The sequence below is a fragment of the Thamnophis sirtalis genome, unplaced genomic scaffold (assembly GCF_051295495.1).
Source record: "Thamnophis sirtalis isolate CommonGarterSnake01/CBP01778 unplaced genomic scaffold, rThaSir2_p1.2 scaffold_7, whole genome shotgun sequence".
Classification (NCBI taxonomy): Eukaryota; Metazoa; Chordata; class Lepidosauria; order Squamata; family Natricidae; genus Thamnophis; species Thamnophis sirtalis.
In genome coordinates this window covers 64515882-64567161 of record NW_028261387.1, presented here as the reverse complement: position 1 = coordinate 64567161, position 51280 = coordinate 64515882, and the positions used below count along the sequence as shown (strand labels likewise).

Genomic DNA, 51280 nt, shown 5'->3' with positions numbered 1-51280 from the left:
TATTTATTTCTGGCTTTTCAGTGTAGTCAATTCCAAAGAGTTGGGTTGGAGGTTTTGGCTCAGGGTGTATTATTGGCCTTTTGGTTCCTTACAGGGAAACCCGAGTGCCCGTGTTCCTCTTCCACAACTACTGCTGTAGATTTTCTTTGTGTATGATGAGAAACTACAGTAGCCTTGGATTAAATATAAATTGTGTTGAGGAGCAATAGGTGGCAAATCACATTTAAATGTGGCTGTTTAAAAAAGGGAAATTGCTGAAGGAGTGGAACTGTTTTGTGGCAAAAAGGCGACTCCCCTAGCCAGCAAATGTTTCTGGACATTTAATTATTTCACACAAATTAATGTTCATGCTGCCCAGATTAATACTGACTTACTAACACAACATAAATGTATTAAATGGAATAAAGAATTCTATTTTAAAACATGTCTCGAGAAATATCATTCAAAGAATTGCAGTTTGAGCTTGTTGTTAAAAGGTAGATCAATCAGGAATTTATAGCAGCAGGTCGCCAAGACTGTTAAATGTTCCTCATGTTAGGCTGTGATAGCCAAATTCTGAAAGTCTGGTTACACCAGAGATTTTTTTTAATGCAAGTCATAAAATGCTTTATTTTAGAAATACTTATTCCTTAAATAATAATGTTAATCTCGAAAGATGCTGCCAGACTCTTTCCGCATTTGAGGTTTGGCCATAAATAAGATATAAGACAAAGTTCCATTTTTTAAAAAAAAGCCTCATAGGAAGACATTCTACAGTTGAATATTCTCAAAAGAAGTTACACACTTTCCATCATGAGAACTAGACTTTATTTATTCACTACGTATACAGAAATGACTGTTGCAGCCATTATACAGACATATTCATCGATGAGATGTTATACTGGAGTTTCTTATTCTTCGTGCTGTTAACAATAATTAAAAAATAAAGTTACACTCCTGTTTGATTGCTACAGATAACTTCCCGGAGCCCCCTCTCCCTCTTTCATGAAAAATGATTTCAATTGTTTTGTGGCTTGGATCTTCCACATCAGAATACAATGATGTTTATCACTATTGTATTCTGATTACACATTACATTGTTGAAAGCTCAAACTCAGCCTGTGATACATGGCTTTCATGCTTCAAGATTTTTGTCTGACTAAGCAAGCAAAAACAGAGAACACATTCATCTTTCTCATGCCCTGTGTCCCAGCCATCCTTCCTGCTATCTATTCCCTGATTTATACATTGGTTACGGCTGAATAGCGTTTAGTGAAGCCAATGAAATCACATCACATGAAGAGCTAATGTGTGTTCCCCAACAGTTTATCCATTAAGGAATGAGACTGATGGGGAGATAATTATCATGCTTTACCTCAGGCAACATTTTTCTCACCTTCAGAGGAACTTCCCTAGTGCGAGAACGCAGCTTGTTCACTTGCGTCTCTGCAATATCTGCTCGTTCCTCAGCGTCATCAAGCTCATGTTGCACTTTGCGGTATTTGACCAGGTTGGAGTTGGCTTGTTGCTCCTATAAATAGAAGATGGAATTTGATGTAGTGGAACCAGGTATTGGAAAAATTCTTGGCTGCACTAAATGACTGAGGAATTATGGCAAACAATGTTCTAGGCATACAAAAGGTTTGGCACATTTTCGATAGTAGTAGGAACACTAATGCCTCTTTAATCCAGAAAGATAAGGTGTAGAGCCAAGGGAGATGGTTTTCCTAAGTACTTTGGAGGAGTCTGAATTTCTAAAGTGTCATTTTAGAATTGTATTTTTAAATTAGATTTCTGCACAGTAATACAGACAAATAGATGATTAAGGGTTTTTACAGAGCCAAAGGAAACTAATTGACTAGGACTAGCATTTTGTTGCCTTTTAAATTGCTGGAATCCCTACTTACTGCCTCCTCAAACTGACGCTTGTAGCTCTTGACTTTGCTCTGCAACTTGTCAATCAGTTCCTGCATTCGTGCCAGGTTCTTCCGGTCTTCTTCAGTCTGAAATGTAATAATCAGATATCTGGTTCACCCCATATATGTTACCATATGACTATAAAAGTGTAATCTTTCTGATAAAACTTGATATAGTGGACCTTGGTTTAGTGGATTTCCAAAATAATGAGCTTTTTTTTCATTTTAACTCCATCCCCTCTCATCCATCAAATTGAAGTTTTGTTTTATTGCAAGTGATGCCATTTTACATGAGCTATGTAATTACACAAGTAAATTGATTCAAAGGATGTACATTTGGGTTTAACATAACAAATTTAACAGATAGTTGGATTTAATAGACATACCTTCCCTCTAATTGGGTAGCTAAACTGAGATTCTACTCATATTCCATAGAAGAAATTTCTGAAGCACTCTTTCACTTGCTGGAAATATGTCCTCCCCCTTCCTGATTTATCTATAGATACGTAGGTGCCCATTTATGACCCAGATTGTTGGAGGCAATATGCTGACTCTGTAAACTGCTTAGAGAGGGCTGTAAAGCACTGTGAAGCAGTATATAAGTCTAAGTGCTATTGCTATTTTGAGCAAAGTATTCAATTTTGGTTCCTATTACTGAGCTTTCCTTTAATTGATAGAAATATACCAGAGAAGATGACATGGGAAAAATATAGTTTGATTTGGAAACAGAATAAGATAATTTTGTGAAAGATCTCTAGCCTAAGTCTTGGTTTTTTGTACTATTTACTCAAACCTAGATGTTTTGGTCAATAGCTTTAAAGGAGAATTGATCTTGTTAGCTGTGCAAACCAATTGATAATCATGTAGCCAAAGTGATCAGTTTTGTCTGTGAAATAAAATTACAAATCCAAATTAGACTGAGGACAATACTTCATTCCAAATGAAACAATCTTGGAGTTTGCTATCTCCTGAAGGACTTTGAATTATGCTAAAATGATGGGATATCTGCAGGCAAAAGGAGAAGTTTCATTTTTGTATAATGCTCCCCCTATGTTTTTTGTTGATTTCACCCTATGTGTTAATGAAAATGGATCTGAGGATTCGATGTGAAGATGATGAAATTTGTACCTGATAAGTCAATTCTTTGACTCTTCGCTCATACTTGCGAATGCCCTTCTGAGACTCTGCATTCTTCTTCTGTTCTATATCCAACTCACCTTCTAGTTCTCGTACCTGAATAAGATCAAACAGTAGAGTTAAGTTCTTCCTTGGCTCAAAAAACAAAGAATTATATTGTTTGTCATGCTTCACAAAGCATTGGATATGTACATAGGATATTAATGGACTACAACATGACGAAGGATTATTGCCTCTACAGCAGAGGTTTGTGAGTATGATTTTATTTAACTTTAAATGATTTCAGACTTCACTGAATCCAAACTTTTAATAACCCATCATGTCTAGTTTTATTGGGAACATTGGCCACATAATCCACAAGAAATTAGGTTCTTGCCAGAAAAAGTAGGTGTCCTTTGAAATACTAACCCTGGCTTCCAGTTTCTGAATCTGCTTCTTGCCCCCTTTAAGGGCAATCTGCTCAGCTTCATCCAGCCTCATTTGTAGATCTTTGATGGTCTGTTCCATATTTTTTTTCATCCGTTCCAGATGGGCACTTGTATCTTGCTCTTTCTTCAGTTCCTCTGCCATCATGGCTGCCTGATAGTGACAACAGCCAAAACATTCATGTAGCATTAAAACTAGCTACTGTGACTGATTATGAAAATTACAGCTAACTGATCTGGAGGGCGCTAGTTTGAGATAAGCTGGCTTACAAGTTCAGTAATATCTGATCCTGCTGCCAGATATTAGATATTGCCAAACGTTGAGTTCCCCATCAATGAAAGTTGCTAGATGCTACCAGTGGTGGGTTGACAATTTTTTTACCATCGGTTCGGGCGCACCCCCATGCGTGCCCTCATGTGTGCTCACTCATGTGTGATGCTCCTGCACATGCGCAGAAGCATCCGGACAGGTGGACAGAGCCTCCCACCGCTGCTACTACCGTTTCACCCGATCCAGGCCGAACTGGGAGCAATCCACCTCTGGATGCTACTCAAATACCCATTTTCATTGTGTATTTGCTATTAAGCTCCATAGAAAAGAATTCTGGGAAAAACTGGGAAAGGAAACTGCCACATCAGTAGAGGCCTATATGAAAAATCAGTGTAGCCCTCACAATAGTCCCACCCCTGCTCTTTTAGGCCCCTTACATCAGTGATGGCTTTTTTAGCCTTCTCTTCAGCATTTCGACATTCTTGCACTGCGTCTTCCACTTCAGTGCTCAGCTGTGAAATGTCTGTCTCCATCTTCTTCTTCTGATTAATCAGGCTTGTGTTCTGGTTGGGAAGAAAAGAGTTAACCATGAAAATGCTCCCACTTTTGCTTCCCATCTGGAACTGATTCCAATAGTGATTATCTCTGCTTGAAATGACTACTCTCCCGCTCACCTGGGTGTGTAATAGATTGACTCTTTCTGTTGCCTCTATAAGCTCCTGTTCAGCCAATTTCCTTCCACGTTCTGCCTGTTCCAAGGATGCCCGCAGCTCTTCCACTTCAGCCAGCAATAGGTTGTTACGCCTCTCCAAAGCACCTGCCTGCTCCTTCAGATCATCGTTATAGCGTAGAGTGTCATCCAGTTCAATCTGCAAATCCTGGGGATCGTATCGAGGGAAGTCAGTTTTAACACAAGAAAAAATAAACGTTGTTTTGCAAAACTCAATGAACCACTAAAAATGTCAAACAATGATTCCCAATAGTGAACATCAAGTAAGAGGGTGAGCTACCTGCAGCTTTTGGGCCACATTAAGATTTCCAGCCACCAGAGTGTCCCAAAATCACACTACCTTGTTACATACTGACAGCCAGTATGGTAGGTTCCAACAAGGTCCTCCAATCTGGCGGGAAAACACTTAAAGCTGATTGGCCAAGCCATTTGACAGCTCCCTATAAAAGGGCTAGCTGTCAAATGGAGCAGTGCTGGATTGTACATAATTCTAATAAAGAGCTGTTGTTTTGCCAGTAAGCCTGAGTCTCATCCATTCACCCGATTCAACATACCTCATGACAAAACTCCTGACTTTCTATTACATTTAGCTTCTTGGGACTGAAATAACATTCTTAACAGTGCATTAAGTTCCTAGCTAATAAATCCAGTCTGAGGGGAGAAACCAATTCCTCATGGGGGGGGGGATGCTAACAGTTTTAGTTCTATCCCACAGTGGCTATGACTGCACAGTGCTTTGCATTCTCTGTAGCCCTTGAAGACAGAAAAATAATAGCACATGTTACTTCCCAATAAAACTGCCACCCTTTAATATAAGGTGATAATCACTGAGAAGATTGGAAAAGGGAGCCCCAGCTGGCTGATAGACTACATTTACTTGAGAAATGATTCAGACAGACCTTCAGTTGGGATTGGAGCTGCCGCACCAGTTTCTGAGACTCAGCAGCCTGACGATTGGCATGACTCAACTGGATCTCCATCTCATTGAGATCTCCCTCCATTTTCTTTCGCAGCCTGACAGCCTCATTTCTGGCTTTGGCTTCAGCATCCAATGAAGCCTGCATAGAATCCATGGTTCTCTGATGATTACGTCTGGAAGAAAAAAGAAAAGGGTTTTAGTATGAGGCACTTAATTTGTTAGCCTGAGTGGTACGGTGACGTAGAGTGGAGCTCTCGCCTCACAATCTGGAGGCTGTAAGTTCGATCCTAGGTAGAGGCAGATATTTCTCTCTCTGGGCACAATGAGAATGTACCTGCGGAACAAAACTCCGCACTGGCAATAGGAAGGGCATATGGCCAGTAAACACTCAGCTCCGTTCAGTTGTCTAAACTTCACCCCGCAAGGGATTATGGGGTCATTAAAAGAAGGATGATGACTTAATTCATTAGCCCAGTAACACTGAACCATCAATACAGCCTTGCTTTTTCAACAGTGCCTCTGAGAGTAGATTTCCTCATTTGTCATGAAAATCTTACAAGATAATATCACTACAATTCATCCTATAAAGTATATAACAGAATCTCCAATGTGTCATATTTCTACCTTAAATTTTCAAACTCTTCATCTTTCTCTGCCAGTTTCCTATCAACATCAGCTTTGATCTGGGACAACTCCAACTGGATGCGCAGGGTCTTGCTCTCCTCATGTTCCAGGGCTCCCTTAAGTCACAGAAATATAAATAGCGATAAATCTCAACAGAAGTTCACTTCCCTTCAATGTACTATATTCTGATTGTGGATTGCTATCAACATTTCTGATCACTGTCTTCCTTTTTAATTTTTTCCTATTTTTTTAAGAGATTGGTTTTCATAATTACATCTATTGACAAAGCCATGGTTGTGATTGATGAAAATTAAATTAAAATTAAAGTCCAAACAACTGGACACCATATTACTTGTCTGTAGATTAGACAAACATCTTTATAATATCTATTCATTCTCAGGCATTAGGAGATCTTTGTGGAAAATCTAGAAATACATTTTTCTGAGCTCTAGATGCCATGTCAGACCCAGATAATGGCCTGCTCCTACTGTAGTTTTATTTATTGGGCTTTAAATACTGGATCAAAGACACATGGAGAAAGTAGCAAAAGGCAACAGCCCAATTGGGACGAACAGGAAGAGGGTTTGTTACAGGTCCTGTTGGATAATTGCTCTACTTAAACCATAATCTTTTTTTAATCATGATTTGCTGAACAAACTGGTTTATGTAAAAGAAAGCGACTTATTCTTCATTATATTTATACCAAGCCAATATACCCTCACAGTTCCGCCAATTCCTATTTCATTTTTACCTCATGTTACCCTATTCCCTTCACACCCAATTCTTTGCCGCCTCCATTGTATTTGGGAAGTGATTTGGATACTACTCATATTGCTTGGTATACAGGTCACATTTAAATATTTATTGACTATGGCACAACAAGATGGTTCACATACTGTGTTAAATCATAAACCATTGTTTACAGATCACTGTTGTGAATGCACTCAATATGTTGAATCCAAACCAAGTAAAGCATAATACCTGCTGATATGTCAAGTTTAAATAATAGCAAGGCTTACCGCGATCATTCAAGAGCTTACCTCAGCTTCCTCTAAGGCTGCTTGGATGTCATTCTTTTCAGTCTCCAAGCCTTTCTTCAGCTTCTCAAGTTCATGGATGGTTTTTCCACTCATGCTAATTTGATCAGTTAGGTCCATTATCTCCTCTGAAGAGACCAAGACAAATAGTATACACTTATTTGTAGTCTGGAAACTTGGGTAACCTCCACCTATTGTTTCCATTCTCTATTGTATTCAAAATCATATTTAATTTCTAGCCTATAAGGTTAAACTTGGTTATGCCATCAGAACAATTTCATGTCATTAGGGGTAATAGAAGGTTTTGATCACATTATGCTCCATTCATTGGTTTATAGAATGATACCCTTTATTCCTACCTGCATTTATATATTTTGTATTAATAGAATCACTTAAACAATCACCAGACTAATCTATCTGTTTTTTCTTTCCTTAATAGTTATTAATGTCTAGGAAAAAGCAGTCAAAACTCACATCAAAGAAGGGAAATAAGAGTAAAATACTTATTATAGCTGAATGTAAGATTTTCATGCACACACAACTTGCTCCAAGGAGCACAAAGCATTTCTCCTTTTATTTAAAGTCCTATGAATTATACCCATCTAGAGATGGCAACTCTTCCAAGGGGACATAGTTATCTGGGAACAGAACATCAATCTAACATTATCCAACGTGTTATGGAGCTACAATATTGATATCAGACTTACAAAAATTTAAAAATACTGGCCCATCAATTTTCTACTCATTTTTTGATTAACTGGTTGGGATAAATAGATTATTGATCTATTTATTTATCTATTTAATGGACAACCCACCTGTAACCTCTCCCAATCCCATCTTTGCAGCGTTCCCCTTGAAATAATACCACAGATATATGGTTACAAACTTTCGAAGGACGTTTTTCCACTATTTTTCAGAAAATAAATCAGCCCCAAAATCACCTCAAAAAAACATCTTTGTTTGAAACTTTTCTCTTCCTTCTTTTATAGAAGCCAATTCATACAGTCAAGTAATAAACAACCTAGAATTGAATGTATAACTGAGCCATGCTGAATTAGGTATGGATAAACATACTGGCTTATATTACAAATAAATATATTTTAGAAAGCTGGTTTATTTCTTCTACTGTTTCTATCTTCTTGTTCTATATTTCTGCTTCTGCCTTCAGGATAATTTTTTAAAAAGTTATACTGTGCCATTTAGAAGTGATACAGCCTTGTCGATACCTTGCAGATTCTTGTTCTCACGCTTGAGAGTCTCTAGATTCTCCAGGGACTCTTCATAGGCATTCTTGAGCTTGAAGAGTTCTGTGCTCAGGCTACGGGACTCTTTCTGAGAAGACTCCAGCTCTGCTTGCGTTTCCTCATATTTCTGTTTCCACTCAGCAATTATCCTGTCAAAACCACGTTGTTTCTTGTCCAAAGCAGCAGCAGCTGAGTTAGCTCTCTCCAGGTCAATGGACAGATCCTCTATTTCAGTCTGAAGACGATGCTTGGTTTTCTCCAGAGAGGAACATTTGGCATGGGCTGCTTCCACAGCCTCCTCTGCCTCTTGTAGACGGGTGGCCAGCTTCTTCCTGAAATTTGCCAATCATGCTGATTAGATAGGGAAGTTATTGGAGCACACACTGGAGACCATACTTCAGAAACCCTACTACTGGCGGCTCCCCAAGGGAGGGCCTTCTCTGTAGCTGCACCAGCCTTGTGGAACGAGCTACCCGCAGAGATCTGGACCCTTACCACTCTCCCGGCCTTCCGTAAAGCAACCAAGACCTGGCTGTTCCAGCAGGCCTGGGGCTGTTGATTAATATCCAGCCCCACTTGATTGAATGGATGATATATGAATTTTAATAATTGTATTCTTAAAATTTTATATGTTTTTATTTTTGTTGTGAGCCGCCCAGAGTCCCAAGGGAGTGGGCGGCATGCAAATCTTATTAAAGTTAAAGTTAAAGTTACTTCCATCGCATGGTGTCCTTCAACAAGTCCTAATATGGACTTTCCCCCTGCTTTAATTGCAAAAATGTTAATAGGCATTGCTGTGATACCAAAGTGCTTCCCTGTATCATAGATTCTCAGAATATACTTAGTGTGAATGACTATTACAGGAACTCACTTGGCTTCCTCTAATTCCTCTGTTCTCTGGATGGCATCTGTTTCATATTTGGTCCTCCACTGGGCCACTTCAGCATTGGCCTTGGACAAAGAGCGCTGGAGCTCCCCTTTGGCTTCCACCTCCTCTTCATACTGCTCCCGCAGAAGGTCACAGTCATGGCGGGATGCTTGCAAAGCATGAGCCAAAGCATTCTTGGACTGAAAAGTTGAAAATTGTTGGGATTAAAATAAAATCAATTCTTTATCAAGCAGTTAATACTTCCAACTCTCTCCATGTCAAATAAATTGGGATTTGATATGTTCCCATAGATGCATTTTGACAAGCATTGAGGTCTGGCTTGCTGCTGCCTATTTATCAGATGTATATGCTGCCCACTCCCATAATGACTCTATGAAGGTAATTATTTGTTAGGATAGCCATGGTTTATGAGAAAAATATGGACGTGTATAGTACACAGATCTGGTTTCTGCTGAACACAGAAATCAAAGACTAGCTATTCACATATTTGTTTCGCATTTATATAGTCACCCATCTCCCAAAACATGACTTTGGGAAGCATATAATTAAAAAAAACACTATATTTTTTTAACTCTTGGGTTTTTTTTCCTTCCACATTTTCAGATCAATGAAAATTTGGCTATTCTTATCTTGGCTTTGAGATGAGAAGGCATCTACCCAATGTTTATAGAGCCATTTTGTTTCATCAAGAATTGCTGATTCTTGTTTACTCACTAACATCATTTGAATGATATCAGCAAAGGAGAAAAATAAGTGCATATGTGGTAAGCAATCAGAATCTATAGTGCAGAATCTATGCAAACAATTAAATGACAAGGCAAGATTGCAAATGTTCCTCAAGTTTTGCAATGTTCAGAAATCCCCACTCTTACATTTCAAAGTAGTGTACAGCTTTAGTAATGGAGTAAAAATATACTATATCTTGACAAAAACCCTTCATTTTGTTGCTTAATTCATATACTCTGAGATTTGGCCTGGTTTTTAACAACATCAGTCTGAATCCAGTAAAATCAGCTGCTCATAACCACAGATCTAATCTCTATATGTTTAAATAATCACCTTGGTCTCTTCTTCTAGCTGCCTTTTGAGTTCCTCAATGGTTTGGGTAAATGATGTTTTGCTCCGACTCAGCTGGTTTATAAAAGATTCTTTCTCTTCGAGGAGCCGACTAAGTTCACCTGATTTTGTAAAATATATATATATACATATCACGGTCAAATTTGTTCATCATAGTACTCATAGTTTTCAATTGCTTTAGTATCAAAACTAGACACAGTAAATTTCAGGATTGGTCCTGAATTCCAATGGATATTCTGTGAGTTCAACAGAAAAATCGAAAACAGTATCTTTTCAAGAAAGTGAAAATAGTTGATAATGAATCAAAGCTGTTCTTATATTGTACATGGTTCTTAGTTACTCTGCCATGTTTGCTGTTATCATCCTGGGCTTTATGAGTATGCTGTCAGATCAGTTAAAAATTCATCTTTTCTTAACTAATGCTTAAGAAATGTTAATGAAACAATTACAGCAATACAATGTGAGCAATGTATATGCCCTCCCAGAAGTTAATGAAATACAGTAGTTCTGATTATTAATCAGGCTGGCCAAGATGGCCGGCAGTTGTATTTTATACAATTTTCTCCCCTAAAAACCTTCATCAGTGAGCCGTTCTATGGCTAAGAAATCACACATTATGCTCAAATCCAATACACAAAGATTTCTCTACAATTTCTGCTAATCACAGATTCAGGAGAAAACAACATTTGTATACCTCTGATAATTTCAAAAGGTAGCATTCCCATGACAGATCACAGTGGTTGAAATTCCCTCTTCTACCCACTTCTGGAATTGCACAAATTCCCTGTTTTGCTTGTCTGTTTTTTGTACCAAATCACATTTCTTCAAAGTTGTGCAGCAGTTTTAGTTCTTCATATGCCATAAGGTATATCAAGTATTAACATCAATAATCAATGCTATATTACTAGATTGATTTAATCTTAGGGAGACCCATTACAGCTGCTATTCAAAAGTAAAAACTGTTTTGATATATTTGACATCTTAGTCTTTTCCCAGGGTCTATAAAGTGTTTCTATAACATACCACTTTCAGTCTGCAGTCTGCCACGCTGGGTGCTCACTTCAGCCAACTGACGCTGGAGTTCATCCACTTTTGATTTGGCTTCACTTAGCTGATCCTCATACGTCCGGCAGAGTTTCTCAGCATTTGCCTGTAACAGGAAGAAAAAATTTGGATACATCCTGGAATTGTCTAAGAATTAAATAATCAAGGAACAGGTCAGGTCTAGATTAAGAATTCTACTCCATGGTTCAACCTTTGGTATGATATTCATATGGTAGGTTTCTTAGCTTCCCAATTGAATACAAAACTGGGATCTATGAGTCATTCTAAGAAGAGTTAGCTACTATTTTTTTCCATCAGTCATTCAGAGTCCTGATCGGTAAAAAAAACTACAGGAATGCAGTGACGCTAAGTCATACCGAAAGTGGGAAAACAGTTATTGAAATATAGTACCTGATTTCTGCATTAGATTCACCTGATCTGTACTTCCAAATTGAGGGAAGACTGTCATATTTTTTATCATATCAATTCTTTATTAGGAAAAATTAAGTTTTGTAATTTCTATAATTAATGTCAATTGATGTTTTTTAAAAAAACAAAAACTGATTTATTTCTAGCTTTGTAACATTTATTCTGTTTTATGTTACCCGTAAGTAAGGTGGGCTAAAATTATGTTGAGCCAAAATCTGTTTTCAGTCTGTACTCTGGGATTATTTAACTATTATGACACTTTTTTTAACCAGGTCTGCTGGGTTGGTGTGTTTTTTTTACAGTCATTGAATCTAGAAACTTGATAAGAGGAGAAGACAAATTTTCTCAATACATTGTCTTTTGCATCAAAGATATGTTTTAAAGTTGCCAAGTTTGAGAAAGACTGGTCTAAACAGAAAAAACAAACTAGCATAGATCAAAGGGTTGACACGAAGCCCAAAATAGCAACTGTGGGAGGAATAAACCCTTCATCATACTGATAGCTCTTATACGAGACATTTACCCCACAATAACTCTCCCCTGCCATCCATTAATACACAAACAATAAGTTTTAATAGAATTCCACATGACTCAACCATTCACCTTGTTCTTTGTGAGGTAGTCAATGTTGGAAGCTAGATCATCCACTTCCATCTTCAATTCGCTCTTCTCCTTTTCTAGCTTTTGCTTGACACGCTGCAAGTTGTCAATCTGCTCCCCCAGTTCAGCCACTGAGTCAGCATGCTTCTTGCGCAGGGTGGCAGCAGTTGACTCATGCTGCAAGGTGGCTTCTTCCAGGTCCCTGCGTAACTTCAAGAACTCTGCTTCACGTTTCTTGTTCAGCTCTATTTGGCAGGCTGTGGCACCACCCGCCTCTTCAAGCCGCTCACTCAGCTCTTCCAGCTCATGAGCTACTTCAGCTCTTTGCTTCTCCACTTTGGCTCTGGCAGCTCGTTCTGCTTCAAGCTCCTCTTCCAGCTCCTCAATTCGAGCCTGTCAGGAGATAACAAATGACAGGAACTACCAGAAAAATCTGTCCTGTTTCTGCCAGTGTTGCTTATACCTTTTCTACTGGGACTTTCACCTACATATGTGTTAAGTGTGGGACGAGTGGTAGATTAATATATACAAGTGTCGGAGCTGTCCGGCAGCTCCCTCTTTAAAGGGAGCTGTCTGACAGCTCAGCCACTGAGATCCCTTGAATGTTCCCATCGGTTGTGAGAACCAATCCCTTTAAACTACAGACTTCCCATCTGACAGGTGGACCAGAGGGAAACCTATCCCCAAGGTTTCCCTCTCTATTACCATATTCAACAATATGATCACTTAACCCTAGATGCCCAGAATATTTAGAGTATACTGCAGCAGGCTACTTAAAAATCCTCGTTAGCTACATGGAATGTTTACCCATTTTGACTTTTGTGATAAATAATATGCTGGAGAAGTGGGAATACTTCAACTTTTCTTTCATTTGCACCATGAAAGGTTGCTGAAGTACTGCACTCTAACCTGCAGTGGTTAGAGTGTAGTACTGCAGGCTACTTCTGCTGACTGCCAGCTGACTGCAATTTGGCGGTTTGAATCTCACCAGGCTCAAGGTTGACTCAGCCTTCCATCCTTCCGAGGTGGGTAAAATGAGGACCGATTGTTGGGGGCAATATGCTGACTTTGTAAACCGCTTAGAGAGGGCTGTAAAGGACTGTAAAGTGGTAGATGTCTAAGTGCTATTGTTATATAGAGTCTGATTACCAACTGCATGTCTCAAATCTAGAGCAAATTTAAATTTTATTTCCCTTCTTCATGACTCCAAATTTAGAAGTTCATCAGTGCTAGTTCCAGGTTGAAAGAGAGTCAGAGAGTTCTTGGTGCTCTCTGAGCTTGTTGTTTTCTTGCAGATGTTTATTACCAAAGTAGGTGAAATCATTAGCTGCACTAGCACCCAGGACTTTTCAGTCACAGTAAGTCTTTCACCGGAAAACGTGGCTTCAGGGTTTTGCAGCTCCTCTTATAATAATTGATCAGATGATTTGTATATAATCAGACAAATGGATTTAACATAAAATCATTAAATAGGGACAGAGGAAGGTTCTCATCATTTATTTCATTTCTCTTTTGTATGGAGTAGGGTTGAGGGATTGTTTCCCCCTTTAGGGCCAACAGCTGATTGAGGAAGATAAACAGTCCTTTCTCATTGTTTTCAGTGTTGAAACATCAGCAAAAGAAAAAAAAACCCTATTTTCAGACTGCTTTTGAGGGACTAGGAATAGAAATGATGGCACTATGGACAAGCCATGAAGTAACCCAACTAAGATGGTCCATCTGCGGCCTCCATTTAAACAAACAAACAAACACACACACACATACCTGGAGTTCTTTAATTTTTTTCTGCAGCTGAATTCCAAGAAGCTGTTCATCTTCAATTCTTGAATTTAACTGGTTCATTTCAAAGTCTTTCCTATGAAAAAAATAAATAAATGTAACGTATGCATCTTATACTCATGATGCTTGATTCTTTAACTAATGTGATGATTTGTGATGTTTGTATTGCTTTATTGCAAACAACAAGCTCAGAAAGCAACAAGGACTCCACAGTTCAACCCTGAACTACATATAGACATAAACAAACAAACAAACAAATAAAGGCAAAATAAGCATGCTAAATAGCTGCACTACAAAACCTTTCATCTTATCTTTTCTCTATTCTTCCAACCTGTCTGAATGAAACTTTTAATGGGAAATGGGAAAATCACTAAAAGCAAGAGAGGCAAGCCTTAATTAACAATAAGCATTTATGTTTCTCTAAAATCAGTAGTGCATAAAATTATCTTTTGGCTATCGCCCCAAATTGAACATTTCTCCTGCAAGCAAACTTTTCAGTGCCTTTTGTTAACAACTAAATTATTACTTATACCAAACTGAACACAGTTCAGTTCTGAACAGAGCCAAGGTGGCGCAGTGGTTAAATGCAGCACTGCAGGCTACTGCTAGATCAGCAGTTCAGCGGTTCAAATCTCACCGGCTCAGGGTTGACTCAGCCTTCCATCCTTCCGAGGTGGGTAAAATGAGGACCCAGATTGTTGGGGGTCCTGCTGACTCTCTGTAAACCGCTTAGAGAGGGCTGAAAGCCCTATGAAGCGGTATATAAGTCTACTGCTATTGCTATTGCTAAATAAACACATTTCCTGAAATATCTAAGGATGGAGATGTATTCCAGTTCCTGCTAATGATCTTTCTACCAAGTAACGATGAAGCAGGCATCTTTGCAGCTGTTTGTTTTCCAAATCATATGAATCGTTATGAACTGCATTTGAACAATGCCTCATATACAAGAGCTATCTTCTCAAGATGGCTTTAGGCAATGCAGTAGAAAAATAATTCTTTCTAGTCTGTTAGAATTGCTTCAGAGTTCTAAGGTGGAATAAGAGTGATTAAAACATTCACATTAGATAGCAGCACTTGATTCATAATATCTTCTGCCATTAGAGTAAAGTAAAGAAAGCATTAAACTAAATGGTAAAGTAAAAATAAAGAGAATATTATGTAAAGAACATTATTTAGAGAGACAGTCTGGTTTAGTGATTAAGGCACCAGGCTAGAAAGCGGGAGGCTGTGAGTTCAAGTCTTGGCTTAGCCATGAAAGCCAGCTGTTGACTTTGGGTCACTCACTTTCAACCCAACCCTCCTCACAGAATTGTTGTGGGAAAAATAGAAAGTGGAAGGTGTGTTGGATACATTTGCCGCTATGGGATACAAATAAATCAATCAAAATAAAACAGATTGCAGAGTACCCATAATGTGATTTGGTTCCCTAAATGTCTATTTACCATTTTGTGAAACATGCTTACTTTTTGAGTTTCTCCTCAAGTTGCTGCTTATCATTCTCCAGATCCATCACAGATTCTTGTGATAGTTTTAAATCGCCTTCTAGCTTGCGCTTTGCTCTTTCCAGGTCCATCCTTATCTTCTTTTCTTGCTCTAAAGCACTCTCCAGCTAGAAAGCACAAAAACCATAAAATAGTAGAAAAAAATGGCACATCATTGAAAAATGGACATAGGTATGAAAAATGCTCCAGGGGTTCCTTAAAAAAAGATATGGAGTTGCATCTAGTTATAATACTACAGATTGTCCACCCATGACATACAACATAATAAGATTAGACATGTGTTCTTCCATTGTGACCACCGTTCATTGTCACGTGTGTACTCACATCATCCACTTGCTGTTCCAGCTTGACTTTAGCCTTGGTTAGAGTATTGACTTTGTCCTCCTCAGCTTGAAGGTCATCCAAAGCTTGTTGGTGGGCCTCCTGTAGTGCCTTTTTCTCCTTGGTTAACTTAGCAATGACCTCATCCAAAGCAGCCATTTCTTCAATGAGGTTTTTCACCTAGGATATGATTGGATAGCTTAGAGGGATATATTCATAACATGGCAGAATGAAAATCTAAACGAAAGTGTAAAGCTAACCATATTAGTTCCAGATTTTGTTCGATGGTGGTTTTTATGAATCAAGAGAGAATGTTTGTAATTATGACTCAACCTTCCCAATAATCTACATCCAAAATGCATTATTTCTGCTATTTGAGATTGAAGAAAACAGAACTTTCTCCTGCTAGTAATATGCTTCAGAATCCTATGAAGAACTAAAATAGTTCTCTTCAGGGATTTACCTGAGCTGTAAATTAATCTCTATAGTTAGATGCAGTAAATAATTTCAACTGCTACGGTTGAGTATACATTTTTATGCAGCATGTGAGCAATCAAGACTGTTTATGCTTTATTGTTATTTTTTCCAGTTTTGCTCACCTTGTTTTCTGTGGCATGCTTCTCCTTCTCCACTTTGGCCAGGGTGATCTCCAGGTCATCAATGTCTTTCTTCAGTTCAGTACACTCATCCTCCAGTTTTCGTTTTTTAGCAGTCAGCTCAGCATTCATTTCCTCTTCATCCTCCAGACGCTCCACCAGTTCTTTGGCTTTGGCTTCTAGCTGAATTTTGGTCTTAATCAAGAGATCACACCTGTCCTCTGCATCAGCCAAATTATCTTGCTCCTGTGAAGAACATCCAAAGCAGCATTTTACCACTCTAATCTCAAAACTGTACATAGGTGTATGAAAATGAATGTTAAAAGCTACGATTATTATAGGTTGTTGTCATTTATGGACATTTAAAAAGTGACTCTCACTTCAATTGAGTGCCTTCATCTTTCCCCTGGAACAAAAATCTGGCCCACACATTTGTAAAAGTTTAATCATAGGTACAGAGTTAGAAATGTTTGTAGCAATAGCAATAGCAATAGCAGTAGACTTATATACCGCTTCATAGGCCTTTCAGGCCTCTCTAAGCGGTTTACAGAGAGTCAGCATATTGCCCCCAACAATCTGGGTCCTCATTTTACCCACCTCGGAAGGATGGAAGGCTGAGTCAACCCTGAGCCGGTGAGATTTGAACCGCTGACCTGCTGATCTAGCAGTAGCCTGCAGTGCTGCATTTAACCACTGCGCCACCTTGGCTCTTGTAGACATATACTCCTAGTTTTACCACTGAATATGAAGTGGTCTTATAGTTTTAGAACAGAGGTGTCAAACTAGTGGCCCATGGGCCGGATGTGTCACATACAGGCTATGCCCACCCCAGATCCATGAAGGGAAAAAACATCACAATACATCATGTCACAGCAATGTGATGCCGTGAGTTTGACACCCATGCTTTAGAACAGTGGTCCCCAACCTTTTTATCACCGCGGACCAGTCAGCCTTTGATAATTTTACCGTGGCCCGCTGAGCGCGCGCAGGGGTGGGGGGGCGTTGTTCGCGACGACACATTGATTGTTTATATATCAGATTGTTTTGATTAAAGGCGCAGGAACACCGGGGAGACGTCTTCTGAGCGAGGCGTTTTCTGTAGAGCCGCAGGGAGACTGGGGAGACGTCTGCAGGGTCGCAGGTACACGTCAGCTTTGGGCCACACGTGCGTACCTGCGCGGGGCTCTCTTCCCTGGAGCCTTTGCGCACGGCCCAGGAGCTTTTGCGCACGGCCCAGGAGCCTTTGTGCTGCAGCGATCATGTCCCCCGGCCGCTGCAGCGATCATGTCCCCCGGCCGCTGCAGCGATCATGGCCCCCCGGCCGCTGCAGCAATCATGGCCCCCCGGCCGCTGCAGCGATCATGGCCCCTGGCCGCTGCGCGGCCCGGTGCCAGGTACTCCACGGCCCGGCACCGGTCCGTGGACCGGGGGTTGGGGACCACTGCTTTAGAACATCTATTAAGTATGTAAAGAAATATCTGTCTGTAAATGTTTACTGTCATATTCGATACGGGCTTTGACACAGAACATGCATTCAATGCCTAAGCGCATTTGGAATGCTTAACTACATAAGTTACTCACTGCTTGAAGTTGTAGAGACAAGTCATTCTTTTCCTGGATTATGCCAACTTGTTTCTCTTCCAGTTCCTTCCGTTTAGCTTCTGACTTCTCCAGAGCTTCCTTCAGTTTCTGCAATTCCTCTTTGAGGACAGCCAGGTCCTTCTCAGTCTGAGCTGACTTGAGGAGAGGCTTGATCTTAAAGAAGAGTTTCATCCAAGACCAGTTTTTCACAGCATTAAAAGCACGGATGTTCCACTGGATGGTGTAGAGTGCCTCTCTGTGAGGAATTAACAAAACATATTGAAAATGGAAAGCTATGGGATCAGAGGAAGTTCATATATGCCTCTGTCTAAACTTATGAAGAAACTGAAGATTCTGAGAGGAAAATAGAGAGAGAAGAAAATTGAAAATACTGTGCTGTAAATTATATGCCAAATTAAAAAAAAAGATCTTTAATGTTACTTCTACTGAAAAGCAAAATATTGTTATTGAAATGTACAGGTACAGTAAAGAGAAAGGTACCTCACTCACAGAGTTGTCTCACTAATCAATAAAATTCATAATATCCCAAAGGATAACATGAAGCAAACATATCTGCAGAGGTAATTTTGTTGTTATACCTTCTGGTGATGATTAACTTGTATTCAATTCGCATGAGGCGCCCACGCATCCTCGCCTGCAGAAGGGTTATAATCTTAGCCAGCCGTTCATCTCGCATCTCTTCCAATAGACCCAGCAAACCAGCTTTGAAAAATACCTGAAAGATTTATTATATACTAAGGATGAAATTGATTTCATGTTTTTGAATAATATATTTCAACAATTCTGAACAATTCTTGTGCTAATTGTTTGCAATTAATTTTGAGTAATTAATGAATCATAGTTAGAAGATATACTAGGCTTAATTCGCCATAAGCTACTTTGAGATTCTAAAATAGTCGTATTCAGAAACAAAATATCTCTAAATTTTATATTATATTTTATTTCTTTATGAAGTGTTTTAATTTATGTTTTACTTATACAGTATATTTTCATTTCAGCTTTCTTCTTTATAGTAGATACTGAATATAAAGTGTATGAAGCTAACACTCAAGAAAGAAAACTGTAGTATATAAAAGGAAGAATATGAATCTTAGTTTAGACATAGATATTGTGTTCATGCTCAGCATTTTTCCATCATAATAAAATCAACTCATTCATTCATAAATGTTACTTGCACAGCAAATACCTTGGTATGTCCAAACTTATATTGGGTGTGGTCAATGTCCAAGGAAAACAGCAGTTTTTCTGTGGCCTTCCTGCTATCTACAAATTTGTCCTCGGGTATTGCAGCTGGGTTCAAGATACGATAACTAGGAGGTAAGATTAACAGTTGAAGGAATCAACATTTAGAATCATGAGTATTTCTTCATGTAAGCTGCTTAGATTCTAAAATGACTTGTAAAGAAAGATCTGGAAAACCATGATTTTATTGGAATGAAGAATTAAATAATATATTAAATCAGGTGTGTGTTTCTGCCGGTTTGCCCCGGTTCTTGGCCCCCGATGTGAGATTGGTCCCAACCCCCCTATCTTTTTGTAAAGGCCTAAAGACGTGGCTCTGCCAGTTGGCTTAGGGCCGAGAGGGAGAACAGCGCAATGGAGGTGGTTGGTTGAGTCATAACAAATCCCACCTCCCCCCAACTCTGTTCCCGCCTTCTCTATGTGTCCTTGATTTTAATGTCTGATTTAAACTTTTTATATTTTAACTGAATATGTAACTGCAAGTCACCCAGAGTTGCCCTACAGTAAGATGAGAAGCCAATACATTTTATAAATAAATAAATAGTAGGATACTTTCCGAAATCCAAGCTTTCTTCCAATGGCTAGATTCCACAACTTTACCACCTACTTAATGTTCCTAGCAGGAGAGAAATGCTAGTATCTTTACAAAGGAAAGAAGATGGGCTGGTTACCGCTGCTTGAAGTCAGCATAGAGGATCCTATTTGGAAACCCTTTCCTACAGATGCGAATGCCTTCAAGGACACCATTACACCGCAGCTGATGCATCACCAGGAAAGGGTCCATGGCTCCTGCACAGGGGGGGGGAAAAAGAGAAGGTATCTTCAGCAATAACAACCTCTTCTCCAAACTAAAAAAGCTTAATCCTGAATAAGGTCATAAAATGGAGGAAAAATACATGAAATACTGTCCAATTAAACAGTCATAGTTACCAAAAACAAGGAAATGGAAGATTTAAAACGTGAGAAAAGAAATTAATATCTTTTCACCCTGACTGAAAGCACAGTTATCTAAATACTGGTGTTTAAAATGGTCAAGATGTCAGCCTCACTCAATATTTTTTTAAAAACTTAATGCCCCTTTTTGTGTTATGTACAACAAAGAAGTCAGTGCTAAAAAAATTACAGTGTCTTATATATGGACCTTTCCCCAGGCATTTCATCACATCTATGCTATGTAATCTTTTTGACATTCTGTACCTGGAGTCTTTGTTTCATTAGGGATAATGCAGCGGACAAAATGGGGCTGGGTAGCACGCAAATTGGTCATCAGTTTGTTCAGGTTTTCCTGTAAGGCAGACATAGAAAGTTAAATAGCTTCATTTGCTCTCATTCCATTTCTAAGTCAAATTTTAATATGTATTACTTCGGCCATGAACCAGCCATATTTTCCTCAATGCAAAGTTGGCCCAATATTATAATCTTCACTGAGCCCTTTCTCTCTGTGTCCTCTGTTAGAAATAAGCCAGGTGTTTGGCCAGGAAAAAAGGACAAAAAAGGTTCTTCCTTCTGGAAATCACATCCAGATAGAATGGCATGTTAATGTTGTTTGTAACCTATACATTGTCTTAGATGCTTCTTCTTCTTCTTCTTCTTCTCCCCCTCTCTCTCTTTCTCTTCCTATTTTTGAAATTTCAGATAAAGTTTGGGTTTAATTAGGGTCGTAAGTTGAGGACTACCTGTACTTGTGCTAGATGTTGGGACACGTAAAGTCAGCATTTGCATTATGACATCATCCTGCCTATATTGTCATTTTAGCTTCATCACAGTTTTCCGTGGACATTGATAGACATAAAGATCATTGGTAATTATGGGAAGAATTTGGCTTCTTTTTTGTTTGTATTGTCTCCAGGATGGACATACACACAAAAAGGCACATAGATATAGCATGATTATTACAATCACATCTGGATTATTACTTATGTTATCTACAGATGTCTTGGAAAATAACTTACTTATCCCACTCACTTTATGTATGTCAAAGTTGGCACTGAAGATTCAACCAGATGAAAATTTTATTATGCAATGCTCCTGCTAAACTCACAGAGCTACATAAATGCTCAGAAAATCATGTCTTCCACAGCAAACTTACCCCTATTTGGCTATCTAAACTAGAAACGTTTATTTTCCTGTAATTAGTTCCAGATAACATATGGTAGCTGTAATTTCTAAGCATCTCTCTTTTACAAGATGAGTAACATGACATATATACACACATACACAAACATATCATGCTATTCATTTTGTAAAAGAGAGATGCTTAGAAAGTACACACACACACACACACACACACATACATTAAAATGCAAGCAAACTTTATTTAAAAAATGTAACATAAACTTAAAGTAAAACCAATCACCTGGAGGATAAGTGATTTAAAAAACCAGAGCAAGAAATATATCTTAAGAGCTTGTCTACATGGGGAAAAAAAGTGGGGGCCAAGTACAGATTCCAAGAATGAGCACCCAATAGCTGGAAGCAATGCAGGAGAAAGCCCTTTTTCACATCACAAATTAATGAGCTTTTGAAGCTGGGGCATCTGTGCAGGCTTACAGTGAGATATGAGATCTTTCACATAGATAGGCCTTAAGATGTTTGAGACTTTAAAATTAAAACCAATTTCTCAAAGTAATAAAGAACTTCTACAGATTCATCAGTATAGTACAAGGCATCGTGTGATCCATGTACTTTGCACAGTTTTATATTCTGCACCAACTGGTGTTTCCAGATACTTAGTCACATATACGTCATATTGGATTAGTTAACATAATAGGTACAAAAATATGGGTGACTATGGCCAAATCTGAGTGCTCAGAAAAAGTTGCTGTTAATCAGTGATGGGTTCCGGATCCCGTTGCAACCGGTACAGTTGCAATGGGGCCCGGCGTCCACCACATGAACATGTGCAGCATGAGTGCAGTACATGCGCACACACGCACATGCATCCTTACCTCTTGCGATGCCTCCGCAATGCTCCAGCTGCTCGGCGGAGCATCACGCAGGTGTTGTGTGCTCTGTGCGCATAAGCGCCAAAGAGCTCAAATACAGGTAACAACGGTGGGTGGGCGGGTGAACCCTCTGGAGCACCATACCGGAACAGTACCCAGTGCTCCGGGCAGGCACCAGTACGCCTGTACCAGGGCATACCGCCTGCAACCCACCACTGCTGTTAATGCATTAGATGTAACTGTGCCAACTGTTTTCTTTTTTATTTGGTTACCACCCACAAATCCAGGGACAGTTGAAGATATAAAAGCCAAAACCATTCCTATAATGTGGAGCTGAGAGTCAGATTGCTGTAGTAGTGAAGGCTACAGCAGAAACACAAGGGGAGTATGAGTTCTACTCCTGCCTTAGGCACAAAGCCAGCAAGGTGACCTTGGCTTAGTTACTTTCTCTCAGTCCCAGGGAAGAGGCAAAACACTTTTGAAAAATCTTGTTTTTAAAAAAACTGCAGGGACTTGTCCAGGCAGTTTCTGAGAATTGGACATGATTGAATGGAATGCTCATTTCACCCCAAACCAGCTGAATCTCAGTCTGAGTTTCCCACTTAAATTTATCTCATTCTCTCTTATCCAGTTCCTATTGAGTATAGACTACATTCAAGAATATCAGTTGAATCCTTGGAGTTGGATAGTAAAGATCAATAATGTGTTATCAGCATGGTTGTATTGTTTTAGTACTCATGCTTTAAACCCCAGTATGTGAAGAACTTTCTCTTCTAAGTTCTGAAACCGTGGCTCTCAATCAAATGGACTTCACAGAAATGAATGCAATTCATTGGTTCAATTAGAATTAGGTCTAGCTAATTATTCTCCCCCAAGGCAGAAAAGTCGAGGGGGGGGTAGTTGCTCCAAGCACTGTAAAATCCACATTTGTTTCCTTCTTCCCAAAGGTTTTCCTTCCTGCAGGCAATAGTGAGGAAAGAAATAGCACAGACTTAAAGTGATGTTTATGTAATAAATTATCTAAACATCACTGCAAGTCTTAACTGCCTCTCCCTCAGCAACGGAAAAACAGCCAGGAACCATGTAGAACAAAGACACCATCGGAGCAGAAATAAGCATTTCCCTATCATAGAGGGAATTCATTTTCTTTCAAGTATTCTTCCAATTCAATTTGAATGTGAAATGAAGATATTCGCCAAGAATTGATAACACAGGGACAATCACTGATGTGAATTCCCTCTTATCCTTTTTGCTAAGAAAGGAGAATACTGGACCATTTGGGGAGAAGAACCAAGCTTTAAAGTGTCTGCCTGGGATTCAAATTTATAATTGGTGGCTTTTAGAATGTTACCTGGAGGAACTGTCCAACATACCTATTAACTGAATCAAGTACAATTCTGTAGAGTTTAACCAGTGATTTTTGTTCCAAAGTATCACTTACCTTGTGCATGGAAGACACAGTTTGGAATGAAGCTGCCTTCTTACGCTTTTCTTTGACACCTGCCTTGTGGGGCTCATCTATCAAATAAAATTTCAGTATATTACTTTAGTGGGATTAATTTAGTTTGGGTACTCATTTAGTTTTTAACAACTGGGAGACTAACTCTAGTGCCTGAGTTTCTAAACAATTAATATTTTAAGTCAAATTAGTAATTCAGCCTAGCTGGATTCTTTATAAGAGACTGCCAAGAATAAATACTGTTTTCAAATCTGCTAGGTATATTAGAATACAAATAAAATGAAGACCTAAAGGGATGAATCAATTTTTCATAATTATATAATGAAATATTTAAAATGATCTATAGCAGGAGTATCAAACTCAAGGCCCATGGGCCAAAAGTGGCATTTGATCAACATGAGTGACGTCAAGTTGGCCATGCCCACCCTGGCCATGCCCCCTCCCAAGGTGAAACACAAGCCTGATGCAGCTCTCAATGAAATCGAGTTTGACACCCCTGATGTATAGGATAATCTATAACTTTAGCATGAGCACCCTTAAATATAGCCTCATGCCTATATGCCTCTTGGCAATTCTGGTGAGTAAAGGAACAGCTTTCCTCAAATCTTTGCTTCTACAACTTACTCTCAAACTCTTGATTCACTTAAACCCAAAATATAATATCCCCAAATGATATGCTGCCAGAACCTACTTAAGATGTACATTGTTTAAACTGAGGTATGCAATGCTTATTCCTCTTGCGATAATAATAATAAAAAAAAAGACTGATGGGCAGATGGACTACATGTTTTAAGGCTAGACAAAAATTCAGCAGCCTTGACTTAACCCGTACTTCTGAACCATTTAAGTTATGCACAATTCTCTTTCTGCTTATAGTCCCAATGTCTAGTTATATTATTTTGAAGAGAGATTACCAACTATATCTTATTGATTTACAATTATTTAAGCTATTGCCTTTGAAATATTTTATGATAAAAATTATTGTATTACGTCTTTTGCACCCTAATCTGAGCAGTGAGATGGTATATATACCTTGTCTTTCTTGATCACTTCAGTTGATCAAATTCCACAAAATCGACCTGTTTGTATATTTTATTTATTAAATTCTACCTGTCATATCAATCAAAGATTTTGAATACTATATAAGGGACCTCTACTGCTTATCTGCAACAGTGTTTTCAGTTATGTTTGTGGTCTTTTAGGAGCCTATCAAATCAAAATTTAGATATAATAGAAATTGAAAATTTGATCAACTAGACCTTTCATTAATATAGCACAGCTGTTCCTATGTTCACACATAAACTATATTCAGTGCCATATAAAATGCAATGGCAAAACAACTCACCTGTAGAAGAGCTGACATAGCTTTCATATAAACTATTTAACAGCTTATTTTGGGATTTCTGGAAGACACCAACCACTGTCTCATTCAAGGGATCCTTATTCTTATCTAGCCAGCCATTTATACTATAAGGCACCTGTTGATAATTGTCCAAAAACAACAGAATCAGAACAAAGTAAACATTAATTTAAAGTTTATAAGGTAGGAAGTTGGGAACTATTACATACCACTCCTGCATAATGCACCAGCTCAAAGTGGGCCTCATATTTGCGCCTCTTATCTGGCCGAGGCTTCTGGAAGTTGGGTGATTTCCCAATGTGATTGTCATACAGCTTGGCCTTGAATGTCGTATCAGAAGCCTTGGGAAACATACATTCTTCCTCCAGAATAGAGAGAATACCAAGTGGCTATAAGAAAAGGATATTCATCAATGTTTTAGTAGCAATCTTAAATGGCCTTATATATAATCCAACAAAATGGTGGACCGCTCACAGTATAAATAATTAGTAATTCACACATTATTAATTATTAATTTTGCCTATTCTGAATTAGGGATTGTATGAAATTCAGAACAATGGACAGATTTGTGTATATTTTGACAAGCAGAACTATTCTACACATTTGAAAACAGCTTCATGTGGCAGGATCACAATAGTTCTGATCTATATTTAAGGTGATTTGGATCACTAAAACTAACTTTCATAAGACTATTTTATCATATGGTAGGAAATTGATTTTGAAATTATTCTTTTCATCTCTAAGTATCTCTATTTGCTTTCTTTTGTTTATTTGTTATTTCTTTGCCTCAATTCTACTTTTAAAGTGTTTCAATTTTCCTGTCTGAATATGTAGTACTCTTGAGCAAAGCATCTTGGTTTTATTGGACCAATAAAATGTTCTTTATTTTCTCATTCAAAAGATATTGTAAAATTATATGCTATATTTTTCTTTGTAGATAGATCTAGAAATAAAGGAGAACCTTGAAAACTTAAAAAATGTAAATAAGGAATTCACCAATGGGAATTAAATGCCTAAAATGGCTCTGTAAGAGCACTGAAAAAGAAAATTCTTTTTCAGCAAAACAGCAAAGAAGAGATCCTCAGTAGAGTGATTGGAATAAGTTAAGTTAGAATACAGTTAAAAAATTTTTTTTAAAGATAGTGAGGAAGAGGGATGGCGGTAAAAGTGAATATTTTTGCCCTATTTTAAAAAAGCTTAGCCAGATAAATTCACTGTTGTTCATATAGAAAAATTTTCGGAAGTAAGAGAATAGCCATAGTCATATACCTCTTTACATAGCTGATTTATTTTATAATGCAACATTCATAAAGCTCTCGCTATTGTATCTCTCAACTTTACCTTTTCAATCAGATCAATGCAAGCCTGCAAGTCCAAGCCAAAGTCAATAAAAACCCATTCAATTCCTTCTTTCTTGTATTCTTCTTGTTCCAAAACAAACATGTGATGGTTGAAAAATTGTTGCAATTTCTCATTGGTGAAGTTGATGCATAACTGTTCAAAGCTGTTAAACTGCAGGCAAGAAATGAAACAAAAGGAACTTGAGACTCTACCGCCTACCTAAGATATAATCATTGTTAGCACCCTCAGAAAAGCATCAAAGCATTTTGTCCTTTTTGTATGTACAGTAGTAACTTTCTGATTTGTAACTATACAGTTTCAGGCATGATTCTAGTCACACATATATTTATGGATGAGAAAACAGATACCAATGTGTTCAGTATTGTATGAGTAAATTAATGGAAGTGACTATAATAGTAAGACTGTTGACTACCCTCTGCTGATTTTCTTGGATGTGTTTCATCTGCCTATATCAGAAAGCCATTGATACATATAAAACAGAATGGCAAAAACTAAAAAATGTAATTATAAACATTGTCAAAGAAATATTTAATATTTTTGTAAAAAGCACACAATTTTATCAATTGTACTGTCAAATTCTATGGCACAATTTTTGAAATTTGATGTTTTAAGACAATAAAACTATAGTATATGTCCTAAAATGAAGTTTTCACAAATTCAAAAACAAAAGAGAAACCAACCTATCCTACGTTCTTAAAAAATGTTTTCAAGATTGCTTATACTTTACATAGCTCCTTGTATTGTTGCAGCCTTGACCTCTTTCCAATAACAACACAGTATTTCCTAGCTGTTGAAAGATTGCCCCTCTTGATATATGCCATCTTATGAGATCTCAGTGTCTGAGATCGCCCAAGATTTTGGCATCTTGAGTGAAATCTCCTGAAATCTATCAACATTTCAGTGACTTTTTAAAAATATTTTCAGGATATTAGGTTTTATCTACACCACATTCTGATGTTGTAGAACTATTGATCTTTATACATGGCTTTGAGTAGCTCTTCGTGAAAGTAATTAATTAAATGAACTATTGATCAGTAGTTTGCCAACCTATGGTCAGAACCTTTGTTGAATTTTCTTCACTGAAAGTTAATATAACTATATTTAAATATTAAAATCAGTACTACAGTATTTTACTGAGCCAAGGTGGCACGGTGGTTAGAGTGCATCACTGCAGAATACTTCAGCTGACTGCTAGCTGCAGTTTGGCAGTTTAAATCTCAGCAGGCTCAAGGCTGACTCAGTCTTCCATCCTTCTGAGGGGGGTAAAATGAGGCCCAGATTGTTGGTGGCAATCTTCTGACTCTGTAAAACCGCTTAGAGAGGGCTGTAAAAGCACTCTATATAAATCTAAGTGCTATTGCTATTAAAAAGTCATATGAATCAGCCAATGCTAGATCCAATTCTAATATCACTTCCACATGGTTCCGATTTCCATTCCTAATTTCCCCAAAGAAAACTGAAGATCCCCTTTCATTAGTTTCACTGTCATTTGGCAGAATCCACAGGACAGGATCAAAATCAGGCATGGTGGTGAATATAGTGTAATGATCCAAGCCTTGCCCCTTTTGTAAATAGACACATACAAAAAGACAATGCTTAGACTGTTCACCATGTTGTCTGTTTTGAAATGCACACATGCCACTGACATTGCTGCTGCCATGAATCTGCAATGCCTCAAGTGAATTAAAAAATAAATAAACAAAATGTTTAATCAGTTATTTGTTACCTGTTAACATTTTTATTTCATGCTGCCAGCATCTGTGCATTGAGTTTTGAAACACCTGCACTAGTAGCTGTAGGAGGCCTAAAAAAAAAGACAACATGCACCACCACATGTTGTCTTTTAATGAGCTCTAAAATTAGGCTCTTGACAAGAAGCTACATTTTCTCATCCTCCATCCCAGGAGTCAGAGTGAAAGGAGAGTCTCTGCCAATAGAAAACCAGATCAGACAGAGTCTCTCTTTTGTACAACAAAGGAGAAACTGTTTAAAGTACTACAGCTCAACCAGAAATTAACAGATGCAGTTGATGAACAGAACCAACAGCATAAAATATTACAGTGCTACACAACACAAACCATCTGCGGAAGTGCTGTAGAATTCAAGTGCATGTGGATTTTCACCTTATACCTTGCAATTTGCCAGACATAGGCTTCCCAGGAAAAAAGAAAGAAAAAAGCAATCAAGTATACAATGCTGGTCTGTATATTTCATTGTTAATAATATTTAGTTGTTGCTTTTTCCAATACAAAATTGTATAAAATTGCTTTCATATGAAGGTGTTTGCCTTGGCCAGTTTTCAAACCTACATCAAAGATCTCAAAGCCAGCAATATCCAGCACTCCAATGAAAAATTGCCTGGCTAGTTTGGTGTCCAAGGTTTTGTTGATACGCATAACTAGCCACTTGAACATTCGATCGTAAGTGGCTTTGGCCAAAGCTCCTACTGCATACACCACCTGTAATTGCAACATAGTAAAAATTCATCAGAACCACTGTTTTACCTCTAAAGTTCATATCTAATACATACGGTAGTTTTGTTTATAACAGAGCTATGAAAAATATTTCAAGAGAAACTTCACAAAGCATTTTAACATGAGTGAAGCATCTCTCCCAAAGGGTTCAGATAGCTGTAACATTTGAAAGACTTGGCATCAAGGATTTTTCAGGTTGCCTATAGACGTTGCCTTCACAAACAAGGCTACTCCTGGGACTCCAAAGCATGCACTGTACCTTACAGAGGACGCAGTCGCCTCACATTTTGGAGCAGGCCTTTAATTCATACTGACATACTTTGCTGTGTCACTGCTTTGCAAATAAATCTGTGCTGAACAAATCTTTAAAACATATGCTTTGAGATAGCTAGCAAGATAATTATTTATTTCATTCTTACCATTGCAGAAAAGTTTTGCTTAAGAGCCATAACTAAAAGATCATATAAGTATACGGGAGTCACATGGCCAAGTTGTACAATTCCCAAATGCTTACCTGATCTACGGTCTGACCTTTGGTGACATATTCATTTCCAACTTTCACTCTTGGATGAAGCAACCCTTTGATGAGGTCACCTGAGCTGATCCCCATGAGGTAAGAGGCTTTATCAGCACCTGCAGCACAAGAGCAAATGCCAAAATTTTAACATAATGAAATTAAAAAGAAACAAGAGTTTCCAAAATTTAAATTTTTCAAATCAGAATTATCATCTAGCTATTTAAAAGAAAGTGACAATTAGTCTTTATGGTCCAGAATTAATAGTGAAGTGCTTCCCACTGAATCTCCCATACCTTGGTGCTCAACTGTTTATTTTGCTAACAATGTGATTTTCTGTGAAACATCACAGCAAGGTGGACGGGAGGAGAAGGAATGACACTTTGGAAAACTGGCTGACCCTTATTTTTCAGATGATAATCATTTTATGTTTATTTATAAATTATTGAAGGTCTTACAAAAACATGAAAAGTAATAGAAACTACCATTATAAAGAATAAATGCAATAAAGATGGGAAGGAAGAAGGAGAAAAACAAAAGTGCAGAAAAAAAGAATAAAAAGAAATAGAAAGAAGCCTCCGATTTTCTTTGTAACAAATATAAGTTGAATTACAAAATTCTCTCTTAGTCTACAATTACAAAAAAAGCTCATTCTTTTTTATTATCTAATTTTCCCCCAATCATCAATATCACAAATCATAAATGCATTTTTTCCTTTTCATGCAAAAAGTAACATGTCCAAGCATGTTAAAATAGCCCTTCATGGTCACAAACCTCAAACCTCCTTTATGCATTCAGACAAATCTATAGTGATGAATACCAATGATACACCATGTTATAAAAATCCTCACTAAGGCTGGGACACAAAGTAAATTTTAGTCCTTTCAGTTACATATTGGTCCATTTGTATATTATAACCAAATTTTTAGACCATTTTATCATACATTATTTTATTTGTTTTTCTTCTGCCTCGGATGGCAATTATTTTGATCTCCAAATGATTGAGATACAGAGGTCTTCCACTCATCTGGAATTATGGAACGAACTTGTAGGCATTCTCACAAAATGAGAATGTGGACAGATGGGATCTGTCTTTGGATAAAATGTGTGTTGTGGGCAACATACCTAGTACAAAGCACATATTTACTAGAATGCTATTTTCTATCCTTTCTAACCCCGATTCTGCTGAAAGGTATTAAATGAAATAGATAAAATAAACATACATCAATGTTTGGCGATAAGCCTGCACTTTAAACATCACATATATGTTGCTTGTAATTCAGCGGACTAACATGGCTACTACTCCGGAATTAGCTACTAGTAAGCAGCAGCACAAATGCTTACTTTCAGTGCCTTCAGCCTCTGCCTGTTCCTCCCGTTGCTTCTGTTTGAATTTCATGTTGCCAAAGTGCATGATGGAACCTACTATTTTATAGCAGCCATACTTCTCTTCATTGTTGAACCCCAGGATGTCCATAGCATGCTATAAAAAGGAACCAGATAAGACAATGGGTTTTTTTTTAAGTCATTCTGTTAAGAAGTAAAAAAAAATGAAGAATGAATTAACTGGGTATTTACTAGGACACCAGCAAAATATCTGAAGTGCTTAAGCCTACTTTAAGGTTACTACAATCAGTGGTGGGATTCAAATTTTTTTACTACTGGTTCTGTGGGCGTGGCTTCGTAGGCATGGCATGGCTTTGTGGACATGGCAGTATTTTACAATACTGTAAAATCTCCATTCCCACCGCACTCCAGGGGAAGGATACTATAAAATCTCCATTCCCATCCTACTCTAGAGGAAGGTTACTGAAAAATCCCCATTCACTCACGATCAGGTGGGAGGCAGAGAATAGATGGGGGCGGGGCCTATCAGAGGTGGTATTTGACAGTTCAGTTCTCTGAACTACTCAAAATTTCCACTACCGGTTCTCCAGAATTGATCAGAACCTGCTGAATGCACATTATTTATCATTTAAAAGACATCCTTTTAAAATGTATTATATTGGCTATATTAGATTTTGTATCAGTAATGTTGTTTGGATTACTTGGGAATTTGATGACTGATGCCAAATAGTTTTAACAAAGACTTTTCTGGAACAATCCTATTTCAATAGTATATTTCTTATTGTGTAATCAGTCTGTCTCATTCAAGACACTGGTATTTGTAAATCTCCTCTTCCACCATTCCATATTCCTCTTCCCCTATGACTGCAGAGACTGAAGGAATATTATCAGTTACATGATCTGCATATAAGCTTATTTTTTCCACAGTCATTTTGTAATATAAATATATGTAATATAAATCTCTTTTGATAGAGATTTGATTCAGGTGATCTGCCTTTAGTCTTAAATTTATTCCATTAAGGATGACTAACTACCATTAAAACATATACCGTGATATATGAAAATATACAAGAGAATTTAAACAAAATTATTTTTATTGATATGAAGCAACCACAATATTTACTTTTTACTAAAATAAAAGGTATTTATACTGTTTTACCTAGGTAATGTAAATAGCACTGAAGCACTTTATAAAAAGACCTCCATAACCTTGCTTTATTGCTGGAAAAAATACTTACATCTGTACCCATGAGCTCTTCTCCATCATCCAGGTTGTCCACAGTTGTTACTCCTTGTGAACAGAAGTGATAGTCGTAAGGGTTGGAAGACACCAAAAGCATATCTGGAATGGAATAATTTAGAGATTAACATTTATAATTTGGGATATATTATAGGAATTCATTCAATCTTACCTATAAAATTAAGGAAAAAAGAAGTAGGAACATGCAGTGGATTCAACTTAAATTTAGTTTCCCTACAAAAATAAGATCAGCAACTTTTGAATCTTGTCTATTTAATGTCTACTGTCATCATAAACATCTAATCTTCAAGTGACATTTGACAGTACTGTCTACGCTGAACTGATAAACCTGAACAGTCGTCTGAAAATTGTTTAATTATTATGTCATTGAGATGAATAATTGAACATATTCATTTTATTGATTAAATATTTGTTACACCAGCTTTCTATGGATTTATTACAAGCAGAATTTCAGTGAATTTCTGAAATATTGTAAGCATGCATCATCATTGGGAAAATTCTGGGTTGAAAATTGCTGTTTAGCTACGAAGCCAATTAGAAGTCTTTGAGCCAACAATGACCCAAAAGATGGATATAAATGTGAATGAACCATGTGTGCTCACAAGAAGAAAAGTGAAGTTATAGCTTTGTTGTAGATGCAGATTTATTGATACTAATAGCAATTGTTGATATATAGCAGCCTATCTGACTGCTGAACATAGCTCTGCAGTTGTTCTGGTCTATGTATCTTCCATGCTGGCTAACAAATTCCTTTGCATACCATTTTAATGCTGATTACCTTGTAGTTCTGGCTTCTTTCCAGAAAGGATTTGGTAGTAAATGTGGTAACTCCTTTCTCCTGGCTGCTGGAAAATCACTCTTGATTTTTCCAACAAGTCTAAAAACAAAGTGCAAAATATTCAATTGCAACAAGGCTACTTTACTTTATGGAACTGTAGTCAAAAGAAAGAGAACCTTGGATTTTATAGGAGATCACTCTTGAAGAACAAAAGTAGAGTTTTATGAAAGCAAACTACCTATTCAATCCAGCAGTTTGTTTCCACAGTAGAAATAGAGGGTAGTTTATTCTGTAAAGCCCATAAATAGAATAGAAGTGCAACAACTGATATTCAGAGGCATCTGGAAATTGTCATTCTTTTTTACATTTATACATTATTATGTACAGTATTATAATTAAAAAATTTACTCTCGTTCTTTATTCAGTAATCTCATTTATAACTTCATCCTACATAAATTTATTCAATTTTCTTCTAGATTGGCTACTCACATATGTCAATGTCAGCAGATGCCAATTTTCCCGATGGTCCAAAATGGATACGGATGAACTTGCCCTAAAATACATAGAAATAAAAGGGGCTCACATATTGTACAAATGACTAGTTATATTAATTAGAATTTTAGGAGTAGTAATTCACCCAATTCTATTACATTTTCTAAATTGCAAAAGCTCTTCACGTCATAAATAATTATATGGAGCATGCCTGATCATCATCATCATGTCATCAGTGATGTCAAGGATTCTAACATGCAAAGCTCATGTTATAGTTTTAAGCAAAAAGCTTATTTGCTTTTTATTAATTATTTCTGAAATATTATTATTGCTCATTTTGCAACTTTGACTTGTTAGCTAGAGTGGATTCATGCATCTAGTTGCGTCCTAAATCACTTAGAACATCAAAAAGTGACCTTGATATATAATGAATAGACATGGGGGTGGGGGGCAATGTATGTGGCATTCATAGGAAATGTTAAGCAATGTTAATTTTGTAAAAGGTGGGAAATTGATTCTTTCAATTATTAGAAATCAAAGGCCTCCCTAAAATAGCTATTTGCATTTCAGGAAGTGTTCTCATTAGAGGATTTCCTTACATCCATTTAGCTGATTTGTGGAGGTGGTGTGTGCTGAAATTATGATAGAACTTCTAGCTATAGAACATCTATAGACTATGATTGAACTTCTCTTTTTCATAGCCTTTTGTGTCCTGAGATTTACAATTACATTGAAAATATATTAACACTTCAATCTTGTTTTCTGAAGAAACTACTTTCTTTTCCAATGTATCACAGTAAGGCTTTGTCTATACTAAAAAAAAATAGCATTTTCTAAATCTTTAAGCTGCCATCTTTTGCAGCCTAGGTATTGTTGTTGTTTGCTGTTATTATTGTTATTCCTGCCTTTCAGCTTAAACAATGTATAATCAGACTATGCTTAATAATAAAAAATAATCAGGTATAGAAACAGTTTGTTACACATCGTTTTACCACACAACAAACTAACAAAGCATACACATAACAACCATATAGTGTTATATATTGCTGCCTTGATTTAGAATATACTTACAAACCGTGAAGAATTATCATTTCTCAGAGTTTTGGCATTGCCAAAAGCTTCCATAGCAGGGTTAGCCTCAATGATTTGATCTTCGAGGGTACCCTATGAAATAAATAGGGATAATATTTTTCCTTACTCATAGATCAAAATTTTGCCTCATGGAAAATAAATTTATGCACACTGGCTGCTATATAGTATAACTACCTGGCCAAAGAGAGCCTTCCCACATTTTTAGAAGCTGTTCTAAATTTGATAATCACATTGCGTGCTCTTCAGACAAGTTTTTGATACTTATTTTTTAAATATTTTTAAAGTTTACAATGGTTCCCTATTTAAAAACTTACCCCGGTTTTAGTGGCAGGTGCTTGCTATAAAAAAAGATTTCAAAAGACAGATTTAGAATTTCAAAAATACAAAATTAGAGTCACAGAAAATGCCAATCAAAAATGAAAACAATCCAATTTTGTTGATGAGAAAATCCAAAATGATTAAATTTCCAAAAAAAACTAACATATTTAATACATCAAAAATGTTAAATATATTAGATAAATAAAAAGAACAGCACCAAGAAGCAAGAAGGTTAAAAAACAAACCCAAAGAAGGAAAACACTATCGGTGATTTAAAAAAAAACAACGTAATCAAAGTCCCCCCAAAAAAGTACCGAGAAGAAAATAAGCAGTTGCAGAGATATTTCAAAAAGGAAAAAGGAAAAAAGGAAAAGAAAAAAGAAATGCAAGATGAAGAAGAAACAGAATAAGGAAGGATACAAGATGAAAAAGAATAAAAAGGAACAAGAGAGATAATCGGGAGAGGGAACTCACAAAAAGCAAGGCTTAAAAGAAAGAGTTACAAGACTGCTTTGGGGAACATGCCCTCCTTTTTTGAAAATAAAAGTAAGGGAGGGAAGGGAAACACATTGGTCATTTTTTTAAAAAAATCCTTGAACCAACCACTGTCTCATCAACCTTTTCATGAAAATTTCCCCAAAAGCAATTTTTTCAAGCCTTGCTCATTTCAAAACAAAAGAAAAGGCCATGTCCAACACACTGCCAAACATAAAAGAAGTCCAAAATGAAACAAAAGAAAAATGAACAAAAGAAAAGAGAAAAACATTTTTTGCAAATAAAGGCCTTACTCCTTTCTTGCCCGGAAAGTCACCCAGGGCTGCGACAATGGCAAAGTATTGAATGACTCGCTTGGTGTTTACAGTCTTACCAGCACCAGATTCTCCGCTTAGAGTAATAGAAATACACAGATGAAGAGCATGAAGCAATTATCCAAAAAAGTTCCCATACTTCCACAATCAGCCAGTCAACTCCCAACCACCCAGAAATATACCATAGAGTTCAAAGTGAAGAAAGACATGCTAGCATATTAGCCATCCCGCTAAATCTTAAATACTATTTATTAATGAATGGATTTTGTGGTACCCAGGACACAGGATGTGTTTATGAGATATTTCAAAAAGTGCCTGGATGAACAAGAACAATGTCACACAGGGAACAGTCTATCTTTCTCTTGCTCCTGAAAATAATGGGATTGGACAGTATGATGCCTCTGTTGCCTTGACCTTTGCCTTGTCTGCAATAAGGATGTGCTGCTTTGAAAAATATGGTTTTAAGTCCAACGGTTGCATCTGACCTTTGTATGGGATGAGAGACACAGGCAAATCTGTTAAAATATAATTTCCTCTCTCCAGATTCCTAAGCAGCACGCTCCTCAACTGATTGGATTTTTTTTTCTATCAGTATTACTTACAATTTAGGGTATCAATATGCTAAGCATAATATTATTTGACTTTTTTTCATACAAATTGAACATAACATTAGAAACCAAAGAAACTGCTACTGATTACATCCAAATATTTGTTGTACAACAAAGATTTTGATCTTGAGTTGATTGGTATTTCTGAGAGATGCCATTTCTATATATCTGGCAAGTTGGGAAAGATCAAGTTAAATGCATTTATAAGCTTCTACATGTATGTTTGCAACATCTGAAGAGACTACAGCCTTGAAGATTACATGCTCTTAACATTCTGCACTAAAAGATTCTGGAAAAACCGCATCTTCAGAGCTTCTGCAGTACATAGTTCTAGATTAGGGGTGTCAAACTGGTGGGCTGTTGGCCAGATGTGTCACGGACTGGCCACGTCCACCTCCATTTTAGTGAAGGGGGGAAAGTGGCAATACGTAACATGATGAAAACATGATGCTGTGAGTTTGACACCCCTGTTCTAGATAAACTCTGCATTGGAACCTATTTATTAGCAAGAGGAAACAAGGCGGCATCATTTATATGAGTCTTCCCTTTCTCATCCCCATCCCTTCCCAGGAACTGTTGACTAAATGGACAAGATTGACTCAGCCTGTATTTTAGCATTCTTCCAGAAAGTAAAAGTTAGGATACAAGCTGTTTAATCATCCATTGGTGTTAAAATAGAAGGAAGTGCAGAAGTTCATAAGATTCCACTTCCTTTGCTGTTCTACACAAAACAGCTTCACACTTTTCACATATAGAAAATTATTTTAATTGCTTTCGGGAATGAAAAGTAAAACTGTAAGAGTTTCTTTATATTTCAAGAGGTAACTATGAAACGTTAGTTCAGCCACACGTAAAACTAACTTCTCCAAAGAAAGGAATTCAAGCTCAGCAGGATATTAAATCTTTTTTTTTCATTTAGGCTGGGATCGTCTTCCATGCTATCAATAAAGTTCAATGGCACTGGCCTGGCATTGATTTCATGCCTAAAGTTAGCTGTCCTTCCATTGTAATCCCAGCACACAAAGAGCTATACTAAGGTGGGGGTAGGAGTGAGGTCTCTGCAGGCCTACAGCCAAACATCTCAAGCTTTCAGCCCCTGCTTTACCTAATTAGGCCATGGCCAAGGCTAGAAGCTTGGGGAGGGGGAGGAGCAGATTAAGCTTTTTATAGCATCATCATGGCTGCTTCAGTTAATACTTCTTCCCTTTCTTTCTTTTTACAAATAGGGCTTAGCCTAATTTCTCCCAGGATCCCCTTTTCTCATAACTTATTGTATTTCTTTATTTATTTAGTTTGTCAAATATGTACGAGATAACAGGTATAATTATAAACATGGACATGAACACAGGAAATGGGTACAAATAAATGGGGACAATAGGACAGAGACGGTAGACACGCTGGTGTGCTTATGCATGTCCCATTACAGACCTCTTAGGAAAGGAGTGAGGTCCACACTAGACAGTTTAAGCTTAAAGTTATGGGGGTTTGAGGATGTAACAACAGTTGGATAGTGCAGTCCTGGCATTGACCATTCTGTTGCTGAAGTCATATTTTCTGCAATTGAGTTTGGAGCGGTTTACCTTGAGTTTGTTATCTATTATTTGCCCATGTATTATTGCAGTTGATGCTGAAGTAGTCTTTGACAGGTAGGATGTTGTAGCAGATAATTTTGTGTACTATGCTTAGGACAGAACACTGCCCACTTTTCTTTCTCCAGCTTTGATTTCTTATTCTTTCCATTTTATGCTACTAGTCTCATAGACTTTCTGTACCCATACTCCGATCTCTTAAAATGACATTCTCCTATCTACAAATTGTGGTCATTCATAGTCTACTTGTAGCTTATTATACAATTCTTTTTATTAATCCCTTTCATAAATGTCCACTGATACTTAATCTCTTCAGCTATTTCCTCTGTAAGTTTGATCTAGTATCTAACATTAGTTTTGATTTTTAACTTCTTGTTCATGTATGAAAGGCCAATGTGCACACATCCAAGGCATATCTAGTACTCCATTATTGCAAGGTATTTTATCATGGTTGATGAAAGCAACAGGTGAGATATGGCCATTGAACTAGGTCTATTTAATGAGGGGGGGAAGTTGTGTGGACTTGCTCTAGTTCAGATTCCCCAATAGTGTACTTTCTAATCAACCACCACAATGCTTCTGGCAGTATGTCCAAGTGGAATATGAAGAATGAAATAATATAAATGGAATTTTATTGGCTTAATTGGGGTTTTCACAGAAAATGCTTTCCCAGAATACCTAAATGACCTGGTGCCCTCAAAACAAATGATGCACACAGGAAGGATGATCAACCATTCACACTGAGTTATTTACTGTCCCACTTTTGGTTGGCTGTATACCCCCTGAGACAATAGTAGCAGCTGTTCACTGACATATAATAGCCAGAAAATCTGAGATAACAAACTGAAAGAGGATAGGGAGTTGCAGGAAGAGATCATTATGTTCCTCAAAGATTGTGCAGCCTGCCCAAACAATTCAGCTTTCCTTTTTTAACAGGATAATATGGTAAACTTGATCTACCTAGAATTGATTCATATAGAAACCACAGGACAAAAAGAACTTAACTCAAAAGCACATACAAATGAGATATCAATTGCACAGATAACAGACAGCACTTACGTGATAAGCATAGACTGATTCTCTCGATCTGTAAAGTAAAAAAAAAGTAAGGTTCAAGTCATTCTTTTTAGAGTTTGTATCATTAACAATAGCCCATTCATAGTCAAACTGATGTCCTTCTTTTTTAACTTTCTGGTTCCAGCTATGAATCTGAGGTTAGACTCATTGTCCTGTCTAATACGCTCATTTGTATAGTCATATTTTAATAGCTATTCAGATGGACTCATAAAAAACTGTCCTTATGCAGACTTTTTGTGTTCACCATAGAAATTAAGATGAAGATTTCAACATACACACACACACACACACACACACACAAGAAAAAGAAAGAGAGACAGAGACAGAGATAGAAGAGAGAGAAAGAGACAGAGAGATAGACAGAGAGACAGAGAGAGACAGAGACGCAGAGACAGAGAGATACACACAGGGAGAGATGCACTGAACCTTTGTATCAGGTGCTGTACCTAAAATACAGTATGACCAAAATTCAGCCCAAAATTTATGTTATTAAGTGAGTTATTTGTTACATGAATTTGGACACATTTTACGACCTTCCATGCCACACTTGTTAAGTGAATCATTGCAGTTCCTAAGTTAGTAACACGGTCGTTAAGTGAATCTGGTTTCCCCATTAACTTTGCTTGTTCAGAAGGTCATAAAAGGTGATCACATGACTCTGGGACACTGCAACCATCAAAAATATGAGTCAGTTGCCAAGCATCTGAATATTGATCACATGACCATGGGGATGCTGCAATGGTCGTAAGTGTGAAAAATGGCCATAAGTCATTTTTTTCAGTGCCGTTGTAACTTTAGTGAATGGTCACTAAATGAACTGTTGTAAGTCAAAGACAACCTGTACTAAACGTGTCAGTAGTATAGGTTGTGATACAGGGAGCCCCAAAATTCAACAGCTAGTTTCGTATTGGCAAATAATGCAGATTTTCTAAAATCACAGAAGTAATTGCTGAACTTCACTGCATGCTTTTGCTTTAGATAAATTATTATGCAAGTCTGTGCCGCCTCTAAAAACCATTTTCTCTTCTTTCTGAATTTTTCACTTTCAGATAACTAGATCTGCTAGGTACATATGAAGAGATGAACAACTCTTTAACAGCAATATTGTGTAAAATTAACAGCTCTCTATATGTTGTTGGTATGCAATTCCCTTCATATTGACTCCAACTGGGAAGTGTGAAGAATAGAACTAAAATCAGGTGTTCAGTTCCTTTCCCACAAATTTTTGTAAAAATTGGATTAGACACTTACTGCGCAGCATGTCATTATAGGCATTGTCTGCAATGGCATAGATGTGGGGCGGGACCTCAGACCTCCGTTTGCCCTTATAAGCTGCTACAACAGGAGCTGAATAGACTGGAAGCCATTTATATGGATTTATGGTGACACAGAACAAACCTGAATAGGTCTGAGAAGAAAGAAACAGCACAGCTATGAGAAGAGTAAACCAGGCTGACACAAATACCATAGTGCAGTTCATTAACCAAATGCAAGGCTCACACTCCAGTAGAGGGCACATAGCCAACTCTTAAGAGATTTTTATTCTCTCTGTTCCACCTCCTAGTTCAGTTCATCTGTTTCTTCAAATAAACAATAGTGAGAAAATACTATCTATTCTATTCTTTTTATTATCTCCTTTGCTTAAAGAGGGTGCAAAAATGAGGGGGTAGCAATGACAGCAACAAGGAAAAGGTTGGTATAAGCTGGGAAAATGTCCAAAGACAGAAAGTTGCTCAAGAACCCCCTAAAACTCAGAATTAGCATTAAATCATTTTTTGGCCCAATTGATAACGATGTACCATATTTTTCACAGTATAAGACGCAATGGAGTATAAGACGCACCAAGGTTTTGAAGAGGCAAATTTAAAAAAAAGTAGGTAGGTAGATAGAGAGATGGAGAGGAAGAGAAAGAGAGAGAAATACAGTAGGTAGGGAGGGAGAGGGAGAGAGAGTAGGTAGGTAGGTAGGTAGGTAGGTAGGTAGGTAGGTAGGTAGGTAGGTAGGTAGGTAAAGGGATAGAGAGAGAGAGAAATAGATATAGAGAAATACAGTAGGTAGATAAGGAGAGAGAGTAAGTAAGTAGGTAGATGTTTCCAGGTGTATTTATCCATGTGCTGGAGAAGGAAATCGCTGACAACTTGCAGCACCTAAGACTTTGGCCCAGCACTTGATCAATGTAATTCTCATCAATCAGTTAAAGAGCTTTCCAAAAGGGAGAAAAAAAGTTTTTGCACTCTGCAAACCTCCCCAAAACAGCCCTTTTTTTTGTGAAAATGGGCCCATTTCCCCACCCAAAAAAGGCATAAATAGCCTTGGGGGGCTTGCAGAGTGCTCCTGGGGGGTGCCCCCCCCCCAAACAAGCAAAAAATAGCCCATTTTGGGGGGGAAATGGGCCCAGTTTTTATCAAAAAAATTGCATGCATAGCCTTATGGAGGCTTATAGAGTGCTGGGGGCTGGGCGGGCAAAATTGAGCAAAAAACAGCCAATTTTTTGCTCATTTCCCCCCCCCCCCAAGAGCTCTCTGAAAGCCTCCATAAGGGTATGCACAGCCATTGTGGTGAAGGAGCAGGGCTTCGGGAGGCAAAAAATGCTGTATTCAGTGTATAAGACGCAGCCAGATTTCCAGCCTCTTTTTTGAGGAAAAAATGTTCGTCTTATACTCCAAAAATACGGTAATTTAAAGAAGAACAAGTAATGGAAAAATATTTCAATTCTAGTGCCATATTTCAAATTCAGCTAGGATTTAAATATGTAATATTTTTTTAAAAAAATAGTTATTTCTAATGAAATTAAAGTTAACACTTGGGAGTTTTATAACACACAATCTTACTATTTGGTATAATGAATAAATCTAAAACTTGTTTCACACACAGGATTCAATACAGTATAATCAACAGTGTTTATCCTTCTAACTTACATAGATCATCCACTTGGTGTAACGCCTTTTCAGGTTATGCAGCACTGAAGCCTCATTGAGATGAGTTAACATAGCCATATCTTCAATCATGTCAAACTTTGGAGGATTCATAGGTTGAACATCATCTTCTTTAACCACAAGAGTCTAGAGGAATTAAACAAATTGTTTGATGAAACCTATCTTGTTTATGTATGATCCATAAGCTCAAAGATAATCCTTAAAGATCTAGCATGCAGCTGTTAAATCACATAACTTACATGACAATGAGGCTATTAATTGATGAAGTAGGCTCTAATCCACAAACCTATTTATTAAAATATTATAACATTTTGTCATTTATTTCTTATTATGATAAATTTCAGCATTGTCTTTACTGTTTCTATTGGGTTTTTTATTGGGTCCTTACACTACCTTGGAAACTTTCAACTAAAGAATAATTCGTCAATGATTCTCAATCCTTACATAGTACTAACAACCTAAATTTTAATAACTAACAAAACATTAGTTATTAAACAAGAGCAGAAAGTAAGCTAGTTAGAAAATATAACAGCAAATTAGATAAAAAAAGAACCAAATGGAACAGTACAGAACAGAACAGAATTCTTTATTGGCCAAATATTTCTCATTGTTAATATTATGGAATCTTAGTGTTCAAGGAAAATATCAACATTTCATATTGATATGATATGCTATTACAATAAACAAACAAAGTAGTGGAACTTAGTGGATCTCAGAAATGCAGCTGAACTTTGTTCATGGAGCAGATTAAAGCAGACTCTACACCATAATGTAGTGGTTTAACTCTAGCCCTTGTCACAATCCATCTAGAAAAAGAGGAGGACTTGTGATAGTGCTTGCATCATTCTAAGTTTCCTTGGCTCCAACTGTGGATACCATTGGATACCAGATTCATATCTGCTGTTGCTGGGTACTGTCTAAGATTCCTAGATATCCCGATATGCATTTAAAAATATATACACTGTAAGAATTTTTTGATTCTAGAAAGAAATGCAGATAGACTATTATATCTGCAAAAAACCAAAGATTCTGAAATACCCACAACAGCAGAATGGTTGGTGAAGATGATAGAACTAGCAAAGATGGCAAAATTAACATTTGATTAGAGAAAAATCACTAACTACACTATCAAAAAGATCACAAGCTTAATAATATGTTATAATAATATACTAATATTAACAATTTTTTCTGTTTCTTTTTATTACTTATTCACTATTATTTATTTTCTTTTTTTCCTAATATTTGTATTGCTTTTATCTTGTTAAAACTTTCTATTAAATACATAGGCATAACTTTTCAAAATATATTTGCCCAACAGGACAGTTTTTCCACTTGCTTGGAACTTCCAACCATAGTATTTTTTTCCTAGGCCAGATTATAGAAGTGAGGGCAATGCATTGTTTTGTTGTGAGGTGGTGGCTTAAATCTCTCCCCGTGTTAAGGCTTGCTTTGGAAATGGATATGCTTTTGATCCAATGGATTAAATATTGTCTCATTCTGCCAAGGCTACTTTGAGATCCTCTCATTTTTCTTTTTCCACTATAACACTGAGTTTGGGTATCAGAGAAAGAAAGGTTCTGCATATTTCTGCAGACTCTAACAAGGGGGATGTCAGGCTGGGTTTCTGCATGTGAAATGGAATTCAGTCCCTATATTGTTCGCTTGAAATGCTCCTTGCCTGGAAGGCTCTCTGAGGGAGTAACCTCAGGGCAGTGGTAAAATTCTTTTTTTTTTTACTACTGGTTCTGTGGGCGTGGCTTGGTGGGCGTGGCAGGGGAAGGATACTGCAAAATCCCCATTCCCAGGAGTGGGGAACTCCTGGGGCCAGGCAGAGGTGGTATTTGCCGGTTCTCTGAACTACTCAAAATTTCCGCTACCCATTCTCCAGAACTTGTCAGAACCTGCTGAATTTCATCCCTGCCTCAGGGGCAATGCACTTTATACATATATAATTTTGTTTGAAGCTTGGTTCTTAAGATTCCTTTTTCAGTGTCATGGGCTTTAATAAAGGTAGGTCCTAAATATTCCTGTATTTCATTTAATAAAGGCTTGACAAAAAGTTAACAAAAATATATGTTAATTTAAGTATTTGGTCACAAAACATCATCTTGGGAAAATTGGGGTTTCCTTCTTTAAATTTTTCAAGAAAATATTTGTTATTTATCATCATTAATCCAATATGAATTAAAGTACTACTGAGAGCTATATTTCATGAAAGAGAAGAAGCTTTAGCCATTGAATCTTTTCCAAGTCAATATTTCACCCTCTTCTTATAGGAAGCTTGCCTCCTTATAAAGTTAGTTCCATTCAAAGAATTGTTTTATATTAATTTTATATCCCTCAATGCTAGACTGGAAATATTTGAAGGCAGAGTAGTAATTGATGAGGAATCCACTAGCAACCCAATCCTATATCAGTTTACATGGGAGTAACTCCCATTGACTTTCAGGATCAGATTCTTAAAGAACTGAGTAGTCAAACCTTGCCATGGCTCCTGAATTACAGTGCAGTCACTCCCATGATATAATGTGGCTGCTGCCATTGTGGCTTTGTGTGGATAAATATAACCCAAACAAAATAATATTCTGCAGAGTTTCAAACAGGAGGGTTTGGTGATATTTAGATAAACAGCTGAAGTATATAATTCTATAAATCCAAGAACTAGAATAACTATCATATTACATATCTGTGTCTGATTAGAATGAATTGTATTTAAGAAATGTTGCTACTCTTATGAAAAGAAAACAGTCTTGTCAGTAGTAGCTTAACAAGACAGAATGTCTAGTAGTTAAAAACATAGTTAGGAACTCAGATGCACATAGCTAGGGAGAGAGGTTTATACATCTTATATTTATTTACTTGCTTTTAAATAAATGAATAATCTAGCGTTCTTTGATCTGGATGACTTATTAAGATACTAGAAACTAACACGTTAGCAGAACATTTTATTGTTCCTCAGCAGCTTATCAGCTTTGCATCTAGGTCTCCAGTTAAATCCCTGGCATCTCCAGAAAGGGCTATGAAAACACTTTCTGAAATCCTAGAAAGCTTCCTCCACCAAACAGCTTTGTAAGTTTATCTTAAAACTAAAAGAGGATTCAACTTTTACTTTTGACATCTAAATCCCAAAGACCCCTGCTAGATGACCTTCCCTCTTATAGACCTGGGCAACCATTAAGATCAGCAAAGACATTGCTGCATGTGCCTCATATTTCAGAGTAGAAAATACCTTACGCAGGTATCATTTGTTCATCTAAAATACATAAGGCAGGTAAGAATTGAAACTAAAATATCAAAAGTTCTAAAAGAGCATTTCCTCCATTTAGTCTTACAATGAAGAACATCTCTATGTGGTCCACATCACCTCTCATCTGAAAGACACATTTTACTTCGGAACTCTTTTTTCTCTTATATCCATTTAACCCATTAATTTACTTCATCAATTAAATTTCATACTTATTCATACAAAACATATTTATAAATGTTTCTTCCTTATACATGCTGCAAGCCTGGAGTTAACAATTGTTTAATTATTAATGACTCTCAATCTTTCTTCTTGAGGGAGATTTAATTTCAAACAATTAAGACACCAAAGTAGGAGCAGAGGTTGAGAAGGTAACTCTGAGGCAAAGTTTAGGCCCTGTATTTATATATCTCTGCTATAAGAGAGGAGAAATAGCAGCGGTGTAATCTTCTGAAGTCTTCTACCGGTTCGGTGAGTCTGCTACCAAGCATGGGCTTTGTGCGTGCATGCATGCTTTGCGCACATGTGCATCTGAGGTGCTCCCGCGCACCACTAAAAAAGGAACATTTTGAAGCATTCTGAGTCTGCACAGGTAAGTAGAACAGCAAGGGAGGATCCGCTGTGTCACGCGATTTAGATTAGTTAGAAATCAGGAAATCTGACGATTCTAGCTTAATATAAATCATGCATCACAGCTGATTGTCACCCAGCTGATCATCAGAAATATCAGTTTACCCAAACCAGTAGCATTTTTTACTACCGGTTCGGGAATACTGGTCCAAACAGTAGCACTTCACCCCTGAGAAATAGTCATACATTATCATTATCTTTGCTTGCTTATCCATTTGAGAAGCTCTTTTAATTATTAGACAAAAGTTAGAAATAATGAAACTTGAATAATGTTGCTTTAAAAAGAAAAAAATGGAAAATTTTCCAATTAATAATATTCCTATTCTAAGTAAGAGCAGCACTTATACAGAACAAAATATAACATATTTTTATACAAGTATTTTGATGCTAGAAATGCAAATTTAGAAAATATAATTGCTTGTTTTAATATATCATTTATCTGGAATATCTTGTCCCCACCAATGTAAGGTTTGCCCCTACCTTCCTACCTATCTGTAAGGGCCTAATGATGTGACTTTGGCAATTGGCTTGGGGCTCCAGTGGAGGAACAGTGCAATGGAGGTGGTTGGGTAAAAACAAGCAGATCACAATTCTCCCCCAACTCCGCCCCCACCCTCCCCATGTATCTTTGGTTTTAATGTTTGTTTTTAACTTTTGGTTTTTTAGCTTATATGTAACTGTCAGCTTCCCAGAGTTACTTTATGGTAAGATGGGTGGCCAATAAATTTGATAAATAAATAAATAAATTTAGCATGCCAAATATATGCAGCTTAGGTGATAGCTTTTTCCATATAATTAGATAAACCTAACAGAATTGAGAAGAAAGCATAGCATATTGTTTTTCTAGCCTTTCTTGACATTAGAAAAATCAAATTCATTGTAGCAGATGTATGAAAAATACAACATAGTATGCCTGTATAATCTTGCTGTAATTGTTAAAATGAGGGAGTTGTGGTTTCATCCTTTTAATACCTTTTCTTATAGGACTTCTTTTCAAATTTATACATGTGTAGAGGGGATGCGATGGGGGAGGACTTATTTTCAGGGGAGGGCCCAAAAACCCGATTGGGCTTATTATCCAGGGAGGTCTTATTTTGGGGGGGGAAGGGTAGTTGGCTCCTTCGGTGAAATAGCGATCAGCATCATGCCTTAGAATCGGACATGACTAAACTGGGAAAGCTTTACTTTACTTTTAATATTTTGAACAATAGTGCTATACAGGTGAAACATTTCAAATGCACCTTGATCTATTCAATGACAACTCTACATTCCCAATGTAAGAACATCAAATAACAAAGGATACTTTTCCCGCTGAATCCTTTTAAAACAAATTCATAATCAGCAAAATCATAATTTTAGACTGTATGCCATGTTTAGATGCATTCTCCTTTTTTCATCTCCTCTGCACAATGTTGAGCAAACGTAACTTTCCTTTTTAGTTTCCTATTTGGCTATTATTTGGTATGTTGGATTTTTTTTTACCTTCCTATCTTTGGTTTCCACTGTGACTTTGCCACCAGAGGATTCTTTAATTTCAATTTCAATAAAAGCCTCCTTCTCATCTGGAATCCAGGCTCTTTTCTTTCCTTTATGAACAGAGAGATAAGAAGAACATAAACAATTTTTAAAAAGGTTGTACAAATAGATATTAGATGATGCAGATACCATACAAAATTATTTTATGATCTAGAAATATTTTGCATAATGTTATTCTTGTTCCTTTAATTCTTCAGTTACTAAATGGAGGAAATGCTGTGATTTGAATATTTATTTATGTTTAATTTATTCCTATTAATTTTGGAATTGATATTTCTGTTATTAATATTATAATTCTGTCTAGAATTAAAATTAATAATTTTTAAAACTTTGGAAATTAAAAGTCGCTGCACATTTTTGAATTACAATATTTTGATTAATCATTGTCTGCTCAAAATATAGATATATTAGATTTTAAAAAAATAATTGCAAAAAATGAAGATTTGGCTATATAATGAAGATTGGGTAAAATATTCAATAATCTTAGGGTCTAATTTTGTAGTAACTTAAGTGTTTAGCATTCTTTCATCTCTATCAGAAAGAAGCGTGTGGCTTTCTATATATAAAATTCTGTATAATACCAGCAATTGAAGTCAATGGTGAGCAATATTAGAATCTAGTCAAGAGGAAAATGTCCTTTAAGGCAATTAAAAGCATGCTCTTTCTGTATTTCTCATCCACCAGCAATATCTGAAAGATCATTTTCCATATTTGACAAAAAGCAAACATGCATTTGCTTGTATAAAAAGTGTATGGGCACTGATTGCAATCCTGAATATATTTAGAGTGCATTAATTCTATTTACTTCAATGGGACTTAAACAGGCTGCATGTATGATTGCAGAGAATTTTGCAAAATGGAAATTTCTAAATAGCCCATTCACCTAATTTCTAATCACAGCTTCAAGAGATGTCCAAAGACAGCAAGCTTTCCTAAAATTTATCCAGGAATATTTATCCATTTCTTTTTTTAAATTTGTATATGATATGTTTCCCTTTAAGAACCAATCAAATGGAAAATTTGGGAATGAACAATAGCATGATTTTCCTCCTTTTCTTATGTATAACTCTTGCTATTTATTGTAATATAAGCCAGCCAGGTCACTTCTTTAAGTGGCAATGCAATAAGGTAACTGCTGTTTCATATGATAATGTCAGGGTAGAAAGGTATATGTAAAGAATCTAGTATTCATCCCTACTATAAATTCTTATCTGTTGGATGTTTAACAACTTCCTTAACAATATATTTTGAGGCTAAACAACTATCGTAAGGGATTCTTTATTTGGATTCCTGTATCATGCATACAAATTGAATTTGAAGGGTCTAATTCTTTGATTATATGTTTCTCAATTTCATGAAATATTTTTAATATTTTAGGAAGCAAGAAATTCCATTTCATACTTCTTGCACTTGCTTAATATATACATTTGAGTTGTCCTGTAGTTGCTGTGATAAATGCAAATCACAGGTACCTATTTCTGAATGGTTGATTATCAATTTGAACTCATGCATGGCAATTATAAACCTGTTTATAAACCATCCTAAATGAATGTTTTCCTAAATATAGTTTAAAAGCAAGTAAATGCTAAACCAGACACTTCACAATTCACATAATTATAGCATAGTAACAGACAGATCATCAACATAACATAAAGATGGATTTTACTGCACTTTACTGCACTTTCCATTACAACCAAAATAACTAAGGAAAATAGCTGTTTAAGCAGAATTGTTTCACTGTTACTCTAGTTGCCTCAGTCTCTATGGCTATAATCAGCTTCAATATTTTAAATGGATTTTAAAAAAGATGCAGAATCCTTCTACCCAGGAAGCAATATTAGAAATGGATCGTGGCGTTGAAGTCCTTTCGACGCAAAAAAAAAAAAGTGGTCTTACCATCAAATGCCATAGTCTGATATTTCATCATCTCCTCATAACTTTTCCGGAGGAACTCGCCAGCCTCCCCAAATTCTTCCCTGTCCATCCTACTCATATTGACTATTGGAAGGATAAAGCCTAGTCAGCAGCAAACAGATCAGCCAACTACCCTAGAATATAAAAAAGAAAGAAAGAAAGAAAGAAAGAAAGAAAGAAAGAAAAATATATTTTAGTCAATAAGACAGCCAAACCATATGTATATGTCCTGTAATGGTTCACCAACCTTTTAATTGCTGGATGGTATGAAAGCATGCAAATTTATGTATTCTATAAATTAAAAAATAGTGTTCTAATATTTATACACTGCATCAGATTTATTCCAAATTATAAAACTAATTTTAATTATATAATACATTTTTTCTTCCTATCATTACTCCATGTGCTTTTTAGAACTATATAAAATCACAAAGCATAGCGAGATTATATTAAATAATGAAGAATGTATGCCCATTGTATAATATCAAAAATCAGACCAAGATGCAAGTACTTTAGGTTTATTTGAAAGACATCAGCATCCCAGGAAAAAATTACTAGTTGTTCCATTTGTATTTAATGAGCTCCCCCACCAATAGGCTGTAAGTTATCTTAGTTTCTTGTCTTTGCCGGCTTACACCTCAAAGGAATTTGACAGAGTTAGCATCCTGTGTGATAGGATACCCCATTGGCAAGTAACACTACAAGATATTATGAAAGCCTATGCATCTGTTCTATCACACACACCATAGAACTATTAAGATAAATTGATGGTAACTACAACAAGATTATTAACATCACTCATTTTAAAAGCCCCAACTACTGCTATTGTTACTAAGCCTTGCTATAGCAACATATAGTATCATCACATCCACACATTCAGACTGAAACAATCACAATTTCAGTTACACCTGCTGCCACCCATGACTTTCCACACATCATAAATGTACATTCTTTTCATAGTCATAATCCCTTTAGCCATATTATGACTCCCAAATTTGTCTTCCAGACAATAGTTCATGTTTCTCTACTTCCCTTTTTGTAAAAAGAATGCACCAAGGAAAGCAGGGCTTCAGGACAGGACAGACGTGCAACAAAGACATGCTTTTTATTACCAACCTGGGCTATGGGGCTGAGTGACTCTGGGTGTGTGTGTGCCGTGAGGCCCCTTTTTATTGTGCCTGTCAAGGTCAGGATAGGGAGAGATATGTCAGAAATTCCCATGTGTCATATCCACACAGCTCCATTGGTGCTGCTATCCTACTGCCCATAGAGACACAAAAGGCAAACTTTTATCTCTCTGCCGATGCAGGCTGGTTATTTTTACCCCATATTGTCAGGCAATCACAAAGGCAGGGAGAGAGACGCTCTTGGGGCAGCATAAGACTTTGAGTTCCAAGCCATTCTTTAAAAAATGGGTTAGATGAGAAGCTTCTGTTCATCAACCCTTGTCATTCTTTCAACTTCTGGCAGGCCTTCGATACCTACCGAGAAGGTAGTTTTTTGAAAAGGATGCCAGTGATATTTTTCTTTAGCCAATGACTCTTGCAATCTCAGGGGCCAGATACAAACCCAATCATACTGTAGTTGTGGTTCTGATCTTGCATGGTATTATTTCAGACATTGTGATTAAAATATGTAAGAAATCTGATTTGGAGTGAAAGGAAAATCTGGGACGAACTGGATTCTGTGCTTACAGAATTGCCATTCTGTTTTAACCATCAGAGAGGCAGGGTGGGGGATGGAGAGAGCGGGAGAGAGGGAGGGAGGGAGGGAAAGAGAGAGAGATTTCCCAGTCCATATACTGGTGAATTAGCACCTCAGGCTGTTTTATTTTTGCAGCCCTTCAGTTACAAACTATAAGCCCAGCTCTGAAAAATGTAGGTGTTCCTCAAAGCGTCATGAATTTGTGATAAACTAAATATTAGGATAAGGTTGCTGATTTGCAAAGCAGTATTCATTACAATGGAAAATATTTGTCATTTTTTCTACTCCAGCAAAGCTGGAGTATATTATGACTTTTCAGGTTATTTAAATGCCAAAAGAAAGGCAAAAAGATAAGCAGATCTAGAGCATAGGATAAAATAATGGCAATGTCGTGATGCAGTTTTAACAGGAATTGTATTTTGCTGAAGGGCGGCTTTGCACGGTGGTTTGGGAGTTGCTAAAAAC

General features: G+C 37.0%; 1 protein-coding gene across 2 annotated transcripts; it reads right to left on the bottom strand.

The window, feature by feature from the left end:
• Nucleotides 1-790: 790 nt before the first annotated feature.
• Nucleotides 791-50303, bottom strand: MYH7B (myosin heavy chain 7B). Of its 2 annotated transcripts, XM_014059000.2 has the most exons (43): nucleotides 50228-50303; nucleotides 49094-49245; nucleotides 47144-47247; nucleotides 41770-41913; nucleotides 40103-40259; nucleotides 38834-38861; nucleotides 35557-35653; nucleotides 34765-34788; nucleotides 34430-34522; nucleotides 33356-33419; nucleotides 32867-32965; nucleotides 32066-32169; nucleotides 30825-30963; nucleotides 29481-29599; nucleotides 28802-28951; nucleotides 26472-26642; nucleotides 25340-25519; nucleotides 25116-25248; nucleotides 23753-23829; nucleotides 20564-20651; nucleotides 20038-20155; nucleotides 19311-19434; nucleotides 18703-18839; nucleotides 18104-18359; nucleotides 16526-16768; nucleotides 15930-16106; nucleotides 15567-15712; nucleotides 14086-14176; nucleotides 12325-12714; nucleotides 11272-11398; nucleotides 10231-10349; nucleotides 9154-9350; nucleotides 8265-8614; nucleotides 7042-7166; nucleotides 6002-6117; nucleotides 5358-5550; nucleotides 4403-4606; nucleotides 4166-4291; nucleotides 3441-3611; nucleotides 3024-3128; nucleotides 1887-1982; nucleotides 1376-1510; nucleotides 791-902 (listed from the first exon to the last, which is right to left on the bottom strand). In XM_014059000.2, exons 2-43 carry the CDS (start codon nucleotides 49188-49190, stop codon nucleotides 891-893), a joined length of 5826 nt encoding a protein of 1941 aa, XP_013914475.2. In that variant the 5' UTR covers nucleotides 49191-49245; nucleotides 50228-50303; the 3' UTR covers nucleotides 791-890. The 2 variants fall into 2 exon arrangements, with proteins under 2 accessions (XP_013914475.2, XP_087576439.1); XM_087720313.1 differs by lacking the exons at nucleotides 34765-34788; nucleotides 35557-35653; nucleotides 41770-41913; ... (1 more) ...; nucleotides 49094-49245; nucleotides 50228-50303 and having other exon boundaries at nucleotides 40103-40214.
• Nucleotides 50304-51280: the final 977 nt, after the last annotated feature.

What these genes read in the sequence shown, in the direction of transcription:
- MYH7B (XM_014059000.2), bottom strand. Translation starts at nt 49,190, where the DNA reads ATGAGTAGGATGGACAGGGAAGAATTTGGGGAGGCTGGCGAGTTCCTC. An exon ending in AAAGAAGCCAGAACTACAAG is followed by an intron (nt 32,170 to 32,866) that starts GTAATCAGCATT and finishes ATTCCATTCCAG; the next exon opens with ATATGCTTTTGGTGTCTTCC. An exon ending in AGAGGCTGAAGGCACTGAAA is followed by an intron (nt 29,600 to 30,824) that starts GTAAGCATTTGT and finishes CTTGTGCTGCAG; the next exon opens with GTGCTGATAAAGCCTCTTAC.